This window comes from Otolemur garnettii, unplaced genomic scaffold (genome assembly GCF_000181295.1).
Source record: "Otolemur garnettii isolate 467f Iridium unplaced genomic scaffold, OtoGar3 scaffold00108, whole genome shotgun sequence".
Lineage (NCBI taxonomy): Eukaryota > Metazoa > Chordata > Mammalia > Primates > Galagidae > Otolemur > Otolemur garnettii.
In genome coordinates this window covers 5,686,525-5,747,487 of record NW_003852503.1, presented here as the reverse complement: position 1 = coordinate 5,747,487, position 60,963 = coordinate 5,686,525, and the positions used below count along the sequence as shown (strand labels likewise).

At 53.5% G+C, this 60,963-nt stretch overlaps 2 protein-coding genes across 2 annotated transcripts; one reads left to right on the top strand and one right to left on the bottom strand.

Annotated features, from left to right (window-relative positions):
- Positions 1-7,319: 7,319 nt before the first annotated feature.
- Positions 7,320-8,381, top strand: CXCR5 (C-X-C motif chemokine receptor 5). The gene has a single exon (XM_012809609.1). The coding sequence runs from the start codon at positions 7,398-7,400 to the stop codon at positions 8,379-8,381; it is 984 nt and encodes a 327-aa protein (XP_012665063.1). The 5' UTR covers positions 7,320-7,397.
- Positions 8,382-10,006: 1,625 nt separating this feature from the next.
- BCL9L (B cell CLL/lymphoma 9 like) lies at positions 10,007-39,244 on the bottom strand. The gene is made up of 10 exons (XM_012809608.2): positions 38,536-39,244; positions 32,224-32,281; positions 23,761-23,862; positions 22,176-22,561; positions 21,370-21,489; positions 17,044-17,254; positions 16,802-16,886; positions 14,407-16,696; positions 13,693-13,974; positions 10,007-13,272 (listed from the first exon to the last, which is right to left on the bottom strand). The coding sequence occupies exons 3-10, from the start codon at positions 23,784-23,786 to the stop codon at positions 12,179-12,181; spliced, it is 4,494 nt and encodes a 1,497-aa protein (XP_012665062.2). The 5' UTR covers positions 23,787-23,862; positions 32,224-32,281; positions 38,536-39,244; the 3' UTR covers positions 10,007-12,178.
- Between the last annotated feature and the right edge of the window lie 21,719 nt (positions 39,245-60,963).

Sequence of the window (60,963 nt, the reverse complement as noted above, 5' to 3'; positions counted from 1 at the left end):
AAAAAAAAAAAAAAAAAAAAAAAGAAAGTTAATCCTCCTTGGGCGGCCCCTGTGGCCCCTGTGGCCCCTGTGGCTCAGTGGTGCTGACCCCATATACCGAGGGTGGCAGGTTTGAACCTGGCCCCTGCCAAAGTGCAACAAAAAATAGCCAGGCCTTGTGGCAGGTGACTGTAGTCCCAGGTACTCGGGAGGCTGAGGTAAGAGACTCCCCAAAGCTCGGGAATTGGAGGTTGCTGTGAGCTGTGTGACGCCATGGCACTCTACCGAGGGTAATAATGAGACTCTGTCTCTGAAAAAAAGAAAACGTTAACCTTCCTTTGACTGAAACACCACCCCTCAGGTCTGCCCGTGGGAGACCCTCGGGACACTCACACCCAGAGGTGGTTCCTCCCTTCTTGCCTGTGGGGCTCTTTCCAACCTTTGAAATCAGCTCCCTCACAAGTCTTCTCTGTCCTAGATGCCACATCCTCCCCAGGCAGGGTTTTCCAAACCCCTCAGCAACACCCTTGTCCAGACCAACCACACTGGGTTGGTGTCCAGCCTACCTACAGGTTTCTGTTCACCTAGATAAGGGGACAGTAGCCCTTCTGACAGCCATGTCACCCCAGTGACTCATCCTAAGCTTGCAGTCAACAAACTCCCAAGTCTTTTCTCATGAATTATTGTTGCTAGGTCTGTTCTAACTTATAGGTGGACAGAATATTTGTTGTTGTTGTTGTTTGTTTTCTTGAGACAGAGTCTTACTTTGTTGCCCTCAGTGGAATGCCATGGCGTCATAGCTCACAGCAAGCTCTAACTATTGGGCTTAAGCAATTCTCTTGCCTCAGCCTGCCAAGTAGCTGGGTCTGCAGGCGTCCACCACGACGTCTGGCTATTTTTTTGTTGTTGCAGTGGTCATTGTTTAGCAGGCCCAGGCCAGGTTCGAACCCTCCTGCCTCAGTGTACGTGGCGCCCTACCCACTGAGCTACGGGTGCTGAGCCTGGACAGAATGTTTTAAATACGAGTCTGCATTTCTTTTTGCCAATGCAATCTATCTAGCTAGTGCAGCTCTATGGTTCCAGCTTGTGGAGAACTCTGTGTTGTCTGAAAGTGTCCGCCAGCCCTGTCCTCATCCAAGGGAGGGCTCAGAGTACTAAGAGGAGGGATCCAGGAGAGATCCATGAGGAATGCCTTGGACATGCCACACACACCTGTCAACACAGAATTGCAGTCAGCAGTTTCTAGCTGAGCTCCACGCTGGCCATGCAAAGCAGAGGGGCAGCCTCATTGATTGCAGAAGAACGTGGGCTCGGAGACCTTAATTATCCAGGGAGGAGCTTCATTCTACATAGAAGGAAGGGAAAGAGTAACACTGTGGACCCCACCAGGGGCGAGCACTTGGCATCTCTCCACTCTCCCTTCCCCTCCACCTCTCCACCCCCCTGCCCAGTACTAGGATGCTGTTGTAGGCCCTACTCCTGCCCTAGTGCTCACAACAGTTTTCTAACTAGACTCCTAGCTCTGTGCTCAGCCACATTCTGGTCGTTGTGTTTTCTTGCCCTTTTTGGGCACAAGTCTCTGCCTGTGTATATATAAGTGGTTGTCTGCTGAGTGCCTGCCTATGACGCACGCTGGTGTGGCACCATCTGGGCACGTGTCTGCACCTATACAGGGGCATGTTGCTGCCCCAGAGTGTATGCACAAGGGCCTTGGGTTCCTATAGCTTCTTTTTTTTTTTTTTAAGACAGAGCCTCAAGCTGTCACCCTGTGTAGAGTGCTGTGGCATCACAGCTCACGGCAACCTCCAACTCCTGGGCTCAAGCAACTTTCTTGCCTCCCCCTCCCTAGTAGCTGGGATTACAGGTGTCCGCCACAATGCCTGGCTATTTTTTGGCTGCAGCCATCATTGTTGTTTGGCGGGCCCAGGCTGGATTCGAACCCGCCAGCTCAAGTGTGTGTGGCTGGTGCTTTAGCCGCTTAAGCCACAGGTGCCAAGCTTCCTGTAGCTTCTTACGTCAAAGAATGAGTGAGCCACTAAGCCAAATCAGCAGTATGGTGTTCTCCCTGGACATGAGTCCTGGGGGAGGGATCCCTTTGGCACCACACAGTGCACAGTATTTAGGATTCCCCGATTCTTCAACTTCCCATCAGGCCCAAACCAACTTGGCCTGGTTACCTCTCTCCATCGTTCAGGTGATGATGGGGGTGCCAGAACCCCTGTGTATGGGAAGTGGCTTTAACACATGCCACTCCCAAGCCCCCAAAACGTCTGTTTGACACCTCCTACCGAGATGTACTGCCCACTCCCAGCACCCTCAAACCAGCCTCCTCCCATCTTCCCCTCTCTGCCTGAACACTTTGCCAAATAAATACCTCCCAACCCTCCTCTGAACTGGAGTTCACAGGATCTGGGGGCCCTAGGGAGGTGTCCCACTGCATTGACTTTAAACGAGCAATTAACCAAGCAGCCTGTATGCTTTGGAGGTCAAGAACTTGAGTGGGTCTCATAACGGACCTTTGGGCTGGACCTCAGCCCTCCACTGGGCAGCGGACAGCCAGCCACTCCCGCTACAGCCAAGGTAGGTGAAGTCCAGCCCTGCCGACTGCCCCAGGCCCTGTGCCTCTCCTCCCTCTGCCCAAACTTCTTTCTTACAATGTTCTCCCTTGAACTCTTACTGGATTCCAGTATGAGTCAAATGGTTGTATTGAATGAGAACATTGGAAATGGCCTTCAATAGGCCAAGGGAACCCAAGCTAGGCTCCAGGCTGTCAAGAGCATTGGGAGGAGGCAGGAATTGCAGGACACAGGAGTGAGTCCCTGCTGAGACCTTTGCCTGAAATCCCAGTTTCTCTCTGGGAAACTGCCTTCAGAGCACGTAAGCACACATCTGCTACATGTCTACTATATAAAACATGTGGCCTTGGGGCGGGGGGGGGGGCGCACAGAAAGCTTGCCTCCAGGACCTCCCCATCTGGTGAGGAAATGGACATCCCAAACCTGGGAGCTATAACAAAGGCACACAGGGCTGGGGATGGTGGTTCACACCTGTTATCCCAGCCCTCAGGGAAGCCAAGATGAATGGATTCCTTGAGCTCAGGAATTGGAGACCAGCCTGAGCAAGAAGAGACCCATCTCTACTAAAAACAGAAAAACTAGCCAGGCTTTGTGGTGGGTACCTGTAGTCCCAGCTACTTGGGAGGCCTATTTGGGAGAAATTTAAAGAACCCTATTAAGAAGTTTAGACCTCACCCTCGAGGTCCTTGGTTTTGAAATAAAAGTAGAACCATTTTCTTTCTTTTTTTTTTTTCAGGCTGGTCTCGAAAGCTTTAATAAAGTTAAAAAAGAAAACCTATAGTAAATGAACACAGAAAATAGAATTATTTCGACAGATGTATCAGTTTTCTATTGCCGCTATAACAAATTTCTATAAACTGTGTGGCTTAAATAATACAATTTTTTTTTTACCTTACATAAATGGAAATAAGGAGTGTGACATGGGTTTCAGAAGGGTAAAATCAAGGTGTAGTAAGGGCCACATTTCTTTCTGAAAGTTCTAGAGGAGAGTCCATTGCCTTGTCCTTTCCAGTTTTCAGAAGCCATCCACATTCCTTGGGTCACAACACCCTTCCTCCATCTTCAAAGCCAGCAACCAGTCAAATCCTTCTCACATCACACCCAATCTCTCTAACGTACTTTTCTGCCTTGATCTTCTACTTTTAAGGGTCTTTGTGATTACACTTGGTCTCCCAAACATTTCAGAATGTGCTCTGGTATTTAGGAACCAGCGTGAACCTCTTTCTTCTCTTCCATGCTCCTCTCTATACAAGGGATTATGAAGTATCATTTTCACAAAGTGACTTCAGAAAATGGTAACCCTGTTAATGTAGGATTACTGCAAGTATTAGAGAATTGCTTCTTTGGAAGAACCAGATGCATCTGATCTGGCTTCTCTCTCTGGAGCTCCAGCATAACATCAGGGTGCTGGGCAATCTTGCAGCCTTTCTATTTAGCTAAGGCAACACCACTCCGAACAATATAGTGTTTTTTCACTAGGTTCTGTGAACTTCAGAACTGGAGGAAGTCAGTTCTTTTGCCTCTGAAGCACAGAAAGGCGGGAGAAAGTCCCCGGGCTAGGGTCACCAGACACTTGGAGCTGCTTAAGAAATCGAGCCAGCCGTCATGAATGATGGGCAGATGCAGCTGTAGAGAGAGTTGAACCATTTTCTTAAACAAAAGTTTGAGTGTGACCACCCAAGTCAAAAGTGAAGAGCTCTGGTTGAAAGGCAAAGGGGGGAGTCTGGCAACCTTCCCCACCCCTCTTGCTGGGCACCACGGCCACTATCATCCATGCCTCGGGAAAATCCTATAATATACACGCAATCCTGGGTAGTCTTTAAAGAAAGTCCAGGGAGCCAAACATGGTGACACACAACTGTAATCCCAGCAACTCAGGAGGATGAGGCTGGAGGATCCTTGAGGTCTGGAGTTCAAGGTTCCAGTGAGCTATGGTCAAGCTTATGAATCGTCACTATACTCCAGCTTGGGCAGTATAGCAAGATCCTGTCTCTAAATTACAAAAAACGAAGGTAGTCCATGGAATCATGCCATGTGGTATGCCCTGCAACTGATTCTAAAATTTAGCAAATAAGATATTTAAAATCTAAATAAGAGTTAAAGACTATGTAAAGACCAAATAAGATATTTAAATATCTTTTCCTTAGAGGACATGCAACAAATCCCGTTTCTTTTCGAGCATTCTGTTGAGTGAACACACTGACCTTGGCTTACTCCAGCTTTGTTTTTTTTTTTGAGACAGAATCTCACTATGTCACCCTCAGTAGAGTACTGTGGCATCACAGCTCACAGCAACCTCACACTCTTGGGCTTACGCAATTCTCCTGCCTCAGCCTCCCAAGTAGCTAGGACTACAGGCGCCCACCACAATGCCCAGCTATTTGTTGTTGTTGTTGTTGTTGTTGTTATAGTTGTCATTGTTGTTTATCAGGCCCAGGCCGGGTTCAAACCCGCCAGCCCCCATGCATGTGGCCGGCACCCTGGCCGCTGAGCTACAGGCGCCGAGCCGTCCAACCTTATATTAACAAACATTATCACAAACATGACTTCTTCTTACAACTGGCTTTGCTACTAATTGTGACGTTAAAAAAATATATAGACAAAAAAGAAAAGAAAACCTCTGCTTACAGGTGATGGGGAGTTAGTAAAGGGCTCTAAGGAGGCGGTGGGATTTGTGTGTTGGAAACTCACCCTGTGTGAGGAAGTGGACAGGAGTGAAGAAGTGGGCAGGAAGGAGAGCCACGGAGCACTAGGGTGAAGAAGAACTGGCCTGAAGCAATGGCAGAGGGATGCTGGGGTGGGGGCAGATGGCGCTGCTATTGCACTAATGTGTCTCCTGCACCCCCTTCTCACAGACCACCTGCCCCAGGGACCAGAAGGAAACACCAGGGTAGAGAAATGGGTCCGCCCACATTGGGAGTGAGCGTGTGGCCCATCACTGGGGCTCCTGGGTGGCAAAAAAGCCTCATGGTAGCCAAGAGCAATCAACCCTTGCTCCCTTGAAAGGGAGGCAATGCCAGACCACCCAGAGCCTGGCAAACAGAGTACCCCATCCCATTCTCTGCTTCCCTGGGGCTCATCGTTGGGTTTTGAATTGCCAGGGGGAGAGGGTTCATAGGGGAGGAGCGGGAAGAACAGAGCTGGGAAGTGAGGAGGAGCAGGTGCAGAGGGGAGCTGTGAGTGAAAGGTGTGAAAACAGGCACTACAGTCTTCCTTTGCGGTTTGCTAGGTAAACAACCTGAGTGCTGGCGTGATGGGAGTGTGATGAGGCGTAGAAGGAGGAGGAGGAAGGGGTGGAAGAGGAAGAGGGGAGGAGGGAACTTCCGCAGACACAGAGGACATGCCCCCTTTATTTGGGACAGGCTACCTCCCTCTTCTGTGCCTGGTCCCTCTGTCTCCCTCCCAGCCTCCCTCCTCTCTACCTCTGGGCTTCCAGCTCTCCTTGCTGTGGGGAGTAGCGGTTGTTGCACCTGCCTTAGAGGGAAGGAAGTTCAGGCAGTGCTGCTGAGGGGCAAGCTGGAGGTAGTTATATGTCAGTTTAAACAAAGCTGATCTTTAGCAAGACCTATCTGTAAAATAGCAGTAATATTCCTTACATAGCTTGAACTTGTTGTGTGGATTAAACCAGATGTTACTGGCAGAAACTACCATTTTGGCTGTTACTACCGTTTTTTGTTTTGTTTTGTTTTGTTTTTTTTGAGACAGAGTCTCACTAAGGTACCCTCAGTAGAGTGCTGTGGTGTCACAGCTCACAGCAACCTTAAACTCTTGGGTTTAAGTGATTCTCTTGCCTCAGCCTCCTGAGTAGCTGGGACTACAGGTGCCCGCCACAACACCTGGCTTTTTTTTTTTTTTTGCAGTTGTCATTGTTGTTTTAGCTGGCCCAGGGTGAGTTGGAACCCACCAGCCTTGGTGTCTGTGGCCAGTGCCCCACCCACTGAGCTATAGGCTTTGATAATGAAGATAGTCAGGAATGGAGGGACTAGTCAAGAGGAAGCCAGCGGGCCACATAAGCACCCTCCACCCCCAGTGGGGTCCTAGGATGTCATGCCCACTGTTCCGCTCAGAATTAGAACAGAAGCCTCCTGGACCACATCCAGTCCCAGAATTGAAGTCCTGTGATTTCAGCCCCTGAGCCTGCAGGTATCTGCGCCTAAGGACACGTACACACAAAATAACTTACAGGGCCACAGCCCTTCAGTGTACAAGGCACGACCACCCCATGTAGCTCCCTTTCTCATCGTTACTACTCTCTAGGGAATTAGTCCCTTTTACAGATGAAAAGTGAAGTTGGAAAGGACAAAGTGGTCTGTTCGAAATTGAAATTTGAATTTTTTTTCTTTTTTTTTGAGATAGAGTCTCACTCTGTTGCCCTGGTGTAGAGTGCTATGGTGTCATAGCTCACAGCAACCTCAAACTCTTGGGCTCAAGTGATCCTCTTGTATCAGCCTCCTGAGTAGCTGGCACTATAGGCTCCTGCCACCATACCCGGATAGTTTATTTTTTAGAGATGGGGTCTTGCTCTTGCTCAGGCTGGTCTCAAACTTCTGAGCTCAGACAATCCACCCGCCTCGGCCTCCCAGAGTGCTAGGATTACAGGCATGAGCCACCATGACATGCCCCTGAAATCTGAATATTTGAAATGTGGTCAGTGGGACATTTGGGAGTGCGAGGACAAAAGCAGTAAGCCCAGAGGGAAAGGATGAAGTCTCCAAAGGAGTTAGGGTTCCTCACCCTCCTGTCTTCTCGCCCCTGCAGTACAGGGAATTGGACAACTACAATGACAGCACAGACTCCCCCCACGTGGAAAATCACCTCTGCTCCACGGGAGAGGGGCCCATCATGACGACCTTCAAGGCTGTGTTCATGCCCGTGGCCTACAGCCTCATCTTCCTCCTGGGTTTGATGGGTAACATCCTGGTGCTGGTGATCCTGGAGCGGCACCGGCAGACGCGCAGCTCCACCGAGACCTTCCTGTTCCACCTGGCCGTAGCTGATCTCCTGCTGGTCTTCATCTTGCCCTTTGCTGTGGCCGAGGGCTCGGTGGGATGGGTTCTGGGGACCTTCCTCTGCAAAACTGTGTTTGCTCTGCACAAGATCAACTTCTACTGCAGCAGCCTGCTCCTGGCCTGCATTGCTGTGGACCGCTACCTGGCCATTGTCCATGCCGTCCACGCCTACCGCCACCGCCGCCTCATCTCCATCCACATCACCTGCGCAACCATCTGGCTGTCGGGCTTCATCTTTGCCTTACCAGAGATTCTCTTCGCCAAGGTCAGCCAGCCCCATCAAAATGATTCCCTGCAGCACTGCACGTTCTCCCAAGAAAGCCAAGCGGAAACCTATGCCTGGTTCATCTCCCGCTTCCTCTACCACCTCGGGGGTTTCCTGCTACCCATGCTGGTCATGTGCTGGTGCTACGTGGGGGTGGTGCACAGGCTGCGTCAGGCCCAGCGGCGTCCACAGCGGCAGAAGGCGGTCAGGGTGGCCATCCTGGTGACGAGCATCTTCTTTCTCTGCTGGTCACCCTACCACATTGTCATCTTCCTGGACACCCTGGCAAGGCTGAAGGCCGTGGGCAACAGCTGCGAGCTGAACAGCTCTCTCCCCATGGCCATCACCACTTGTGAGTTCCTGGGCCTGGCCCACTGCTGCCTCAACCCCATGCTCTACACATTCGCGGGTGTGAAGTTCCGCAGTGACCTGTCTCGGCTCCTGACCAAGCTGGGCTGTGCCGGCCCTGCCTCCCTTTGCCAGCTGTTCCCCAGTTGGCGCAGGAGCAGTCTCTCCGAGTCGGAGAATGCCACTTCCCTCACCACCTTTTAGGTCCCAGTGCCCCTTTATTTCTGCTTTCCTTGGGGCGCACAGTGACGCTGGAAGCCCTTCCAACAAGAGCTGGGATCCTAAGAGCCCACCTAGTGGGCGTCCTCGGATGGACGAACTCCTCTTTCTAGGACAACCGTGCCAGCTCTTCTGTCAGCGCTGGGGCTAGGCTGGAGCCCAGGGAGGGGAAAGGAGACCAAAGGCAGAGCCAAGGATATCTATACCCACCCGCATCTCCTTGGGCTGAGACCCCATACACCTTCTCTCATCTGAACCTTCTAAAGCTCAAGAAACAGCGGTTACTTCTGCCTGTAGGGAAAGTCAGTCCGCCCCTCCCAGAATGCACTCCATCATTGTGAGGGCCACCGAACTTCACAGCTACCCCTCTCTCCTCCTACACCACCTGCGGAACGAAGACGGGAGAAGCTGAGTAGCAGGGGATGAGTAGAGGTTGGAGCTGAAGGCTGGGTGTGGTGGCTCATGCCTGAGATCTGGGGTATGAGACCAGCCTGAGCAAGAGTGAGACCCCTCTCTACTAAAAATGGAAAATTTAGCTAGGTGCAGTGGTAGCCCCAGCTACTCTGGAGGCTAAGGCAAGAGGATCATTTAAACCCAGGAGTTCGGTATTTCAGAGAGCTATGATGACGCCACTGGGTTCCAACCTGGGTAACAGAGTGAGACTCTGTCTCAAGAAGAAAAAAAAAAAAAAGCCCAGCCGGCAGCAGAGTGTAGAGTTAACACATCTTAGTCCCTAAAAACATTCTGCCAGGCCCCCAACCCTGCAGGAAGCTCAAATGGTCAAGTTCAGGTAACTGGCCCTGGCTCTGATCAAAACAGTCCTGGGTCAGGTTCCATGTCCTTGGGGCCCATGACATTGGCAGACTGAGGGCCAACTCCAGGTGCCCGTGGAGGCTGGCCAGGACCCAGAGGAAGAGCAAAGGCTGAGCACCAAGAGTAGAGTCCAACTGAGGAGAGAAAAGACTCCTTTCCCAACCCCAAAGAGAACAAGTATAAATCAACCCCCTCCCCGCCGGGCCCTGATGGGGAAGGCGGCCGGTTTGTCTCCTCTCTCCTCCTTCCCACAGGCTCCAGGACCAGTGGAATCACTGGAGGAGCAGAGGGCCCCAGTCACAGCAGGAGGAACACTTAGAGAAGAGTCATAATGAAGACACAGACCCCTAAGGGGAGAGACAGACTGAAAGGGGCCCTCTGGGAGTCATCTCCTCCAGCTCCCAGCCTTGGCGTCACCTTAAACCAGGGCAGGGCAAGAAACAGGCCAGAGCAGGGAAGTCCCCCGGTCCCAGGAGGCCATGCCCTGCCCAAGAGGACACTACTCAGATGGAACCAGAGGAAGCTGCTCCATGCTCACTCGGGGTGGGGACTGCCAGGCAGTTCTGAGCTCTCCCTCTCTCCTCCCCAGCCCCTGATCTGGGGTGGGGAGTCAGGGACCCTGCACTTGCCAAGGGTGCATCTGAGTTGCCCAGTCTCACTCAAGCCAGAGGAGACCACAGCTGTGGCCCAGGGGACTATGTCTTCACCGTGGAACGCTGAGGAAGCCCTGGGGTCCCCCTTTCTTCTCCCCGCATCTAGTGGCAGTGAAGGAGCCAGACGAGGAAACAAACAGAGGCTGGATTTTGAATTTTCTTTTTAATAAAAAGGCACCTATAAAACAGGTCAATACAGTACAGGCAGCACAGAGACCCCCGGAACAAGCCTAAAAATTGTTTCAAAATAAAAACCAAGAAGATGTCTTCACATATTGTATTTATATATTTATATTTATATATATATTTATATAATGGTACAAAATGGCTGGGGATATGGCCATGGATGGAGGGAAGTAGGCTGGCCTGTGGCAGAGGTGGGAGAAGAGGGGACAGGGAGGACACTGGGCCTCTTACCGTCTGACCCCTCTGTCCTCAGGGCAGAAAACATTTAGAGTCAGACAGGGTGGCGGGCGCAGTCATGGGCACAGGGCCCAGATTGAGGCAGGCGGGCAAAGCGCCTGGCAGGATGGAGGGCAGGTGGCCCCTGCACACAGAGGCTCCAGCCATGGCCCCTGGCGGATGCCAGGGAGTTAGGAGCCTGCGGCCAGCCCGGAGGAAGCGCTAGGCCTGGCTGGCGGTGGACTGAGAGCACAGCACCAGACTGGGAGGAGTGGGGGCGAGTTCCCTTTGTATTACAGCTGCCAATGTGAGACCAGGCCCTGAAGGTTAGGGAGGCTGGGACAGGACCCTGGTAGAAGACACCCTGTCTAGAATGGCCCTTGGCCCTGCCAGGGAACTGCCCCGCTACCTCACAAGGCAGGAAAGGAAGTGAGAAAAGGAGAAGTTTTTACTCCTGGGGCCGAGGGGAGCAAAACACCCAGTCATATATGGCTTCAGCTCTGACCAGAGGCAGAGGGGGAGCTCTTCTGGGGAAAAGCAGGGAGCTGAGGGGCGGCAGTGGCTGCGCCTGGGTGGGCACAGACAGGTCTGGTACGTGGTCCTGAGCCCTGGGCAGAGGGATCTTGCCGGTGAGTGGGCAGGCAGAGAGGAGGCAGCAGGGAGCTCTGTATTCCCTATTCCATCCTCAGGGGGTGGAGGCTGGAGGGGAGGCAGGCTGACTCAGACAAGCCCTGTTCCTTAAGTAGGTGGCAGCCTCTAGAAAAGTCAGGGCCCTGGAGGGTACCTGGCCCAGCGCTAACTGTGGCCACAGGCCCAGAGGCAACATGCCACCCCCTCCATGGCGGCACTCAACAGGGACACACAGCTGCCGCCTCTTCCTCCTTTTCTTCATCCCAGACTGGAGATAAAGGACTTCAAGTTCTGGCTAAGATGTAGCAGCAGAGGACACCCAGACATCCACAGCAGGAAGCCAGGGCCCCATGTCACCGGTGTGGGCAAACACACATGCACGCACACGCATGTTCTCCCTGAATCACTCAGCAGCAGACAGGCTGCTGCCCTGGAGGTCTCAGCCCTGCTGGGGCTCACCAGGTGGAAGCCTAGGTGGTCTGACCTCAGTTTAGGTGTGGGGCAGCTAGGTCATTTTACCATTTGGGGAGGAGACAGGAATGGTATCCCTTCTGGACCCAGAGACACTGCAAACAGTGGGTGTGTGGGGCTCATGTCCCTAGGTCCAGGGGAATGGAGGGGGGCGATAATTTGAAGAAAGGGGAAGGGTTTCTTTTATCCTTTTTTTTTTGTGTGACTTCTATCAAAACACAGAAATACAGCACACGCACAAACCGGCACGAAAGCGCAGAGCTCTATTTACAGCTAGGGCTGGCACCTGCCCACCTGGCCAGCCGCCTGCAGGGAGTGGGAGAGGGGGGTCAGCCACGTCAGCAGGAAGGGGAAATGAGGCAGGAGAAGACAGAGGGAAAAACAGTGAGCGCAGAGGAACCAAGAGGAGGAAGGTGGGTCTCGAGCAATGACAAGACAAGACAGCAACAGGAAGGGACAGGGGAGACCTCTCCTCTCCTTCCTCTCTCCCCCAAAAGCACAGTGGAACGGAGACAGGGTGCAGGGGAAGAAGGAAAGTAAGAGGCTCCATAGGAATTGGGAGCAGTAGGGAGGGGCAGCCCTGGTGGCCGAAATGGAACAAACCCCAAACCAAAATACCCCACCCCGCTCTGCCACCTCCCCCTAAGCTGCCAGCACATCTGGTTTCCACAAACGCCACGCCCCACACAAGCCCCGTCCCACCCTCTCCACCCCATCCCTTGACCCAGGCCATCCCAACACTGGAGGGGAAGAACTTTTTAAGGTTATCGTTATTTGCAACATTGCCCCGGCTCCAGCCCCCAGCAGGGACTTCTAGAAAGGCAGGTTGGCCATGCTGCCAGGTGCCGGGAGGTAGCCCATCTGGCTGTCCAGAGACACACTGCGCTGCCGCAGGGGGTGGGACACCATGAGGTTCTGCTGGGGTGGGGGGCCCATGAGGGAGCCCTGTGGGGAGAGCATGTGGGGGGGCTGGCTGTACACCTCACCCCCCACGCCTCGTTGCTTCATCAGCATGAAATTCTGCTGGGTCATGAGGCCTTGTGGCGGGGACATGACCCCCTGGTGCAGGCCGTGAGGCACCATGCCTTGCTGTGGGGGCACACCTGTCCTGCCCAGCAAGGACATCTGTCCGGGGTGGCACATGGACATGTTGAGCCCCCGCTGGACACCCTGCTGGCCTGGGAGGTTGGGGGGCCGAGAGGGAGTCTGCTCCGCCATCATGTTCTGCAGGTTCATGAGATGCAGATTGGGGGGCTGGGTCTTGGGGGGCTGGTTCTCGGTCTTGGGGAAGTACTGGAGGGTGCTGCTTGGCTTCTCAGAGGGGATGATCCTGGACAAGTCGAATTCAGGGATTCCCGTTGGGGTAGGCCGGATCACCTCGCTCAGCTCAGGGTCGTTCAGCACTGATGCCACCCCAGGAAGCACGCCTGGGGGGTATGTGTCACCCATGCGCCCAGCCACACCTTTAGCCATCAAGTGCTGCTGGGGAGGCATGGGGCCAGGTGGCTGGCTGGGCAGGTCCTCTGGGGGAAGGGGCATGCCTGAAGGGTAGTGCTGCTGCAGGCCAGACCCCCCGCCCCCACCTCCAGCAGGGGCCATGGCACCATGGGGCTGCTGCAGCCGAGGAGGGAAGGGTACCATCTGGGAGGAGCTGGGCACAGGCCCGCAGGGAGCATTTAGGGAGTCTGTGCCCCCTGGAGCCATCATCATTGAGTTTTGAGGGGGCCCTCCTGTCCCCTGTGCATTGGGGTGCAGTGGAATGTTGGAGCCCAGAGGGGTGGGAGAGGGCAGCATGGTAGGCGGGGGCTCATGGGACAGGGGCTGCTGGCCTGGCAGGTTCATGCCCATGGGGCTCTGGGCAGCAGCTGAGTTCAGGTGCATCTGGCTGGGCGGGTTGTTGCTGATCCCTGTGGGGGAAGAGGATGAGGAGGTCAGGCACCATGGGTCCCTGGGTGCACAATGCAATCCTTCCCATGCCCAGCCAGGGAGGCCGGGGGTAAGAGCACTCATCAGTGGCTTCCCTGGCTGGGAGGGAAGGGACTGGAGGTGTTTAAGCTAGATGTCAAGAGACCAAGTTGGGCCCATTTCACCATAGACACATAGCTGGGTGTTGGAAAGACCACTCAAGTGCTCTGGGCTAAGTTTCACTCACTGAGTGACTACAGTGGGTGGAACAGCTTCCCAGGACCTCATATCCGCATGCTCAGGGCCCTTCAAAAGCACAGAAAAGCCAGCACATCCCCAAGGCAACACCCATCTGTGCCCACTCTCCCCGTTCCCAGTGCCCACATTAGCACTTTTCCCCAGACTCCTGTCTGTCCTCGCACCTGGCCCAGAGCCCTGCGGCGGTGGTGGTGGGGGTATCAAGGGCCGGTCAGGCAGCAGCTCATCATCTGAGGTGGCGATGGTCTTGATGGCATTGTGGTAGAGCGGGGTGGAGCTGGGCATGGCGTACTTGGACATCTGGGACATCATTAGTGACAGAGGGTTCTGGGAAGGCGTGGGGTCTGGGGAAGAAGTGAATGGTAGGCTGGGGTTCATGAGGCCGCTGGGTGGGTTGGCGGGAGGTGCTGAGGAGCTGCTTCGGGGGCCGCTAGGCGGGAGGGCACCTACAGAAGCAGAGAGACAGAGAGAGCAGGGTGTGACTACGGAGAGGAGGATGGAGCTGGCAGCTCATGCTGGGGAGTTTCGGAAGCCGTCAACTTCCCCTGATGCTCCAGGTAGAGCATCACCTATGTCCCAGGCTCCCATTATGACCACTGTTCACCAGTCTCCAAGCAATCCCTGCAGCCTCTGGGCCTCAGGCTATAGGAAGATCCTAAGTCCCAAGTATGACCCCTCAAAATGCTCAGAAGATGAACACAGTGCCCCCTAAGAAAGGTCAACACAGCTACCACTATCTGCCCTGCAAACAGAGCCACCCACCTCTGGGTCCCTGGTACAGATGGTTAACTCACTGCCCAGACCCAGTGCAAGCAAACCCACCTTGGAGGCTCCCCATGCCAGAGCCCAGTCCCCATACGCCTGCCCAGTAGACTCACCCTGTTCCATGTTGCCCAGGGTGGTGGAAGAATTCATGTTAATTGGCGGCTGCTGTTTCTGGGAGACCCCAGGGCTGGGCATGGCCGTCTTGGGAGAGGCAACCCAGCCTGGAGAAGGCACCGCCATGGAGGGAGACTTGAGCCTGCTGGGTGAGCCTGTGGGTGAACGGACACTGAGGGAGGAGCTGAGGACCTGGGGTGACTTGAGAGGTCCCGGTGGATTGGCAGAAGGCAAGGGCACCATCTGTGAGGGAGTCTGAGGAGACTTGAGGTTGGCGGAGGGCGAGGTGACCAGAGGTGAGTGCACCTGGCTAAGAGTGGGCGACTTCAGGTGTCCCATTCCTGGCGAGCCCATCTGATTAATACTGATGGTAAGGTCTGAAGGCCGCCTGCCCAGCCCTCGGTTAGGGGCTGAATGCACGGACCCAGGAGGATTGGACGCAGAGGGCAGAGGCATGTGGCTGAGCCGGGTGGTGCCCACATTGCCTATAGGCATTGAGCTCTGCTCAGGGCTAAACATGTCTTGGGTATTGCCCATGTCCTGGGACATGGCTTGGTAGGGTCCCTGGCCCCCAGAGAATCCCTGCTGGCCCTGGTTGGGAAACTGTGAAGACATAAGCATCTTCTGTGGGCCGCCCATCATGCCACTGCTGTTCTGGGCCCGAACCCGGGCCATTTCCTCAGGACTGAGGCCCTGGGGCCCCATCATGTCCCCAGGGCCCCGCATCTTCTGCGACATCAGCATCTGCTGCTGAGGAGTCATCTGCACATTTAGGTTCATGTTCATGTTCATGTTCACATTCATGTTCATGTTGAGGTTGCCTGGGCCCATGGGTGGGTCCACGTCCCTCAGCCCAGACTGTCCCATGGGAGGGCTCAGGAGGCCTCGGCCTCCACCAAACTCCATGCCCATGGGAGCGCCTGCTAAGCCCTCACCACCAGCCATCTGCCCAGAGAACATGGCAGGATCCATCTGCCGGTGTGCCTGCATCATCCTCTCCATCTCCATGCTCTGCCCCATGCCACCACCTGCCATGCCCAGGGGACGCTGCATGCCCATCGACCGCTTCTCCAGCAACTGATGCCGCAACAGCTCGTCCCGGACCCGAGGGGCCATGAATCGTTCTGCTTCGCCTTGCCCACCTGGGTAGGGCACAGTGTTCTGGGCAAAATTGTTGGGTCCCCCCATAGGGGGCAAGTCTTCAGTCCAGCCCATGCCTGGCCTCACAGGCCTCTGCATGGCATTCATGGGCACCTCCATGGGCATACTCTGCATGCCCCCGAAGCCAGGTACCCGTTGTATCTGGTTGCCTGGGAAACGGGGCCCGGGGAAGGGAGGTCCGCCCCGGAGCTGCATGGGATCTTGGACATCCATGGGCGCACGCAGCTGTGCGCCCACCCCAGGTGGCCACTGATCAGAAGGCTTGCTGTGGTAGGGAGGCGGGGGCCCCCTCACCATCATGCCGCCCAGGCCCATCATGTCCTGCAGGGGACGCCCCCCATGCAGTCCGATCTGCTCCTCCTTCCGCCGTTTCTCCTCGTAGTACTCCTCCTGCAGCTTGCGCCAGGCCACCTGCTCAGGTGTGAGGCTGTCCTGGCCCAGCCTCTGCATCATCATGTTCATCTGCTGCCCCATGTCCCCACCCGGGGGATGCCCAGGCACTTCATGTTCCAGCGGGGGCCCCCCCAGACTCTGTGTCTGTGAAATCATAGACTGCAAGGGCTCTTCATACTTCTTCAGCCCACTGGGGGGGGCCGTGGGTGGCTGCTGGGGGGCAGGAGGGGCTTGTGCTGGAGGGCCCCCCTCTCCTGCTCCTCCTGGGGGCCCCTTGAGGAAGGGCTCAGTCTCCCCGCTGCGCAGCAGCAGCCGTTCAATGTCTCGAAGCGTCTGAAGGGATCGCTCCCGATGCTCCAGCTGCTCTTTGGATAGCCCCTCAGAGCCCACCAGGCTGCGCTGCCCATTTCCAGCAGGGGTAGGCTCCCCAAGCAGGGCAGGGCCGGGGGCACCGCTGGGGTCTCCTCCAGGAGGCAGAGGGTTGTTGTTGGTGGCAGCCGTAGGGGTGTTAGGGTGTGTGCCCCCAGCTCCACCACCTGTGCTGGCAGCTCCCACCGAGTTGGGGGCCAGGTCCTGACTGGTGTCCTCAGGAGGTCCCTCTGGGGGCAGAGCAGGCGGGGCACTGCCAGGGGCTGGGGGCGGTGGCGGTGGCAGTGGAGGAGGCTGGGACTGTGGGGTGCCGGCTGATGGTGTGCTCAGGGGCAGCGGTTCTGGGGTAGGGGGCACTTTGGGGGCCTGCAGGAGAACAAAAGCAGAGTATGAAACAGGTAAGAAGATGTCCCACCCACAGAGACACCATGCCCAGGCCTGTGGCGGTGCCCCTCCAGACACCATGCTCACCTGGTCAAGCTTGGCCCGAGGCACATTCTGCTGGTGGTAGGCGAGGATGGAGTCTGCCCGGCCCTGCAGCACTGCCTCCGCCGCCCTGCACCAGGAGGTCAGGCACAGAGCTCAGAGAGGGAGGCAAGAGAGAGCCCACCCTGAACCTAGCTTACCCTACCCACCGCACAGGCTCCTTCAGGACCTCAGGCTAAGGGGTGCTGCCCAGACAGAGTGAAACTGACCTCCCCCAAGGCACTTACGTGTTGGCCAGGTGGGTGGTGAAGACATACACGAACTGTGAGGGAGGCTTTCCAGGGACACTCCCTCCTCCGCCCCCAGGGGCATCAGGCCGAAGGCCTGGAGGGGGCCCATGTGGGGGTCCTGGTGCACTGCTCTCGCTGAGGGGCAGTTGGGCAGTCTGGCCAGGACCCAGCTGTGGGGCCGCCATGGCTGGATCTGCTACATTACAATCTGCATGAGAAGAGAGTAGGAAAGGGCATGAGTGGCCCAGATGCAAGGAAGCTCCAGCTGGTACTCCCTGCCCAGGGAGACTCCCTGCCTTACAGCTCGGCCCGCCAGGTCATGTGTGGCTGCAGTCCGTGCATTCCCAAGTCTGCTTTCCACACTAACTTACCCTACATCAGTCCTTGACCAGAATGGAAAGATTGGTGACCATGTAGAGAGGAGGGGAAGGGAACATGTGGCCCTTTCCAACAGGCTTCCAGGGGCCCAGCCTTCCGCCAGTACTTAAAGGGTGTGAATGCACGCCTGGGAGGAACATGCTGTGCCATACACTCCACTTTACAGAGGAAGAAATAAATAACTCCAGGACTTGAACCCGGGGCAGGACTCCAATTCCCTGTTCTGAGCTCTACTCTCATCCCTCAGGCTACTGCCGTGGCATGTGTCACCACCCAGTGTCACCATACAGTGACCGGGAAGTGGGGGAAGGGCAGGTAGAAGGCAAAGAGGCTTCACAAACCAATGATTCAAACTAACTGACTTTGTGATTTAATGAATAAGACATATCATCCCTCAAAGCTTCTTTATCTATGAAAATACTAACCCTTGGGGGCGGCGCCTGTGGCTCAAAGGAGTAGGCGCCAGCCCTATATACCAGAGCTGGTGGGTTCAAACCCGTCCCTGGCCAAAAAAAAAGAAAATACTAACCCTCAACCTTGCACAGGCGCAAACCAAAGAAATGTATTTTTTAATAGCAGGTTCAGAACTACATCAAAGTACATGATCAATTTGAAAAACAAGGAGTCAGAGAAGGCTGACCGACTGGGAACACTCCCAGGAACAGACACTCTTAGCACCCAAGAGAAGTTTTGTTCCATGGTTACAAACATCATTCTAACTCCTGGCCTAGAAAAGATCCACAGGGCAGGAAAGGAGGATGTGTGATGAGAAATGATTTCGTGGGTATGATGTATGCTATTCAGGTGACGGACACCTTAAAAGCCCTGATTTTACCACTATGCCATCTATGCATGTAATAAAATTGCCCTTGTACCCCATAAGTTTATACCAAAAAAAAAAAATTTAACTCATCTCTACTAAAAATAGAAAAAAATAGCCCAGCATCACGGCGGGTGTCAATAGTCCCAGCTACTTGGGAGGCTGAGGCAGGAGGATCACTTGAACCCAGGAGTATGAGGTTGCTGTGAGCTAGGCTGAGGCCACAGCACTCCAGCCTGGGCAATAGAGGGAGACTTTGTCTCAAAAAAGAAAAAGAGCTACTTGGGAGGCTGAGGCAAGAGAATCGCTTAAGCCCAAGAGTTTGAGATTCTCTTGAGCTATGATGCCATGACACTCTATCCAGGGTGACAGCTTGAGACTCTGTCTCAAAAAAAAAAAAAGAAAAAGAAAAAAATCTACAATTGGCCATCAATAGGTCTAGGTGAGTGGTAGACCCAAACCCATGCCAAGAAAAACAAGTCAAAGCACCTGGCCTGCAGACAATAAACGACAGCATCCTCAGACAAACTGCCTGGCCAGGCACAGTGATTCATGCCTATAACCCCAGCATTTTGGGAGGCTGAGGTGGAGGGAGTTGTTTGAGGCAAGGGGTTTGAGACCACGCTGGGCAACACAGAGATCCCATCTCTACATAAAATTTTAGACATTAGCCCACCGTGGTGGCACGTGCCTGTAGTACCAGCTACTGGGAAGGCTGAGGCAAGAGGATGGCTTGAGGTCAGGATTTGGAGGTACAGTGAGCTGTGATTGGGCCACGGCGCTTTAGTGTAGGTGGCAAGACTCACTCCATCTCTAAACGTAAGCCAGGACAGCAGCCACCTTCCTGTGGGCCCAGTGTCAGGCTGCCCTCCTTGGATAAACCTTCTCTGACAGACCCACTACACAGGCCCTGCTGTGGACACTGTTGCCCCAGTTCTACCTAGAAGTGCACAGCCAGAAGTCTGGGGACTGGGGAGGGACTTAAGAGCTGATCTCAGTGTGTGAGGGCTGAAGAAGGTGAATGCTCAGTACATACAATAAGGCTCCTGGATACAAGCTATGGGAAGGGAAGCAGAATTTATTTCAATAAGTAATTTTCTAGGCTGGGCATGGTGGCTCACGCCTGTAATCCTAACACTCTGGGTGGCCCATATGGGATTGGTTGAGCTCAGGAGTTCAATACCAGCCTGAGCAAGAGAGAGACCCCATCTCTAAAAATAGCTGAGCATTGTGACAGGCGCCTATAGTCCCAGCTACGTGGGAGGCTGAGGCAAGAGAATTGCTTAAGCTCAAGAGTTAAGAGGTTGCTGTGAGCTGTGATGCCATAGCACTCAACTGAGGATGACATAGTGAGACTTTGTCTCCAAAAAAGGAAAAAAAAAAAAAAAAAGATTTCTTCAACAGGCTGGGCATGGTGGCTCACACCTGTACTCATAGCACTCTGGGAGGCTAAGGTGGATGGATCACTTGAGCTCAGGAGTTTGAGATCAGCCTGAGCACAGTGAGATATCCCTCTGCCCCCCCCCAATCTCTACTAAAAATAGAAAAATTAACCAGGCATTGTGGCAGCTGCCTGTAGTCCCAGATACTCAGAAGGCTCAGGGAGGAGGATTGCTTGAACCCCGAAGTCCAAGGTTGCTGTGAGATATGACTCTATGGCACTTGACCCTGGGCAACTGAGTGAGACTCAGTCTCAAAAATAAATAAATAAATTTTTTTCCCAACAGGCTGGCACAATGGTTTACACCTGTAATCCCAGCACTCTGGGAGGCCGAAGCAGGAGGATCCTTGAGCCCAGGAGTTCAAGACTAGCCTAAGGAAGAATGAGACCTCGTCTCATTAAAAACTAGCCAGGCAGTGTGGTGGGCGCCTAGGATCCTAGGTACTCAGGAGGCTGACACAGAAAGATCACTTAAACCCAGGAGTTTGAAGTTTCTGTGAGGCTCACAGCATTCTAGCCTGGGCAACACAGTGAGGCCTTGTCTCCAAAAACAAAAAAGAAGTTCTTCAACACTCTAAGGTCAGTACAATTAAAATGGTCACAGTGGTTGCCTGGGTACGGGATGTCAGCAATTTCTTGTTTGTATTTTCCTTGTCTTCCTAAACGTCTACAACAGTGCAGCCTAATGCTATAAAGGGACTTGGGGGTTGTGGGAGTGGGGAATGCAGGGTGCCTGTCCCAGGAGGCAGCCAGATGTTTATAATAGGCTCACGGGGCGAGGGGGTGGGGACACGTCCTGGGAGACTGGATGGCCTATGAATTCCCAGCCACCACACCCTCCACAGACATAGTTCTCTCATTCCTCAGCATTTGCTAACTCTGCTTCCTCCTCTGTAATAGGCATCATAATAACACCAACTTCACAGGTGTAGTGTAAGGATTAGATAGAACAAATTATCCAGCATACTTTTTTCTTTCTTCTTTCTATGGTCCCTGACTTTGAGAAGTTCACACTTAACATTCTCTGGCTAGTTTCTTACACTTTAAATTGTCTCTCCACCCAGACAGATGAGCTGTGAGGGGAAATACCAAAAAAAAAAAAAAAAAAATGTGTAGGGGCTTCCCAGGAGCAGGGGTTATATGTGGCTCTCCTCATTACTCATAGAAGACCCAAACATACATTGATCAAACACCCACTCCTTATCCTAGTGATGCAACCCAGATTCTTTCCAGGAGTCAGTTAGAGGTTAGGGAAGGGGACCAAAGACATAGCTCAGTGTCAGCTCACACCCAGGCTTAGCCTGGCTTTGCACAGGGGAACCAACTGTCCACTACTCGGAAAGCGGGACCTTCACTGCCCTCCCTCTTCTGGCCAGTAGGTGGCAGCATAGGCCAGGTATTCATGGCTAGGGGCATAGGTGTTGCGGCCAGGAAAGGGGCCACCTGAGTAAATCTCTCCCCTAGGGAGAAAAGGCCACTGACCACCCAGAAGGCCCAAGTTGGGCTGTCACAGTGCAAGTAAGGTTAGAGTCTAAGAGGTGGGAGGGGAGAGGAGCCTGGGCCCATACTACTGTCCAGCCTCCTTAGTCCTCTCAAGTCCCAGGTAAGGAAAGATAAGCTCCCTCCGGGCACCACCACCCAGAGGTACCACAGGCACAGCATGTTGGCATCAATGGGCACTCACTGTGGGTGGCCCCAATGGGCTTGTCGTCCTCCTCACTATCGGGTCCAGAGCACCATTCGTCCCCACTGTATGGCTGCTTCCGCTCCAGTACACAGCGCCGCTTACTCCGGGGTGCCACCTCTGCCCAGGCAGCATGGAGGTAAGCAAGGTAAGAATGAGTGCCCAGAGGTCCTGTCCTCCCACACCCAGGGTCCCTCCCAGACCCATTCTCTAAAATGCCCCACCCTGAGGGCACTGCCCAGGCCATGGTAGGCACTTTGCCAGCCCCTGGCCCCCACCACATCACCATTTGTTTCTGATTTCTCTCTATAGCCCTGGCTGCCTGTCTCCCCCCCCCCCCCCCACCAACACCAAGCACAGCATAATCCCCAACCACAACTGGTTCTAATTAGGGCTGGGGAGGAGGGGGAGGCCTCTGTTACTCTTCCAGGCCTCAGTGCCTGCTCCCAAACTGCTCCCACTAGGCGGGATACCAGGAGGCTCCCAGGAGGTGTGAGGGTCTGCTCCTCACCCCAGAGCACCTCCCTCTCCCCCTCTAGGATACTGGAGAAAAGGCAGGGAGGAAGGAGACAGCAAGCCCGTCATTTTGTGTGGCCCCTCCATGGGTGACACCCTGGCCAACATTGATCCTGAATGACCTGGTTGGTGGAAGCAATGGGGTAAGAGGAAGGAGATCCTGCATAAATGTTGGAGAGGGAGGGGATGAGGACTGGCCGAGGGGCACAGAGAGATGATCTCCCAGCACAGCACATTGGGCCATGAACTGTGGAAGATGCTAGGGTCTCAGGGATTGGGAAATAGAGTACCTTTAGCCTCTGATTCCAGGGATGGGGTCCCAGCCTCTCGCTGCTCTCCAGAGTCCACAGACACACTCCGTTCCCTCTTCACCTTGCCCTTCAGTGAGCTGAAAGGGGGCACCCCTGTCTGGGGGTTCTTCAGACTTGAGTTGCTAGGTGAGATCTGATTGGCCTTGGCCCCATGGTTCCCCGCCCCCACACCCTTTGAGCCCAGGTTGCAGGTGGGTCCTTGGTTCACATTCTGGTGCTGGGTTTGGGCCCCGCCATTCCCTGTCTTGCCATGATTGGTTAATTTATTTTCTGGGTGCATTGGCTTGGCTGGGGCAGGGGGGCAGTGGCCACGGGGGGACAGCGGTGGGCTCCCTGGAGCTTCTCTCCTCCTGGGGTGGGGTAACCTGGGAGAAGGTAGGAGAGATGTGAAAAGTTAATCTTGCTAGGGGCTACATATACTTGGATTTTAATGACTTGAATTGCCCCATCCTGCCTCACCTAATGAGGGAGGGTGGGATGAGTTGCATCTCAAGACCACCAGCTATTCCTTCCCTCCCTCCACAGCCCCTCACACAAGGGCTGATGTCCCCCCCTTCAAAGGAAAACCAGGGCCTTGAGTTGGCAGGATCTACCCAGCCCCAGCCCCAACATCCATCAGACTTGCAAGCTTCTGAGGCAATCCCTTTCCTCTAGCACCTAAACAGTACTTAAGCATCCTCTCTTCAAGGGTTTACTGTCCTCAGACTCCTTCTAAGGTCTCAAACCTCAACTTCCACGTGTACCAACACTAGCAGAGAAGGGCCACAGGACCTGGGGGTCATTGCTCATGCCCCAGTCCCATCTCCCAGGGGAGGTGGGAAAAAGCACACCCAAGATTGGTACCCACTGGTCCAGAAAGCTCCCCATAGCTGGAGGAGCTTGAAGAGGGTGGGCCGGCAGGCAGGAGCAGGAGGAAAGGGGGAGGGGAGCGGTGTGTCTACCAGAAGGGAATACAGCTTGAAGTCAAGGATTCCTGCAGCCTAGGCTGCGGGCCCTTTAAGCTCCAGCCCGCTCCCCCCGCCACCTCCCCCTCCCCGGAGACCTATTAATAGCCGCTGGAAAGATCACATCACGGGAGAGGATATTTATCCCCCCTCATTCCACACCAGCTCAGATTTATTTCAGCTCTGCTGTCCTGCTGCTGCCGCCTGGCCCTGTCTGCCGGCTTCTCCTGGGGAGGAGGAGGGAAGCAGGCACCGCCCCCAACTCCAGCTCCCACCCCTAGCTAGACTCAGGCCAGAGAGTGCCATCTGACCCCACAGTAGGGCTCAAGCCATTTTGAGGGAAGAGTGAGAAGGGACCAGAAGCAGCAGGCATAGCTGGCTGCCAGTGCCCTCTGCCCCATGGGCCCAGACACCAAGGCTGGTTGTGGTTTCTGCCCTGGCCAGGTCTTTCCATACTAAACCCCACTTTTGCCCACTGGTGGCCTGGGAGCCAGGTGCAGGGGCGGGGGGTAGGGGAGGTTCGCTCGCCTAGCCCACACAGCCTGGGCCTCATCATTGGGCCCTTCCCTTCCCCACACTCCATTCACACACACGTCCCTCCCTCCACGACACCCACACACCTTGTCTTGTTAGCCAGGATCCTCATGGCTCCCACACACAGTGGGGCTACGGCCCCTGTGCGTGCCCAGGGCCCAGCCAGGTACTCGGTACTGGAGCACGGACTGCAGCAACAAGCCCCAAAGAGAAAACTCGTGACTTGGGGAGGGGGTGGGATGGGGGAGGGGAGAAGGGAGGACCCAACAGCCCTGGGACTAGGGAACTGGATAGGGTAGGATGGGACTGGAAAGGGAGGACTACGAGATGGGGTCTTAATCTTAGAAGCCGGTCCTGTCCCCATACCTCCCGCACCTTGCCCTCAGGGAGCTTGCAGTCTCTACCAAGCTTCCCCAGCCACCACGGGCTGCAGAGGCTAAATGCACTAACAGGCAGGGCTACAAAGGTGCCGAGTAGGGCGGCCTCGAGGTCTGCTCTGGCCCAGAGGGACTCCAGCTCCCAGACGCGCCCCTCACCCAGGGTGGGGAACCCCTTGCGCCCCGCCCCCAGCGCTGCGCCCTGCCCCAGGGCGCTCCAGCAGCCGAGGGGGCCGGGGGTGGGGGCAATGCCCCACCCCGCCCCCAGCTCCAGGCCTAGCCCGTGCCCATCCCAGCAGGCCCGGGCGGGCAGCGAGAGGCCTGGCGGGGCCCCGGGGCTGCAGCTGGGCTCTTCTGGAGACCAGTAACGCTGGCTCAGATTCCTGCCCGACCGCAAGAATGCAGGAGCCTCCCCTCCCCCCGCCGGCACCCCCCCACCCCGCCCCCTTCGGCAGAGCCCGGGCGGAGAGGCTGAGCGAGCTAGCGAGCGACAGCCAGCGAGGCAGAGAGCGAGCAAGCAAGAGGCAGACAGGACTGCAGCGTGGTTCTCCAGGCCCTGCGCGCGCGGACAGACACACTGACACGTCCCGCGAGGGGCTGGATGCGCGCGGGCCGGGCAGAGGCTCGACGAGCCCTGGGCACCGCGGGGCAGGGGCGCGGAGACCCAGGAGCACCCGAACTCTTGACTCACACACACTCACAGTTCACACGTGGACAGGGAGACAAAGACACGCACGGAGCCCAGGAAACTAGAGGCGCGCTCACGCCCAACCCGCGGAGGTGTGCCCGAGGGCGAGGGAAGCGCTGGCCCGATCCCTAGCTGCTGAAACGGCCTGGGGCGCGCGCAACACCGAGGCTGCTGGAGGGCTGAGTAGGAACTCCCCGACTCATTAAACAGATGAAACGACTGAGGCTGGCCACAGGGGAACCCTAGAAAGTTGAGCCTGGTAGTCACGAAGAAGCACACACACGGCCACAGATACATCAACAGACTTACGCACACAGAAGCCTCGCCCAACTGCCCCCTGCCCTGGCTCCACCCTCCCCACCACCACCCCTCGCAGTCGCCGATCCTGGTAAAAGGTGGGGGAGGAAAGGAAAGGATTCTTGAGCCCAGGAGCTTTGTCCCAGTGACAGACCCAGCCAGACACCGGCACACACTTCTGCTGTTCCCTACAGGGCTGGTGCAGGCTGGGCTGGGACCTGGGGATGACAGGACTCTATCTGTCACCCCACGGGAGTCTAACTCTAGTTTAACCCTAGGGCATACTGGCCTGGCCCCACCACTCCAGCTTTGTCTGGGGAAGAAGGCTTCTCAGGGAAACGTTCCAAAGTCCAGGGCCTGGCCAGGAAGCAGCCTGCCACCCCCATTTCCAGAATCAATCACAAGCAGGGAAGAGCCCAGGCAGAAGTCGCTGAAGATTCCTGGACCTGGGGATCTGACATGCATCTTGGGCTGTCACCTTCACCACCTCACTGATTCCCCAAACTAGGTACCCCATTTCACAATGAGGAAACTGAGATCTGGGAAGTGGAAGTGATGTGCTCTTGGGTTGAGTAACCAGTACATGGCAGTGCCGGGACCCTCATTCCAGACACTGCAGTGACCTCCCAGGGGCCCAGGACTGTTCATCTGAGCCTACCCCAGAAAGGTGGGCTTCCCATATTCTAGCCAGAGCAAAGGACACTCATTACCTCCTACCTTTTATAAGCCTCAAAAATTGGGGACATGTCATAATTCGGGGAGGGGCTGTTAGAAAATTAGTCTTTTCCAGAGGCCAGTGAGGCCTAGGCTCCTCCCTAGAAGCATCTTAAGAGTCACCCTCCCCTCTAGGACTCCACCCCCTCTCCCACCCAGCCACAGGGCCAGCTGAGTCAAGCCTGGATGAGTCAGGACTTTCCCATCTCACACCTCCCCCCTGTGCCCCTCAGGAGGAGTCCTCGCCTCAGCTTCCAAAGACCCCCTCCTCTTCCACCACTCACAGTCCCAGAAGACACCTGGAAGGCCCGAACATAAGAGGCAGGAGGGCTGAGTCCCAGCTGGTACCATTTTTTTTTTAAATAAGCAAAGGGGGTTTCCAAGTACCAGGCCAGGAGCTCCTGAGTTGGAGAAAGCAGAGAGATGGGAGCACATCGCTGTGGCTCCCTCTTAGGGGCAGAGTGAGGAGGGGTAACATGCTCACACACAGGGAGCAGGTGCGAGTCACCTGAGTGAAAGGCCGGAGCATACCCAGGAGAATGTGCCTGGAGAAGGCAGCGGAGACAGTCTCAGATCATGTGCCCCACTCTGTGTAACATGGAGGTGGGGAGCTGGCAACCCAAATGTTAAAGTGGGCCTGAGCCCGGCTGGAGGAGGGAGGCAAGGAAGAATCTCCAGGTGTGAGGTATCAGCTCTGTGCAACACAGAACTGCCACAGGTAGGGCAGGCACTCCCACATCCAGTGACAACCTGTCAATTTCCAGCTGACCCCTGATTGGGAGCCTCTACTTGGTTTACCAGCTGGCCCATTTGTCTCATTGACTAGCTCAAAACCACCCCAAAAAGGCAGTGAGAAGGTGCTTTGGAGGGTCCATGCTCCCTCCCACATGCACTGGGCAGACACCTCCAGAAAGGAAAATGTGCTGCCAGGACGGGGAGTTGGTGGTGGTGTGGGGGGTGAGCTCCTTGGCCTCTGGTTGGGGAGATACAGCCCCCAGGAACAAGTTCCCAAGTCCCCTCTCTCCTGGGTGTCAGGATTCCTTAGAAGCTCTCCTCTACCACTCAGGTCACTTCCTCTTCCTGAGGTGGTGACTCAGCCGGGTGGGGAGGTCAAGGATTCATAGTCCAGCAGGAAATTTGCTCAGGGACCAAGGTGTCACTCTGGGACCCTCTATGTAGGGACTTCCAGGCTTAGGGGGCCTTCCCTGGCTCTTTTCCTAGCAGCTCTCCCTACCTCCCCAACCAGGTGCCAAAGGAGGCCATGCAAATCAACCATTTTTGCTTGGGAGGCTTTGCCTGGGAGTTTCCAGCCCCACCCCACCTGCAGCCCCAGGATAATGTCAGACAATCCCAGCTCTGCAAGACCATGGAACCCCCTGGTCCCAGACCTTTCTAGTCTGGAATCTTTGAACAGGGTGCCTGGCGGGAGTGGGGGGGACATTCTACCCACTGTCCCTTCTGGAGCCTGCAGATACAAGTGGCATTGCCTGGATAGGCCTGAGGCCACCTTACTTATCTCGGCTCCTATAGCCAAAGCCAGTATGGCCAGGCCTCAGGAAGCAATCATGCCCTGGCAATGGGGTGCCCCCAAAGACTGCTGCCCAATCCCTGGCTGCTCCCTCCCACAGGGGGGAGGGGGAAGAGGGGGTGGGGGGCACAAGGAAACAAGACAGGGCAGGAAGCCCAGGCAGGCGGCGGGCACTCTGGGCCAGGCACAAACAGCCAACACAGGAAACCACAGCCCACCCCCGCCCACCCCACCCGCCCAGGGCTCTGGGAGAGACAGTGCCAAGAGCCTGGTACCCCAACAGAGGCAAGTGCCACGGGTTGGCCCAGGACAAGGGAGGAGCAAGAAGCTCTTTAGCCCTCTCTCTGCCCCAGACCCTACCTGGGGAGGGGGAAAGGAAGCCAGGCTGGCAGAGATGGTGCTGCCTCTTTAAATCCACCGAAATCCTGAGCTAGGCCCAACCCAGCTCTGGTTTCACAGGAAGGAAAGGAGCTCAGAAGCCAGTAGGGCAGGCGGTGGTGGCTGGAATTAGCCCCACCAGCCCAAATATATCTGGTCCCTGCCTGCCACCCCACTAGCACTTCCTGCCCTCTGGCACTTGTACCAGGATGGGGGTAGAAGAGGGTCTAGGTGCTCTTCCCTACCCTGTGGGCGAACTCAATGTCGGGAGTGGCCTGTTGCTTGGTACATGTAGGTTGAAGGTAACTTCCCAAGCCTGGGCTCCCAGAACAGGGAGAGATGGGCAGGGCAGATCCCTGTGGGTCCTCACCTGGCCTTAGTCCTCCAAAGGGTTAATCTGGCCCCTATTTAGGGGGGTAGGGGTGGCCTGAGGAACCTCCTCCAAACTGCCTGGCTGCTGGGAACAATGGGGCCATTGTGGGAGGAGTGGAGTGCTTCAGACTGCTGGCACAGCCAGTGCACCATGGGGCGGGCAGGACCTCACCCAAGGCTTGCTCTCTCCCCCAGGTACTGCCAGAGGCACAGACATCCTTCCAGCCCCTTACCCTCGACTGCTGGCCCAAGCTCTTGGCACTAGCAGCACCTAGAGGGTCCGTGAGCTTAGCCCAAGTTGACATCCAGACTACCATGACCCTCCAGGAAGCAGGAGCATGTGGGCCAGCAATGGGAGGGGGTGGGGGTGATGAGACAGGATGTGTGCCTATGATCCTCCTGCAGGGGAGACAGGAAGGCCAAACGGGGTTTCTGGTGTCAGTCCTGGCACCCTCAGGCAAGAAGGGCTTAGAGGATTGTGAAGCAGGGACTTCCCACCCCATTCTATAAACCTGCTCTCTCAGGAGGTCCCCTCTCCAGCAACCTCACTCTAGGGTTGGGACCCAGCAGTGTGGCACAGTGGAATGAGAACTGAATTTGTAGACAGCGTGCCAGTCATACCCTGCCCTGCTGAGGTATGGGGCCTTATCCATCCCTTCATCCCTCTGAGCCTCAGTTTTCTCATCTGCAAGATGAGGATAATTTTACAGAATGAGATAACAGTAGTGAAACTAGCCAGCTGCAACTGACCACCTCTGCACTGATGTCCCCCTCTTTATCTCCTTCCATAGCACCCAACTACGTAAGCATTTGGTAAAGATGGGCATTTGCCCAGATATTTGCCCTTTGAGTAACCAAGAAAGCAGGGCCCATGGGCATCATATCAGTAGTACCAAGTACAAAGACTTGGCTTTTCCTTTGCCCCCCTCACAGAGGCTGGCTCCTTCTGCTAGCATACCCTTGGGCATCCCTGGGCTCACTGCCACACTCAAACCTGAAGCATGAACCCTGAGAATGGTTGTCCACTTTCTTGGCTTCAAATCCATATCTCTAAACTCCAGGAGGTGAGTAAAGAGGGATTTTCCTTCAACAATGGCCTGCCTCCCTGTGCCAGGCATCCCTCTCCCTGCCTGACCCCTTGGTAGTCACTCTGCAGTGTCTGGACTGGCAGGAAGCTTGAGGTTACTGTTTTGCCATGGAACCTCTTTAAAGAGTAGAGTCTGGGAGAGGAAGAACAACTGACAGGCAGTACTAGAATGCAGGGGGTCCAGGGAGAAGACCTGATCTCTTCCCAACTAGAGAGGGCTATACCTGTCAGGGTGGCCCCACAAGCCCCCAAAGGGTTAACAAGGCCCTAAAAATAACTTGCTCCCAGCAGGACCCGCTGATCGGAACCCTCCAGCCATCTGTTCCCATTTTCTCCCGTTCACATTGGAACATCTGAAACCGGCCCCAGAGCCCCAGCCCGATCCCAAAAATAGCCCCAGCCTGCCCAAGGAACAGGCCTCAGGGGCTGGGCATAGGAGCATGGCCAGCCCAGCAGTGAGGCATGGCCCAGGCAGACTCTGAGCCCTCACACCCCAGGCCCCATGGAAAGGAGGTGTCCTTTCTGGACCCAGAGGGAGGTGGTAGGCTGGAGCCAGGGGTCCACCCCTCTTGGTACCAGCCTAAAGAGGGCACCTGCTAGCCAAGTCTAGGCTTCAGAGCCAAACGCTCTGGTATCCCAGGTACTTCTGCCACATCTTAATCCCTAGAAGGTTTTAATCACCTATCTGCATAGCTCCCCCTCTCAAAGTGGGTACCCCATCCCTGCCACCCACTACTAGGTTCCTCAGAAGTTCCCAGGCCTCAGCCCCTTACCCATCTACTCCCATCCCAGGGCCTCTCCTGCCCCAGGGCACTCAGGGCACAGGCAGAACTTTTTCTAGCACTGCCCATACTCACCCACACAGCTCAGGTAAGGATGCTAATATGACCCCTCTTCCTCAAAAGGCTTGAGGATGCCCCCTGCCCATCAGTGTCCAGCAGCGCAGGCATGCCCATCTGGGCCCCTCGACACATGTGTCATAGGCCTGGGCACTGCTTTTCCACACTCAGGGAAAATGCCCAGGCAGGGCACAGGGAATTCATGGGACCCCAGACCCTGAGGCAGGACTAACAGCTGCCATCCAAGTCACAGCTCCACAGGGCCACTTTTCTCCCCAAGGAAGGTCTCTGACCTCTAGACCAGGAAGGAGAGGAGGTGGCCATTTAAGCCATTTAAGGACAGAATGTCTTGTTCAGCTGGTGAGAGCAGAGCAGCAGGGGCTGGGGTGGTGGGAGGAGTGCTGGAGCTGAACTGAGCAAACAGCCTCAGGGAGGGAGGGCTGGCCCTGGAGACAGCCAGAGAGAGAGAGACGTGTCCTAAACTCCCCAGGCCTCCTCCAGGTACACGGCTATTTGGCAAACTTGCAATCAAGATGTCAGCCAGCACTAACAGTGGGGAAACTGAGGCAGCAAGAAAGTGGATCTGGAAGGGAGTACAGGAATCTGAAGTGCTAGAAAGGCTGTCTCTTCCCCACCCCCACACTCCCTCCCTCTCTATCAGTTCTTCCCCTGCTAAACCCCCTGGGAGGGCCAAAAGTTCCTGTGAAGAGCTCTGACTAATAACGAGAAGGATGTCCAACATTTATTGAGCATTTACTCTGTAACTGCAACAGTCCTAAATGTTTCACGTGCATGATCTAATCCTTTCCCAGAAGAAAGTGTTTTTATAATCCCCACTTTCCCAATATGAAAAGGAAGGCACAGGGAAGTTAAGTAACTTGCCTTAAGGTACACAGCCTATAATTAGAAGAACCAGGATCTGAACCCAGACATTCTAGGATTTGGGTTCTAAACCATTACACAATACTACAGAATCACCAGGGTATCAGTCCTCTGAGCTATGATGAAAGAATGGGCGCCCAGGCCTCACCACTCATTCCACACACCCTCCCTCCATGCCCGATGTCTACCAGGTCCTACACTGGGGCCAGTTTGCTGCCCAGGAGAGATCAAAGAGAGAGGCCCGGCTCCCCACCCTTCAACACAGATGCCCCACCTGGCCTGTGCTTGTGCTCTCAGAGCAAAGTTCTTGGGCCTCCCCCAGCCCCGCCCACCCCAATCCGTTATATCCTCACCTATCCAGGTCCCTAAGGGTCAGAGGAGGGCACAAGGCCAAGTTACCAGGAGGATAGCACAGCGGCTAGGCTGAGAGTTGTCCCAGGCTAGGAGAGGTCTGCTGCCCCTCCCAGGTCCCAGGTGGGAAGTCAAAGGTCAAGTGGGACTCACCAGTGAGGGGTGGAGTCCAAGCCCTGCCCCCACCCACCTGCTCAGCCACACCTGGCTACTGCCCCCTACTTTTTTCTTTGCCAGATTGAAAGCAGGACTACTTCCTCCCTGTCCCTGATGGGCAGTGGCTTCCAGTGGGGAGGGTGGGGGCATTAGTTGAATGGATTAGAAGCCCACTTGCTCCTCCCTCCTGAGGATAGTCTAGGAGGAGCTAAGCACCTCCTCCCTGTCCCCAGCTTTCTCCAGCTTTCCCTAGTCAGACCGGGAGCCTACAGGAGTGTTTGTTGTGAATTCAGGGAGTTGTTGCTAAGTAAGGAAGGAGGGGGCTGGTGGGAGGGAGAGAGGCTGTGTCTATGTGTGTGTGCGCGTGCCCGAGTGCTGTGTCTAGGGGACCATGGCAGAAACCATGCTATGGGGGCTGGTAACCACCCTGGCCACCCTGGCTTTCACTCAGCCAAAGCCGGGAGAGGAATTGCAAGTACTTGGGATGACCAGGAAATCGTACCTTGCTCTCCACAGTGACTGGGCTGAATCTCCCCACCTTACACACACCTCAAAAGCACCATGTACCACACACCGCACAGCACCAGGGGAAAGATGCAGCTTAGAAAAGGGCTGGAACTCTCACTGGAGTCCAGCTTTAACCCTTCTGGTCCCAGCCCCATCCCCACTCTAACAGGTCCTGGGTCAGAACCTGGAGCCAGGGGAGACCTCCCTCCTCTGGACAGAGGAGAATGAAAGGACAAGTAGGGGGCAGGAGGCCAGGAGGAGGGAGCCCAAGAAACAAAAAGCCAAGCAGGAGGCTAAGCCAGGTTGATGCGGCTGCTGCAGACAGAGATCAGAGAGGCTGAGAAGGACACACATAAGCACATGGACCTCTCACCTCAGGAATAATGTGTGTCAGCCTCAGGCTCAAGGGTGTGGTCTGGGATGGGGGCTCCCTGTGGAGAGAGGGTCACAGCTGGAAGCCCCACCACCACCACCACCACCCCCCAGCAATCTATGCCCCAGCTCCTCCCATCCCCCCACCCCCACCCCAATACACACAGTCTGTAAACATGTACACAAGTACACACAGCCTGCAGCTCCAGGAAGTCTCTGAGCTACTCAGACACCACCCCCCCAGGACTTCTGTGGATTGGCTGGGAGCCAGGCCCAACCCAGCTGCCCCACCACACTACTCCCCCTCCCTACCCTGGAAGCAGGGAAGGAGATAGTACCGGGGACCTTAGAGACCCCTTAAAGCTTGGCCCCAGGGAGAGAGGAGGGGCAGTGACTCCCAGGACCTGGCCTGAGCACCTGGGGGGAGATGAATAAGGAGGCCTGAGGACCCCAGCTTCCAGCACCAGCTATCCCCCGTTAGCTGGTTAGGGAAAAGAAGACTGTGGGTTCTATGTCCCTGTGTGGTCTCTTTGGTTACAGCCCTGGTCTCCTGAAGACGCTAAGTCCTGGGGACCTGGTCTGCTTGGGAGGGCCTAGGGCGAGGGAGTCTGGTTTAGCAGTTCAGTAGGAGGGGGCTGGGTGACGCTCCCACAGCAGGCAGGAGGGAGGCTGGTGGCTGGGCTCAGTTTGTACTGGGGGGTCAAAGGGGAGTTCTTTTCCGAAGAATTCTGGGAGAGACGCCAACTAGAGCAAGCTGCTAACCAACCCTCCCTCTCTCTCTCTCTCTCTCTCTCACTGCACTGGGGTGGGGGGGGGGGTGTCCCTGCCAACCAGACTTAACCCTCTCTAGCCTGTGTTGCTCCTGGGCCCAGGATGCGGACTTGGAGAACAGACCACCGGCTGGGCTCAACTTTCAGTTCCAAGGCTCGTGAAGAGTGGGGCCATCTGCCAGCATGAGGAGGCTGGTTCCACATGGTCCCGTCTAGCACTGCCCTGCTCTACCGGCACCTGAGTGACTTTTCTGGGCTCATCTCCTGAAGGTGTCTACGGTGACGTGTGTATGTGTGTCTCAGAGACAAAGATTGAGAAACAAACTGAAAATTCCTTGCCAAGGTCCTCCCCCTGCTAAATCACCAAGCTCTGTACCAACCTGTGCCTCTACCCCTCTTTTCCTCCCGCTGTGCTCTGAGACCAGAGGCCACCAGAGTGAGGGGTATAAAAGGCACAACTTATATGTCCACCTCCTGCTGCTGTCTCCACTGGCCCTGGACTCATACACACACTCCTGCCCCAGCCCTCGCCTTGCCCACTGATTTGCCACAAGTGCTTCTAGAGGAACGTACTCAATTACAGTGACGTATGAAGGGTTCCAGTGCCTGCAGCTCAGGCTGACCTAACTCCACCATGACCACCCTTGCTTTGGCCAGAACAAAACACAAAAAATAAAAAAACCCAGGAACTTCCCCCTTCTGTAGAACACTATCTAGCTGTAGCAGGAGGGAATGAGATTAAACATCAAGAAGGACTTCCTAGGATCAAGCCTACAATGACAGCTGGCCCCACCCCAAATGCCTAGATTCCAGGCCCCTCCATCTGCTGCTCAGGCTAGAAATATGGGTGTTGTGTTTTGCTTAACTATCTGTCCCTAGCTCAAAAAGTCAACTTTTCTGCACATTAAATTTGCCACCAAGCTCTCGGGTCTGATGGGATTGGCTGTTATTTGCCCCCAGTGAAGTGAGTGACCCCATGGTTAGAGAGTTAATTACCTTTCCCCAACCCTTTTCCTTTAGAGTACTGGGTCTCCCTATAACAGCCACCACTGTATCATCAGGACAAGAAGGTGGACTGGTGGTGAAGAGACCCCTGAAGGTGGTGGGGATATGTGAGAGGCAGAGGAGAGAGCCCAGCCTTCAGTACAGTTTATCCCAAAGTCTCCTCCACTCCACCACTCTCTCTCCAAGGACCACAGAACTGCCAGAAGCCTTGGCCTCACTCCAGGAAACCTCCCTATCAAAGGGCAGAGGACTCCATGTCCCAGGGAGCTGCAGAGAGACCTGCGACTACATATCACAGACATGTTTCAGGGAAGAGAAGCAAAGTACACGTATGTGTGCACAAATGCACATACACACGTCGAAGAGACACACCCCCGACACACACTCTCTTTAGCAATACAGCAGACACGTGTAGCTGAGAGACAGACACAACTTCCAAAACATATATGCAAAGACATCTCCTAAAATAACTCCAGACTCTCCAAGAGTGGCCCCTTAAGACCCACAGAGACTCCTATATTCATAGAGACAGCCCAGGAGAGCTCAAGAAGCACACACGCATTGCCGAGTCACACAGAACCGTGATACACCCACACTGTAAGAGACGGACACACACGTAGTACGCGGCCATGTGCTGGCACACAAACTCAAACATACAACCTTGCAATGCACAGCGTGAAGTCAGATTAGAGGATAGTGTTCTGCAGTGCTAGTGGGGAGGAGGGAAGTCTGAGGGGGGTGGAGAAGTACTCCGGGATTTCAAAACAATCCTGGTTTCGAAATGCTGGAAATGCTGGATTCAGGGCCATTCTCAGTTGCGGCTGGGGGGGGGGGGGGGGGCTAGAAGGGGAGGGGGAGGGGAGGACAAGCCAGCACAAGGGAGGAGGGAAGGGGCTGGACAGAGAAGACCCAGCCCCTGTGGAAGGGGGCCTAGAAAGAGACACCAAGGTTAGGAGGGGCAGCCAGCCCAGGGCCAAGAAGGGAGGGCCTGAGTTGCCGGAAAGGAGGCAAAGGAGAGGCCTCTACTTTTGCCACTGATAGGAAAAGTGAGGTGGGAAAGTGGGGGTGGAGGTGGGAGTGGGGGACAGACTCCCCTCCCCATGGGACAACAGCAAGGAAGAAGCCATCTGTGTCCCTTCCCCTACTCATGGGCAGCAATGACCACCTTTTCTCCTCCAGAGTGACACCCTGGCTCCCCTTCCCTGCCCATCAGCAGAACTCCAAGGTGGGCCAATAGTCAGAAGGGGTGGGGACAGCAAGGACGTGCAGGAATCAGGGGTCTTCTACCAGATGCAGGATGCCCCCTACTCAAGGCAGGATGAAGGGCATCTCCTGGTAACCAGGGCTCCCTGGGACCCTTGGAGAGACTGAAGCAGTGTGATATATACCCACACCCAGGAAGTCACCCCTTCCAAGGCCGCCAGAATGCCCTTATGGCCTGCCCCTCCCCCCCCCCCCCCAGGGAAGGTAGGCAGAGCTCTCCAAGGAAGGGAGGGAGGGGAGGTCAGGCCAGGCTGGGGGTGGGGCTCTGGAGGCCTGGCCCTGGCACCAGGCAGAGGAAATTCCAGGCTGTAACTCCAGGCTGCCTCCAGGGCCTCCCGTCCAAGTGACAGGCACCAACTCAGTAGCTCTAGTGCTGTGGCCTTCCTCATCTAGCCCCTCCATTCCTAACCCTGACCCTCAGCTCTCCAACTGGCTCCAGCCCCATTCTGGGTGTCAGAGGATGGGACTTAGGGGAACTTAGTCTCCCTCCTCAGTCCTGCTAGGAGCCCCCACCAGTCTCATCCCAGTCCTCTGGCCAGTCAGCATCCTTTGCCCAAATCCCTGGGGACAGCCCCTATGGTGTGGCTACGGGTGGGCAGCTGTCAGGGCTGGCAGGCAGGGACAGAGATGCCATGCTAGAGCAGCCAGACGCTCAACAGGTTGAGCCAGTCCCTGGAACAGCTGCCCCACCCCAGGGAGAGCGGGCCTGGCAGAGGCTCTCTGCCCGCGGCACCCAGCCTGTACCCGCTTGGCTCCCACGGCTGCCCACTTTCCCACGGTGCCATCCCCTCTCTGCCCCTTCTCCCCAGGTCAGTGCCTGGGCAGTGCCCAGGACTCTGGTACAAGGAAAGAAAAGATGCATTTCCTTGTCATCCTTGGGTGCCCAGGCTCTTGAGGTGCCTCTCTATCAGCAACCAAAGAGCTCCAGAAAGGGTAAATATGTCACTGGGGCAGAAAAAAACCCAGAATGCCCCCCACCTCTTTGCAGGCCTCTCCTCGTCCTGGAAGACTAGACACTTAAGATACCCTGACTCCTCGGAATTGCTTCAGGGTGCTGGGACAGAACTTTGGTGTGTGGTGCCAGAGGCAGTGTGGGGTGCCTCCAGCTCCTCCTCTTAGACTCCTTGGAGGAGGGGCTGCAAAGCTGGGTGACAGTTGGCTCCCTCCACTCCTGCCAGAGCTGCTGCTACCTGCAACCTGGTCCTTTCCTCCCACCCCACTCCTGGGCTCCCCATGGAGCTCCATCCCACCCACTTCTCCTATCCCAATAGGCAGGCAGCCCCCCTTCGCACAGCATCTCCTTTAATCTAAAGCAAGTGCCAGGCATTCTAGCCCTTGCTGAGTTGACATTGCCACCCTCCAGGACTCTGCCCAAAAGGCTATTCCCTTGTCTGGTTATAGAAGTTGAGCCCCCCCCACCCCCAGCCTAAGGCTCCTGCTTAACCCAGGTATCAGGAATCAGGAGACAGGAACCAGCTAAGTGAAGTTATGGGTACCCATTGCAGATTCAACAAACAAGATCGCTAGGTCCCAAATTGCCACTTATGTGCTAGCCCAGATTTCTGTGGTCCACCAATCCTTCTCTAGGACCCTGTGATATCTTCCCTCTCTCTTGACTCCCAATCCTACTGATTGGTGACTCATTCTGGGCCTCCACATGGGCTTCCGGAAACCATCTCCAGCTATGGATCCCCTGCTACTCCCAGAATCACTCCAGATCCAAGATTATAGGTATTCGGTTGTTCATGAGGATGTCTCCCACCACAACCCCCCTGTCCCAAACAGGAGCAACATGGGTAAGCAGAGAACCCCTAGAGGGAGGTGGTCAGAAGGCTGGATTTCCAGGCCTGATCTTCTAAGGCCAAGGAGACAGATCACTTGGGAGAAGTAGCACCTTCCTTCCTGGAAACAGACTCCCAGTCTCCCTCCCTGCCCCTCACCTTTCTCACCCATGGTCACCCTGTCCTGAATCCTCTATCAGCAGACCTGAAGACAGGGCCTGAGCATGTACTTCCCCTAGGGCTAGAAAATCATGGTCCTGACCCAGAGAACACAGCCAAGCCTATGCTGAGGAGCAGCTGAGGAGCTAGGGAGCCCATGCCCAGAAGTGGCTGTTCCCTGGAGTGGCTGAGGAGAGGGGGAGAAAAAGGGGAGTAGAAGCCCACCCAGCCAGGAGGTCTCATTCAGAAAGCTACCCAGAGGTGTCAGCAGGGTTATAGTAGATACCATGCAGACAGCTTTCCTAGGTAAAACAGTTAACCAAGGTTGGGAGGGAGGTGAAAGATCAAGGAAGGCACGGAGCCCCTTTCTGAGGGCTCCGACACATGGTCACCTCTGAGCCACACTTTTCCTCCCTGCAGCAGAGGTCCCCCCAGACACAGACATAGACACACACCCCAAGCAGCAGACAGACAGAAAGAGGAGGAGGGGAGGGAGTGTCAGAAAAACCCGGAAGGAAGGAAGCTGGACAGACAGACAGAAGCTGATCCTGGCTTCATTGCTCCAGAGAGACACCCTCCAGACTCCCAGACTCTCAGAGACATTCTCCTTCTCAACCTCCTCAGTCTCTCTGAAACCAAATTCCAGCAGCCCTGGAATAGGACTACCCCAGCTAAGCAAGAAGCCTATGCCTCACTTCTCTTCCCCACTTTCTGCCCCCACAGCTCCTTTGGACCAAGGCAGGGGCCACCTCCCCTTAGCAGTGCAGGGACACCTCCAAGGAACTGTGTGACTGCCCCACCCCCCACTCCCCAGCCAAGCCCACACCACTCAGAATCTTTGGCAGGGGAGACTCCTCAGTCACAGCCCCTGCTGCTCATAGGCACTGCCTGGGGGCAGAGGGTGACCCCCCCCCAACTTAACCCATCTCCTTCTGGAGGCTCCCAGCAGCCAAGGGAAGAGTGCTGGGGAGCTAAGACCTACGGGTTGGTAAGCCTGGGTGGGGGACTACATCTCCCAGAAGCCCCCAGGGCAGGGTTCGCTGCTCCAGCTGGCCCAAGGCCGGCCTTGTTCTCTGAGCTAGGGTGGCAGGGTCCCCTAGCTGCCCCTAAGTCCTCCCGTCTGTGCTCTGGGGCTGCCAACCTGATTGGGGGCCTGAGAGTGGCCTCCACTGACCCTGGGAGCGTACCCCGCCCCCTAAATAGCCTGGGGGTGCGTGCCAGAGAGCTAGAGACAATCAGACTGTGTTTCTCCTCCCCAATTCAAACTGGCTCTCCTGCCTCGCGCCTCTGCTGGCTTGGCATGACTTTACCCCTCGCCCCCAGCCCACCCCTCACCTCGCGCGGGTTGGGGGTCCTCACGCCAGGCCGGAGCTGGACGCCATGACCAGGTCAGGGTCGGTGGGTGGATGGGGGTCCTCCTGCTCGCCAGTTGGAGGTGCAGAGGGGGCGCGCAGGCGGTGATCTTTTGATCCTGGACGCCTTGATCTCAATACCAGGCCGGCCCAGGAGAGGGTATCCGGGAATCGCTGGGGACCTGAGATCTTGCCTCCCAACCGCGGAGCATGGTCTTGGGCGCTGGGCAGCGGCGGGAGAGCGCGCACACCCGCCCGGGCCGGGGCTCGGGGCTGGGGTCTCGGCCCCAAACCTCAGGGCTCCGGCTCCTGCTCCTCCTCCCTTCCTTCCTTCCTTCCTTCCTTCGCCTCCTCCTTTCACTTTCCCCGAGGCCCGCGGGGACGGCGGGCGCAGGGCGGGGAGGGGGCTGTCTGGGCGCTTATTGTTGGTCGGACGCCGAAGGTCCGGGTCGTAGTCCCCGGGCGGCGCGGCGCCGGGGGACCCAGGCGTGCGGGCGTCCGACCGGCTGGCTCCGGGCGGCGGCGGTGGTGCAGCGGCCCCGGCTCCGGGGCATGTCCGGCCACTGGCTCCGCCGCGCGCCGCCGCCTCCCCGGGCTCCCCTGCGCTGCCGGAGCCTCGCTTGCCCCTCCACTCGGCTCCTCTCCCCAGCCTGAATAAGCATCGGAGCTCTCTGGCTGCCTCCTTCTGCCTTCATACCAGAGCCCGGAGAGGCCCCTGTCAAAATAAGAGCTCCCCCATCTCGCTCGCCTCCTTGCCCAACCCGGCTCCCCTAGCCTCCCAGTGGTCTGACTGGGTAAGGCGCCCGGCCGGCTAGCGGGAGGCGGGTTGGCCTGGGGGCCGGGAGGGAAGCTTATACCCTTCTCTCCTCCCCATTCTTGAGGATTGGGAAGGAGACGTGTCAACAACATCCCAGGCTCCGGAGAGGGTTGACAAACCTACCTTCCTATCTGCACTGATTGAAAGGAGTGAGAGTTGCCTGGACACACACACACACACACACACACACACACCGCTGAGTCCTGTCTTCACTGTACCCACCCACATCCATTATGTACTTAGCATCTCTTTATTCATTTCTTTCTCCTAGTAGATCATGAGGTCTTTGAGGACACAGACTGTATTTTGTCTTCTCAATCTTCAACAGTGCAAAGTGGTGCTGAGAAAATGTTTGTGGAAGTGAAACCTTTGTGTTCTCAAAAAAACTGTCTCCTAATCTTAAAGTGCTTTACACACACACAATCCTATAAACCAGGGGTCCTCAAACTTTTTAAACAGGGGGCCAATTCACTGTCCCTCAGACCATTGGAAAGCCAGACTGCGGCCCTGGGACAAGTTGGCTGCTAAGCAGGACAGGCAGAGGCGGCAAAAACATCCTGCGGCCTGGTTCAGATAAATGTCCTAGGCAGGCTGCATGTGGCCTGCAGGCTATAGTTTGAGGATGTCTGCTATAAACCCTATAGGATGGCAGATGCACTTTTTTAAGAGAAAGGAAAAGAAATAGTAGGCTCGGTGCCTGTGGTTCAGGTGGCTAGGGCGCCAGCCACATACACCTGGGGTAGTGGGTTCGAATCCAGCCTGGGCCTGCCAAATAACGATGATGGCTGCAACCAAAAAATGGCCAGGCATTGTGGCGGGCGCCTGTGGTCCCAGCTACTTGAGAGGCTGAGGCAGGGGACTCACTTGAGCCCAGGAGTTGGAGGTTACTGTGAGCTGTGATGTCGTGGCACTCTACCCAGGGGGACAGCTTGAGGCTCTGTCTCAGAAAGAAAGAAAGAAAGAAAGAGAAAAGAAATAGTAAAGCACTTTTTTTATTTTTTATTTTTTGGAGACAGAGTCTCACTTCACCACCCTCAGTAGAGTGCTGTGACATCACAGCTCACAGCAACCTCAAACTCTTGGGCTCCAGCAATTCTCTTGTCTCAGCCTCCCAAGTAGCTGGGACTATAGGCACCTACCACAACGTCCGGCTATTTTTAGAGATGTGGTCTTACTCTTGCTCAGGCTGGTCTCAAATCTGTGAGCTCAGGCAATCAACCCACCTCAGCCTCCCAGAGTGCTAGGATTACAGGTGTGAGCCACCACGCTCAGCTAAAGCACTTTTTAAAAGCATTTCATGTGTTATTTTAATGTTCACCACAAACCTTTGATAAAGATGTTATGGTCCCATTACACAGGTGAGGAAACTGAGGTTTACATTACCTAAGGACTCAGGGCTACACCCAGGACTAGAATCGGGAGTCTCCTTATTCCAGGGCACTAGTAGCCATTGCCCCCACCTGCATAGAATTAATACCAACAAGTGACAAGCATTGGCTGCTTCAGAAAGGAAGGGTGCTAGCAAGGCTGCTTGCTCTTGGGATATGTTTCCTCTGCCCTCTCCCATAGCCCTCCTCAAAGAGGATCCCTAGATAGCGCTAGCCCTCACCATCTCCCTCTCTTCTGACCACCTGTCACATCTACAGCATTCAACTGAGTACTTCCTTATATGTTTTATCTTGCCGCAAAAGATGCCTGAGGGCCCAGACCATGCCTTCTAGCCTCTATATTCCCCCTCAAGACACCAGTACTGGATGGGTTCATTGTAGGACTTCAGTAAATATTGACTTGATAGGTTAATTTTGCCAGCAGCAGGGCACTGGGCATGGTCTGGAGAGGCACAGATAGAAGGAGGCACAAACCCTGAAAGTAACATCATGATCCCTTGTGTGAACCACCACAGTTTATGAAGCAACTTTCATGCATGTTATCTCATGACCTTGCTTTGATACAAACAGTAAAATTTTCCCAAGTGCTTACTAACTTTTGTGCCAACCATTGTGCTAGGTTAGGGGTTGAATCATCACAACCTGTGAAGTGGGTTTTATCCTCTTTTATGTTTTTTATTTTTTGCAGTTTTTGGCGGGGTCAAATTTGAACTCACCACCTCTAGGTATACGTGCCCTACTCCTTTGAGCCACAGGCCCCGCCTAGTTTTATCCTCTTTTAAAGGAAAGAAACCCTGGAGCCCAAAGAGGCTTCTGGTGCGAAAGATCCTAGCACATAGGCCTGTAACTAACAGGGATAGGGTTTAATTTCTTCTCTTTTCTCCAAGAGTACATAATATGAGCCCTAGGTCTCAAACAGGATGATTGTTAGAAGGGTCCATTTGCATTCCATTTATATGGGTCACTCCCCCGTTATATGACAAGCCACATGGGCTTGTTATGATCCCTTTGGTTCAATGTCAGGTTCATAATAGGTCCAGAAAATAATGTTTATAGAAATGAATGATGGCTGTGTTTCAAGGGGTCTCTTAAATATGGTACAACAAAGTTCAAGAGTGTTTGGCACGTCCTGTGGAGCAGCCATGTGCAGCGCTCCCTTGGGTGGGGCTGTGACTCATTCCCCTAGCGTAGGTTCCAGGTTGGGATGCGGAGCTGAGAGCTCCGGGCAGCCACGAGTTCTGGGTGGAACCCTGGAGCGACCGAGTAGGAGCGAGGCAGGCGGCGGATTGCTGGAATCGAGCGTCTCCCTCTACTGGCAAACTCAGGGAACCACTGTGTTTCCGCGTATCTGTGTGTCACTGTGTCACGAGGGGTGTCACAGGTGTGTCAGAGTCAGTGTCTGAGTTTGTCGAGGGAAGTATCAGCATGGGTATGAGCCTGTTTGTGACGCAGCGTGGGTGTCACAGCGCCAGGTGGGGCTGTTTCTGGAAACACTGCTTACACACGTTACATCTCGTAATACAATTTAATTTGGGGTTAGGGGGGCGGTGCTAGGGCTGCTGATTCTCTGAGATTAGGCATCCTGTGCCTAGGTTTACCAGGACAAAAGGATCCTCCAGCTGGTACTACGCACCGGCCCTACTAGACAAAGAAGGTGGGAGGTGTTCAGGCCAGGAGAACGGTTTGGGAAAAGGTACTCTAACCCCTAAAGTAACTCGGGGTCCAAGAAAGGGTTAACGTTGAGCCCCACAGTGACTTTAATCATTGGCTCAGGGCACTGTCAGTCAGAGGTCTGGGGGCGGGGCTTTCGGGGCCGCAGTCGGACTGCCCAGCGCCCCTCACTTGCCCCTAGACCCCCACATCATTTCGTTGCTTGGCTGCGCCCACACCCCCATCTTGATGGAGACACCTTCCTGGCCCCTGGAGGAGGAGCGGATCTGGGCATCCTGGCTTCCCCACTCACTCCAGCTGCCTGGCTTCCTGATAGATGGTGATTATTATATAATAGACTTGCTGGACAGAACCGTGCCAACGCTCGGAACACTTTGCCCCCTCTTCGGAGCCTGCCCGAGGGCCTGGCACCTGCGGCACAGAGCCTGCTGCCAATTCTGCCGGCGCCCCGAGCACTGCGTCCATCGCGGGGCGGGAGGCCACCTTCCTGGTGGCCCTGGGGCTATGTCCTAGGATGCGGCCGGCCCCTTGCGGGTCTCAGGGTCCGCCTGAAGAGTGTGGCTTTACTAGCGCCTCTCCAGGGTCATTGGACCCACCTGGCCCCTTCCAACATGAACTTGGAACTTGGCTTCCAGTAGAGGTGTGGCTAGGGGGCTCAGGGGCCAGGGTCGGAAAGGGGAAATAGTTTGGAAAAGGTGCGGGGGACAGGAAATGGGAGGCTGGAAGAGGGGGCAGGCAGGGGCAGAGGGGAGGGACTCTTATCCTGACAGGGCTCCCGCCTTCCCCCGACTGGAGGGTTTGGAAAAACTGAGCAGGCAGCCAAGGCTTGGCTGGAAATCCTGCAGCCCACCCTCCTGGGGACACAAAGCTGGAGGGCGGGGGCAGGGTGAAGGAAGAGAGCACGACCCCGGGGACCGCAGGGCCTCTTTTGGGGCTGGGGGCCCCCGGGGCCAGGTCCCTAGGGAAGGGGTTCCTGGCGCTGTCTCCCTGCTGTCTGCTTCCCCCTTCTCCCACCCCCTCCGATTCCCCTCCTCTCCCTCCCAGACTCCAGTCTTGCAGATTGCGGGCAGACTTAACTCCTTGCGTACCAGCCGGGTGGACTCTTGAGTGGTGACGCGGTGAGGGAAGGAGGGAGGGACTCCGGACCCCACTCCCACCCACGGTTTAACGCGTTATGGCCCGGAACGCAATCCCGGAACTCAGGCTGATCAGACCTCTGAAAGGGTGCCTGGTTCTGAAGGAGCAACACGCAAAACAGGGCACCTGAGAGTTGCAGAATCCAGTCTAGTCTCTCGCCTTATCTACCCTCCCCACCCGCACCCTCTGTGTCTCTCCCTCTACACTTTGGCCCTCCCCCCACCACACCCTCACTCCCACCCTCGTGTTGAAGCCAAGGCCCTTCCAGATATAAGGCAATGGGGAGCCCGGAAGTCTGGGTTCTGTAGCTGCCTCAGCATTCTCTATCCCTCCTCTGAGGCCCAACGCAGGTGACCACAGCCCATGTCTCCAGAGGGGGCTCCTTCACCCATCGAGGGGCTAGCTACCCAACGGAGGCAGGGAATGCTACCCTCTCTTTAACTCCAGCTAGGACAGAAGGATCTGAGCAACTGGAAACCCTGATTTCACCTCTCCCCAAGCCAGCACTCCCCTTGTCACCCCCGCCACCCCCGTCTGCTGTAAGGAACTCTGCCTGGGGGTGGTACTACAAGCCAGGCAGGAAGGGGTTAACGGAGCTACCCGGCTCTACGTGGGAGCCAGGTGAGGCACCGCCCATCTTGGCCTTCAGGTGTGTGTGGGTGGGGAAGGGGAGGGACGCTGACCTTAAGGGCCGGGTTGTTTTCTTTTGCCCCCTGGTGGCTAGATCTGGTTTAGCAGTCGCTGGCAAAAAGATGCTCACGTGGGGATTCGCGGAAGAAGAACGTTGGTGACAGTAGAGTCCTCCTCTTTCAGGAACAACACCTTCCGAGGGAAAGAAATCCTTCGGGAAGCCTTCACAGTCCCCGCCACACCAACCCCACTCAGCAGGCTGTCTCAGCCACCTCCAGATTCTTGCTCTAGGGACTCTACTTGTGGAGCACCTGGGCCCTGTCCTTCCAAGTTCTTCATCTAATAGAAGGAGTCAGTAGGAGGAAGCTGCCCTCACCTTTCCTTTCTGTGTCCCAGGCCCTCCCACGGGAGAGCTCCCATTTCCTCCAGATCCCAGTGTCAAACGTGAATATCTACGCAGGCTTCAAAGTTTCTGCCAGCTACCCATCTTTACCTTCTCTCCCTCCTGGCCAAGCTGCCTTCTGAGTTTCTCCCCATAAAAAGACCCCAGTTGAGGGGGTCTAGGTGCTCACAGCCACTTCCTCTTATCCTCAGCATCGCGCAGAACTCTCCTGCCACTACCAAAAGCCCTCGCAGGTTAGCCAAGCCAATAAGCTTGAAGGGCTCCTTCCTGGCCGCCACTTCCTGCGTTTTCAATTGTCTTACTTTTCTCCTTCTCATGTCTCACTACTTCCTATCCAAGTTCACCCAACTCCAGACAATTCCGTCCTCTTTGTAGGCTGTGATACTCGACAGCCTATTTGCCTTTTTTACTGGGCATGGTGACTGACACCTGCCCCTCACCTACTCTGGAGGCTGAAGCTGCAGGATCACTTGAGCCCAGGAGTTCTGGGCTCTCATGTGCTCTGCCAACTGGGTGTCTACACTAAGTTTGGTATCAATTGTGGTGACTTCCCAGGAGGGAGGGACCACCAAGTTGCCTAAGGAGGGGTGAACTGGCCCACGTCAAAAATGGAGCCGTAGCCAGGCATGGTGGCTCAGAGGCCAAGGCAGGTGGATTGCTTGAGTTCAGGAGTTCAAGAGCAGCCTGAGCAAGGACAAGACCCCCATCTCTAAAAAAAAAAAAAAAAAAAAAGAACCCAAGCGTTGTGGCAGGTGCCTGTAGTCCTAGCTACTCAGGAGGCTGAGGCAAGAGAATCACTTGAGACCAAGAGTTTGAGATTGCTGTGAGCTATGAAGCCATAGCACTCTACCAAGGGCGACAAAGTAAGACAATGTCTCAAACATAAAAAAGAGAGAGAGAGAGAATAGCTTCAACCCAAAAGTTTGAGGTTGTTATGCACTTCAATGACACTATGACACTCTACTCAGGGCAACAGAGTGAGACTCTGTCTCAAAAAAACATATATATGGAGCAGAGTGGTCAAAATTCTCATGCTGACCAGTATAGGATGACACCTGGGCTGCATACCCCAGCCTGGGCAATATAGTGAGACATTATCTCTTAAAAAAAAAAAATTGCCTTTTCCTACAAGAATCCCTCTCTGACCAGCCCCACCCACTTATTCATTCAACAGCTATTTATTAAAGACCTACTATGTGCTGGGCACTGGACTAGCCACCAGGTATGTTGGTGACAAGATAGATGTGGCCCTTCCCCTTATACAGCCCAGCTTAGGCAGGGTCAAATGAACAGGTGATTTCAAGTCAATGTGATGAGGGCTTGGGGCCTGCTTAGGACTTGAGAGTGTGGGAAAGTTTCCTGCAGGGACCAACATCTGAGCAGAGACTTCCAGCTTTAGGTGTGGTTCTGTCCAGGCAAACAGTACATCTCCCTAGACGTCTAAAGATAGAGTGGGATCCCAGCAAGGGATCTCCATATATGACAGATCTAAGGGGTTCAAGTCTCAAAGGAAAGAAGACTGGCCTCAGAATCCAAAGTATGTGATCTGGCCCTCAGGTACTCCCCGTCTCTGGGCCTCAGTCTCTTCAAATATAAAATAAGAGGCTTGGGTGAATTTACCTCCACGTTCTTCTTTATTTTGAAGGTATTGATTAAAGACCTTGTTGAGTGAAAAACACTCACTTACCTCTGATCTGCATGGGGAGAGCAGAGTTCATAAACCTGGGAGCAGCTATCACAGGCAAGGCCCCAGGCCTGGCGCCTGTGGCTCAAGTGGCTAAGGCGCCAGTCACATATACCTAAGGTGGTGGGTTCAAATCCAGCCCGGGCCCGCCAAAACAACAATGATGGCTGCAACCAAAAAATAGCCAGGTGTTGTGGCAGGTGCCTGTGATCCCAGCTACTTGGGAGGTGGAGGCAGGAGACTCGCTTGAGCCCAGGAGTTGGAGGTTGCTGTGAGCTGTGATGCCACGGCACTCTACCCAGGGGGATAGCTTGAGGCTCTGTCTCAAAAAAAAAAAGCAAAGGCAGGGCCCCAAAGAAAGCCACAGCCAGTCACCTCCTGTTTCTTGCTTGCTGCCCAATTGGTCTGGCAATTCAGAGTCCTGGGAATGTTTAATTCTTGCCACTAACTGAAAACAAGAGCCTTCTGAGATTCTGCTGGGAGTGGAGAGCATTAGAGATAGCACTCGCAGAATATATGTAGTTACTGCATTAATTTGCTCTTATATGTAGCACTATAGGACTTATTTCTAAGAGAAAGAAAACTGAGTGGTGAAGGCCCAAAATGGTGAAAGAACTTTGCCTAAAATCACATGGTTGGTAAGCAGTAGCTGGAAGAAGTATGGGGGCCTCCTAATTCCCCATCCAGACTCTCTCCACAACACAACTACAGCACTTGTTTCCAACTTTCCATTGGACTTCTTCCTGTATCTGGCTCCTCTCCCTGTGAGGCCAGAAGATCTGGGAAGGCAGACTTGGCCTCCTTATCTGGACATGCCCCAGAGCCTGGAGGGGTGCTCAGAACACGCCCTTTCCGAGGCCCCCCTTTTCTCTCTCATCATGATCTTATTTCTATTTATGTAGTTGTCTTACTCATTCTAAAAAGGCATCCCTGGATTGTGGACAAAGCCCTGGACCAGGCATAGTCCCAGTCCTAGGCAGACCTACAGTATGCTCTGTGACTTCAGGCAAACTGAATAACTTTCCTGGGCCTCGTGTTCCCCATCTGTCTAGATCCATAACCTATTCTAACTCCTCTAGGGCATTTGTAATCCCAGATCTGAAATCCCAAATTAGGAAGTGTTTGGGTTTTTTTGTTTGTTTGTTTTTTGAGACAGATCTCACTCCGTGATCCTGGCTAAAGTACAGTGGTGTCATCATAGCTCACTGAAGCCTCTATCTCCTGCGCTCAATCGATCCTCCTGCCTCAGCTGGGACTCCGGGCATGCGCCACCATGCCAAGATAATTTCTCTATTTTTGGTAGAGATAGAATCTCACTCTTACTCAGGCTGGTCTTGAACTCCTAAGCTCAAATGATCCTCCAGTCTCAGCCTTCCAAAGTGCTAGGATTACTGGAAGTGTCTTTAAAAGATAGAGATCTGAGGTCAGGGAATTAGGCTAATGTTTCTGTCTTCATGTAGAATCCCACAGGACCATATCTGCTCTGTCTGCTAGGATTAGGGTGCTGTTTACTAGAGCACCCACCCCCTGTACCTTTGTACCATGCTGGGGCCTGTAAAAGTGACAGGACGTGTAAGCTGAATATGTTCTGGGACCCTACAATCAAAATAACAATAATTTCAAAAAGGAATTTCAGTTTTTACTTGTATCTCTTGGAGGTGATCCAACCTTTATAACCTATAGCAACACTTCTTTTTTTTTTTTGAAAGTTGCCCCTCTGAATCCCCAGCCTTCTTTCTCCCTTTCCTCCCCGTTCTGCATCACCAAAGCTCTGGATCAGAGCAGGCCAGACCAGGCTTTCTTTTTTTTTTTTGAGACAGAGCCTCAAGCTGTCCCCCTGGGCAGAGTGCCGTGGCATTACAGCTCACAGCAACCTCCAACTCCTGGGCTCAAGCGAGTCTCCTGCCTCCGCCTCCCAAGTAGCCGGTTGAGCTATAGGTGCCGAGCCCAGACCAGGCTTTCAACAACAGGTAGGGGATAAAATCCTTAGGAGTGGAAAACAGGCAATGATTACATTTTTATCCTGTAACAGATAATAAAGGTACTTACCCTCAAGGGCTTATAAGATGGGGACAAAGAAAGAAAAATAAAAGATGCTAAATAATAAAAAGGCGTGAAGTTTATGCAGTCCTCAGAACTGGTGGAGAAAGAGGACCCTAACTTGGGCCTGGAAGCACAGGTCAGGTACAGGGGTGCACAGAGGCCTTGGTGAGGATCACAGAAAGAGCAAAAGCAGGAAGAATCACAGTTCGTTTTTTTCATTTTCTTTGAGACAGTCTCAAGCTGTCGCACTAGGTAGAATGCCATAGTGTCACAGCTCACAGCAACCTCCAACTTGGGCTCAAGTGATTCTCTTGCCTCAGGTTTTCTATTTTTAGTAGAGATGGGGGGTCTCGCTTTTGCTCAGGCTGGTCTCGAACTTGTGAGCTCAAGCAATCCACCTGCATGGGCTCCCAGAGTGCTAGGATTAGAGGCATGAGCCACCTCGCCTGGCCAGAATCACAGTTCTTCATGGGAATCGATCTCAAAGACCAATCACCTTGTTCAAATTCTTTCTGATGCTCACCTTTCTGCCAACATCTCTGACAAGTAGCGTACCAGCATCTTCCAGTAATGGGGAGCCAATTGCTTCTCAGGCAGCCCACTTCATTTATGAACATCTATTATTCCTTCCTCTGAGCTGAACTCTTTTTTATTTTTTTATTTTTTTGAGACAGGAGCCTTAAGCTGTCCCCCTGGGTAGAGTGCCGTGGCACCTCAGCTCACAGCAACCTCCAACTCCTGGGCTCAAGCGAGTCTTTTGCCTCTGCCTCCCAAGTAGCTGGGACCACAGGCACCCGCCACAATGCCCAGCTATTTTTTGGTTGCAGCTGTCATTGTTGTTTGGCGGGTCCGGGCTGGATTCGAACCTGCCACCTTAGGTGTATGTGGCTGGTGCCTTAGCCACTTGAGCCACAGGCACCAAGCTCTGAGCTGAACTCTTATCTCCCAGTGGCCTCTGCTGCACTAAACTTTACTTTGAGCTGAACTCTTACCTCCTGGAGGTCCATGCACTACTGCCTTGTGCAGTCAATGTAAGACGAATTCTTCCTCCGCATGATACGTCTTTTGCATATTTGAGCTTTAGTGACTCCTGACTCTTCTTTAGCTTAGACTTTCCCACGTCCCTAAACAATTACTGCCATGATGACACCTGGCCAATTTAGACTAAAGCAAGACTATCTATACTGTCTTTTATTCTAAATTTTGTCTAATAATACAATTTAAATCGAATTCCCTCTTGGCAACCATGTTATACTAATGACTCAGACCAAATGTACTAAAACCCCTGATTTGCCGGGCCTGGTGGTTGTCACGCCTGTAATCCCAGCACTCTAGGAAGCCGAGGCGGGTGGATCACGTGAGCTCACGAGTTAGAGACCAGCCTGAGCCAGAGCGAGACCCCCATCTCTAAAAATAGCTGGGTGTTGTGGGGGGGGGGCGCCTGTTGTCCCAGCTATTGGGGAGGCTGAGACAAGAGAATCGCTTGAGCCCAAAAGTTAGAGGTTGCTATGAGCTTTGATGCCATGGCACTCCTCTACCCAGGGTGACAGAGTGAGATTCTGTCTCAAGAAATAAGTAAAATAGGGCAGTGCCTGTGGCTCAAAGGAGTAGGGCACCGGCCCCATATGCTGGAGGTGGTGGGTTCAAACTCAACCCCAGCCAAAAACTGCAAAAAAAAAAAAAAAAAAAAGGTAATAAAATAAATAAATAAAAAATAAAATAAAACCCCTGACTCTCTTTTTTTTTTTGCAGTTTTTGGCCAGGACCAGATTTTGAACCCACCACCCAGAGTACATGGGGCTGGTGCTATACTCCTTGAGCCAGCTACAGGTGCCACTAGCCTGACTGTTTTTACCTGACGGTTTCTAAGCCATATCTGGCCTACTGTGTGTTGCTGAAGTCTTACATAGACCACTGATCATTTTATCCCATTAGGTTTCCCTACCACTCTACACATGGGCTGATTTTTGAATCCTGAGCCTGTCTTTCAATGTTTACTATACCTTCAGGCTTCTATTTGTGAAATGTGATACTAGATTTTCATATAAGCTGTTAATAAAAATATTTAACAAGACAGAGATGAATTCAAAATCCTAACGCACACAAATGTTCTGGTTGACACCAACCCGTGTCACATAGAGAAGTAGCAGGATACGTGGGTTTTTTTAGATTCGATGGAATCAGATTGTAATGAGCCTCAAAAGCCTTATGAACGAATGAGCAAATAGGAAGGCTCAGAAGCTTTTTGAGTATAAAAGTCATGTGGGTCTCAGCACTCTGGGAGGCCGAGGCAGGTGGATCTCCTGAGCTCACAGGTTCCAGACTAGCCTGAGCAAGAACAAGACCCCATCTCTAAAATATAGCCAGGTGTTGTGGCAGGCACCTGTAGTCCCAGCTACTCAGGAGGCTGAGATAAGAGAATCACTTGGGCCCAAGGGTTTGAGGTTGCTGGCTCAGCGCCTGTAGCTCAGAGGCTAGGGCGCCAGCCACATACACCACAGCTGATGGGTTCAAATCCAACCCACGCCTGCTAAATAATGACAACTACAACAAAAATAGCCAGGCATTGTGGTGGGTGCCTGTAGTCCCAGCTACTTAGGAGTCTGAGGCAAGAGAATCATTTAAGCCCAAGAGTTTGAGGTTACTGTGAGCTGTGAAATCACAGCACTCTACCCAGGGCAACAAAGGGAGACTCTGTCTCAAAAAAAAAGAAAAAAGTTTGAGGTTGCTGTGAACTATGATCCCATGGCACTCTACCAAGGGTGACAAAGTAAGACTCTGTCTCAACAAAAAAAAAGTCATGGCTCAGTGCCTGTAGCACAGTGGTGAGGGCACCAGCCACATACACCAAGGGTGGTGGGTTCAAACCTGGCCTGGGCCTGCTAAACAACAATGGCAACTGCAGCAAAAAAATAGCCGAGTGTTGCAGCGGGCACCTGTATCCTCAGCTACTTGGGAGGCTGAGGCAAGAGAATCACTAAAGCCCAAGAGTTAGAGGTTGCTGTGAGCTGTGACACCACGGTACTCTACCAAGGGCGACATAATGAGACGCTGTCTTAAAAAAAAAAAAAGTCATGGTCATGTGGGGAATATCTGGAAGAACAAAAAACCAAAACAAAACATTAACTTTGAAATTCTACAGATCTGGTTTTGAATTCCAGCTCCATCGTTACTAGCTGTAGAACTGTGGGCAAATTAACCACTCAGAGCATCAATTTCTTCTCCTGTAAAATGGGATAATACCTGCTTTGCAGATTATTGTGAAGATTCAATGAGATACAAAGAGCCTGATACATAACAGGTGTTCAGTAAATGAAGGCGAGGCAGAGGAGAAGAAAGCCAGGCATAAAACAAATCTTTCTCAAGAGGAACTGCCTTGTGGGAGGCTCAAATGGGAAGTTCACTTCTGAGCCTACTGTGGCCTAGAATGACTTGCTGGATGTTTACTCTAAGGTGATACATACGGACTAGCAAAGGGACAGAAGCAGATATAAATGACATTTGTTTTTTCTTTTTTCTTTTTTCTTTTTTTTTTTTTGCAGTTTTTGGCCAGCGCTGGGTATGAACCTGCCACCTCTGGCATATGGGGCTGGTGCCCTACTCCCTTGAGCCACAGGCACCACCCGACATTTGTTTTTTCTTTCTGTCTTTTTTATGAGACAGAGTCTCACTCTGTCATCCTGGGTAGAGTGCCGTGGCTTCATAGCTCACAGCAACCTCAAACTCTTGGGCTCAAGAGATCCTCTTGCCTCAGACTTCTGAGTAGCTGGGACTACAGGCACACACCACAATGCTGGCTAGTTTTTCTATTTTTAATAGAGACAGGGTCTTGCTCTTGCTCAGGCTGGTCTCAAACTTGTAAGCTCAGGCGATCTACCCACTTCAGCCTCCTAGAGTGCTAAGATTACAGGTGTGAGCCATCACACCTGGCCATAAATGACATTTCCAAAGGAGCACTGATTCAACACCTTGGGCAACGAAAGAGTCACAGGTAATACCAAGGTTTTTACAGTGAGGAGGAAGTACAAAGGGGTGATGATTTAGAATAGATGGTGCATTCTTAGACTGGCTGAATGAGGCATTGATAGCGGACACCCAGTGGGTATCACCAGTGAGGTAGAGAGATTTGATTAGAACTTTGGAGAGAGAGAAATCAGAGCCAAGGTCAGATTTTGGGTGGCAGCTGGTGGCAGCTGTAGACATTGGGTGAGGTCTCTGAAGGTGAGTCCGAAAGTAAACTAAGGAGGGTGCCCTGCTGGACGCTACAGGAACATACCGATTCAGACTTAGGGCTGGAGAAGAAATTGCCCTATAGGGCTTTCCCCCCACACCATTCCCTGCCCCCTGGTCAGAGTTGAACAGATCAACCCAAGCTGATGCCCGCACAGCCACCTACTCCCTCACTGCATCAGACCTCCATCCAGAGCCCAGCAGGCCCCAAACCCTGTCCCTCTGCTCCTCTGTCCTGGTATCAGAAGGAATACAAGTTTTTGTCTCCCCAACAGACCCCAGCTTGTTGCTACAATTGTGGACTTGAAAAGGGAGAGAGATAGGAGGGAAGCTGTAGAAAGAGATTCGGAGGGAGGCAGGTAGGGCCTGTTAATGAAGAGCGAGAGAGAAGCAGAAGCTGAGGGATAAAGGGAAAGGTGTGCTCGGCGAGTTCATAGACAGGCAGGATGATAGAGGGGGAGAAAAGAGAGATTTAAGGAGGGGGCAGAGAAAAAGATTTGCTGAGAAGCTGATGAAGTGCAACTGAGAAAACTGTTGCCATGGTGACGGGTCCAGAGGAGGGCATAGGAATAAAAATCCGATTATGAGTTGGGGGCGTCTGTGTATGTGTGGGCGGGGAGGCTCAAGACCCAGAGGCAGTCCCACACACCAGACCCTCCTCCCTACCCGACGTTTACCTATGAGGAGTGCCTGCCCCGGAGGTCTTCAACAGGCCAGACCAAGGAGTGTGGTAGCAGAGGCCTTGGAGGGGTCCAGTGCTCCCTCAATCCTCTCTCCCTTCTGGGGTGCAACAGAGTAGATCAGGGCCCCCACCTCCAAAGCACCCTGTTGCCTCTTAGAGAGCTCTTTCCATGGATCCTGGTGTCTCTCATCTACCTCTTCACCAGAGCCCTAAAGAGGAGAGAGGACAGGAAGTTGTTTTAAGGACCTTCTATGTGTTAAACACTGTGCTGGGCCCATCGCACCTTGTTTCATTTATTCCTCACCAGGGCCCTGTGAGGTCCTGTTACCTACTACCTCCGTTTATAAACAGGAAACAGATCAAGGTCATAAGCTGGAAGGTAGCAGGCAGAGGGGGTGTAGCCCTGATTTAACACCTCCAGCTGCTCCCAAACCCATTCATTCTCCTCTAAGCCCCCAGCCTGCCTCCCTGCCTGGCTTTTCCTATAATCTTAGGGATGGGGTGGGCCTAATCAGGGAGGGACAAGGGTGAGGCTCCTAACTCCATTCCTGGAGATGAAAAGAATTGCGGTGACGGGAGGCAAATACGTCACACCAGAGAGACTCTGGGTGGAAGGCACAGGGTGGAAGGCTAGGGGAGCAGGGAGGAAAGGCTGAGGTCAGAGGCCCCGTGGGGGTGGCGGAAGCTTGGAGGCCAGGCTGGGCCATTTCCGGCAGAGCTGAGGAGAAACTCCCAAGCGGGCCATGTGGGGAGCCGGGGAAATGGCAGCACTCCGAATCTGCAGATCTTGGGGCTGATGAGGGAGGGTGATGGGAGTTGGTATTTGCCTGCAGGTCCCTGCAAGTGGAAGTGGCTGGAGGGAGGAAAGAGGAGGGAGCAGCTTCCCTCCTCCACCCTCCCTCGGGCTTCTGTACAAATAACAGTTTTGCAAAGGGCACCATTTCTGATGTGCATATCAAACAGGGAGTCGGGAGGTGGGCACCCGCCGCAGAGTTTCGGGGGTGGGATTCTGGAGCATTGGCCCCACCCCATCACACTTTGCTGCTCCTCCTGGTGGCCACCTTGAGATCTCCCTGTTCTCTCCGGGGACTGGCTTGAGCCACACCCTAAGCCAGAAGTCTCCTTGGTGAGTGGGAGGTAGGGGGTCACAAATGCCTAGACTCAAAGAAGGGTTAAGGATCACAGTGCTGCTGGGTCCCTTGGCCACTGGGCTGAAGACACCAGGTCTCTGCCCCACACCCCTCTAGAGGTAGATAGGGCTCCTTCCTCCTCAGGCCTGGAGGGAAGGGTGCACCAGGATCAACTCACTCCATGGCCTCCACCTCCTCCACATTGCACCTGTATCCCAGGAAGGCCCTCCTTCTCCTCCCCTGCTCCCAGCAGAGATTCTTACACGATTGGCAGGAGCCAAAGGGGTCTAAGGAACTGTGTGGGAGGAGGGGAGAGGAAGACCCTTCCCTTTCCTTCTCCCTCTCTTGTCATCCTGGGGCTGTCCTGTTTCTGCCTTTCACTAAGTCCTGGCCACCAACTCTGCACAGCCATTGGTCCTTTAGCATCCTCTTGCCCAGCCCAGTCCCACTTGTTCACACCCCCTCCAATTTGAATGGATCTCTTATGATTCCTCCTTGCCAAATCCAAGGGGCACATTTCAAATCTCTTGGGTTACCTGATGGTCCTGATGCTGCTGAAAGTACCTTGGGCCACCTGAGATACCAGTCCCTCCTGGCTTTTATTTATTTATTTTATTTAAAGACAGAATCTCACTTTGTCACCCTTGGTAGAGTGCCCTTGCATCATAGCTCACAGCAACCTCAAACTCTTGGGCTCAAGCAATCTTCCTGCCTCAACTTCCTGAGAAGCTAGGACTATGGGCATCCACCACAATGCCCAGCTATTTTTAGAGATGGGGTCTTGCTCTTGCTCAGGCTGGTCTAGATCTCCTGAGCTTAAACAGTGCTCTCACTTTGGCCTCCCAGAGTGCTTGGATTACAGGTGTGAGCCACCGGGCCTGGCCATTATTATTATTATTTTTTTTTTTTTTTGAGAGAGAGAGAGAGAGTCTTGCTCTGTTAACCAGGCCAGAGTGCCATGGCATCAGCCTAGCTCACAGCAAACTCCTGGGCTCAAGCTATCCTTCTGCCTTGGTCTCCTGAGTAGATGGGACTACAGGCATGTGCCACAATGCCTGGCTAGTTTTTCTGCTTTTAGTAGAGATGGGATCTCACTTTGCTCAGGCTGGTCCCAAGCTCCTTTGCTCAAAGGATCCTCCTGCCTTGACCTCCTAGAGTGCTAGGTTTTCAGGATCAAGCCACCACACCCGGACTCCTTAAAGGGATTTCAAAAGCCATTTAGGCTGGGCATGGTGGCTCACACCTGTAATCCCAGCACTTTGGGAAGCTGAAGAAGGAGGTCCACTTAGGCCAAGAGTTCCAAAGCATCCTTGGCAACACAGTAAGTATTTTTCTCTACAAAAAAATAGAAAAATAAGCCAGGCATGGCTCCCTGGGAGGCTGAGGCAGGAGAATCAATTGAACCCAGGACATTGAGGCTGCAGTGAGCTATGATTGTGCTATTGCACTACAGCCTAGGCAATAGAGTAAAACCTTGGCTCTAAAAAAAAAATAATGGCCCACACCTGTAATCCTAGCACTCTGGGAGGTGGATGGATTGCCTGAGCTCATGAGTTCAAGACCAGCCTGAGCTAGAGAGAGACCCCACCTCTAAAAAAATGGCAAAAATGGCAAATATAGCCGGGCATTGTGGCAGGCACCTGTAATCCCAGCTACTTGGGACGCTGAGGCAAGAGGATAGCTTGAGCTTAGGAGTCTGAGGTTGCTGTGAGGTATGATGCCATGGCACTCAACCAAGAGTGACAAAGTGAGACTCAAAAAAAAAAATAGGTAAATAAAAGGCCTTTATCTGGCCCCAGCTACTTCTCCAGTGACTCCCAAGTTCCACTCTAGTCCTCAAGTGGGTCCATTCTCTGACCCTGAGCGTTTGCCGTTCTCTCAGCCTAGAACAATCTTTTTTTCCTCTCCACCCGTCCCTCTGATTTCACCCTGCTAACTTCCACTCAACTTTCAGCCCTCTACTAATTCATCACTTCCTCCAAGAAGCCCTTCCAGACTACCCAAGCTACCCTCCCCTTGGTGAGGAACCTCTTTTTTTTTTTTGAGACAGAGTCTCACTATGTTGCCCTGGGTAGAGTGCTGTGGTGTCACAGCTCACAGCAATCTCAAACTCTTGGGCTTAAGTGATTCTCTTGCCTCAGCCTCCCAAGTAGCTGGGACTACAGGCACCCACCACAATGCCTGGCTATTTTTTTGTTATAGTTGTCATTGTTGTTTGGCAGGCCTGGGCTGGGTTTGAACCCTCCAGCTCCGGTGTATGTGGCTGGCGCCCTAGCCGCTGAGCTATAGGCGCCAAGCCAAGGAACCTCTTTGACAAGTTATTTAACTTCTCTGTGCTTTAGTTTCCTCATTAATAAAATGGGGATAATAACAGTATCTACCTCACAGAGCTTGTTATAAAAGGGATTAAGCAAAAAAAAATCTGTAAAGGACTTAGCATGATGCCTGGCGGGTAAGTAATAGCTGTTATTATTAGTTCTATTAAAATCCTGATGTAATAAGGCCAGGTGAGGTGGTTCGTGCCTGTAATCCTAGCAGTCTGGGAGGCTGAGGCAGGTGGATTGCCTGAGTTCACGGGTTCGAGACCAGCTTGAACAAGAGCGAGTCCCCCATCTCTAAAAATAGCTGGGTGTTAGGCAGTGCCTGTGGCTCAGTGGGTAGGGTGCCGGCCCCATATACGGAGAGTGGCAGGTTCAAACCCAGCCCTGGCCAAATTGCAACATAAAAAAATAGCTGGGCATTACGGCGGTGCCTGTAGTCCCAGCTACTCGAGAGGCTGAGAAAAGAGAATCACTTGACAACATGGCACTCTACCAAGGGTGACAAAGTGAGACTCTATCTCAAAAAAAAAAAAAAATCCTGACCGATTTTTTTTTTATACTCTTCGTCTCTCATTAGACCGTAATGCCAGGGAAAGCAGGTGTCTTAGTCACCTCAGAATGTCCAAAGCATAGCAAAATGACTGGCAAAAAAAAAAAAAGCATTTAATAAACATTGATTAAATAAATTAATTCATATCAATTTGTTCCATCCTTATTTTTTGTATGGATGAGCTCTCCTTTAGGCCTGAGGACAGACTTGAATATCCCCAAATCAAGCCTTTACCTACTCGAGTAAACTTGCCACTTCTCTGCTTAAACCGTATCAGAGGCTTTTCATGTCTGCTGAGAACAGATGGACCAGGCCTTGCTAGTGAATTTTTTTCACCCCTACCCATCGCATTGCAATCCCACCTTCTTGGAGCTCTGCTGGCTGGCTACAGTGAGTGGGACTCTTGGTGCTTCTAGAACCCTCCAGCCTTTCTCCTCTAAGCCCCAAATATCCCTCCTCCTAGCAAAAAAAAATCTACTTCCCCCCTAATACCCTATCCCAAATGGCACAATCTGGGGCCCTGATGGCAAAGCTGGCCTCAAAAATGCATTTTTATGACGTGTATTAGTTGCAAACTTGAAAATAAGGGCATAGTGCCTAAAGATCCAGATTTCTGGCTCATAGAAAAATGAAGAGGGGTGGCCCACTGGGTACCCCTTCCTGCAAGGCGATACATCTAGAGCTGCGGGGGGTGGCCCTTTAGACAGAGCTCATGCTGCTAAGCTTTCTCCAATTAGCCGCTCTTTCTGCTATTTTTGGTCTCTGCCTGGCCCCTCGAGGCAATTGGGTCTGCAGCCCCTATCTTGACCTTACAATATTTTGATCCACCCATTTGCGGTGAGGACCTTGGCTTCTTCTCCTCAGCAGCCATCTAGTTGGCTGCCACTCTGTGTCTTGTCCCCTTCCACATCTCTCCTCCCTTCTGCCCTGGCCTCACTGCAAACTCCCTCAGTGCCCCTCTCCTCACATCTGTCACTCCTGTCCACAGCCAGCCTGGATCTTCCTCTCCATCCCTTCGCTCCTGGAAATACTCTCACCATTCCCTGCCTCGAAAATTCCAACCCTCACTCAATACAAACTGACAGTTTTATCATTTCTTCACTCAAGCTATTGAGTAATTTAAAAAACACTCCCAATAGGCTCGGAGCCTGTGGCTCAAGCGGCTAAGGCGCCAGCCACATACACTTGAACTGGCATGTTCGAATCCAGCCCAGCCCAAACAACGATGGTTGCGACCAAAAAGGCATTGTGGCAGGCGCCTGTATCCCAGCTACTAGAGAGGTGGAGGCAGGAGAATCACTTGCACCCAGGAGTTGAAAGTTGCTGTGAGCTGTGATACCACAGCACTCTACCAAGCGTGACAGCTTGAGCCTCTGTCTCAAAAAAAAAAAAAGACTCCCAGTATGTCAAGGTAGGTGTGGTAACTATCATTAGCTAATTAACATTAATTAGTTTTCTGTGTCAATGTAGCTGGATGACAGTGCCAAAGTATTTGGTCAAACATTCTGGATCTTTCTGTGAAGATGATTTTTTGGATGAGATTAACATTTAAATACGTGAGTCTTGAATAAAGCAGATTACCCTCCATAACGTGGGTGAGCCTCGTTCAATCAGTCGAAGGCTCTAACAGAAGACTTACCTCCTCAGAGAAAGAAGGAATTATTCCAGCAAACTGCCTTGAACTTGAACTGCAACTCTTTCCTGAGTCTCTAGCCATTAGATTTTGGACTCGCCAAGTTTCCACAATTGCATAATCCAATTCCTTCAAATAAATCTATGTAGAGAGGGTGCCAAAAAAAATGTATACACATTTTGGCTGGGCACAGTGGCTCATGCCTGTAATCCTAGCACTCTGGGAAGCCGCAGCAGGTAGATTGCTTGAGTTCACAACTTCGAGACCAGCCTGAGCAAGAGCAAGACCCCGTCTCTACTAAAAATGAATAACTGAGGCAAGAGGATCTCTTAAGCCCAAGAGTTTGAGGTTGTGAGCTATGACACCTCAGCACTCTACCAAGGGCAACAAAGTGAGATTCTGTCTCAAAAAAAAAATGTATACACATTTTAAGAAAGGAAAAAACTGGGCTAGGCACCCGTACCTTAGTGGTTAGGGTGCCAGCCACATGTACCAGGGCTGGTGGGTTCGAATCCAGGCCCTGGCCTGCTAAACAATAACAACAGCAACAACAAAAAATAGCCAGGCTGGCTCGGTTCCCCATAGCACAGTGGTTACAGTGCCAGCCACATATACCATGGCTGGCAGGTTTCAACCCAGCCCAGGCCAGCTAAACAACAATGACAACTGCAACAGAAAAATAGCCAGGCATTGTGGTGGGCACCTGTAGTCCTAGCTACTTGGGAGGCTGAGGCAAGAGAATCGCTTGAACCCAAGAGTTTGAGGTTGCTGTGAGCTATGATGTCATAGCGCTCTACCGAGGGCAACAAAGTGCGACTCTGTCTCAAAAAAAAAGAAAGAAAGAAAGGAAAAACTGTATTAAAATTGTAATACTCGGGCCCCGCAAGGTGGCTCGTGCCTGTAATCCTAGCACTCTGGGAGGCTGAAGTGGGTGGATTGCCTGAGCTCACACCTTTGAGACAAGCTTGAACCAGAGCAAGACCTCTAAAATTAGCCGGGGGCTTTGGTGGTCACCTGTAGTCCCAATTACTTGGGAGGCTGAGGCAAGAGAATTGTTTGAGCCCCCAAATTGGAGGTTGCTGTAAACTATGACTCCAAGGCACTCTACTGAGGGTGACGAAATGAGACTCTGTCTCAAAAAAAAAAAAATTGTAATACTCAATATATACTGATAACAAAAGATGAATACCAGTTCAGGCTGGTCTTGAAGGTGTGAGCTCAGGCAATCCACCCACTTTGGCCTCCCAGAGTGCTAAGATTACAGGCATGAGCCACCCTGCGGGGCCCTAGTATTACAGTTTTAATTGTAATTTGAGCATGTCTTTTTTTTTTAAGACTGAACAATGAATTTTAATGTAATGGATTGTTAAAAGTTCATTGATACAGTTTCTGATTCCACATTACAAACAACCCTTTAAGAAATTGCCACTTGTCAAATTTGGGTATTGTGTCAAAGATGAAAATCTACCATCCACAATTATCTGAAAAGCCTATTAAAATACTCTTTACTTTTCCAAATGCATATTTCTGGAAGGTTGGATTTTCTTCATATACATCAAGTTGAAGTCTTCAGTTAAAACAATGATATTTCAATAGATTAAATGCAGGATCTAACTGTCTTCTATAAGCCAGACATTAAGGAGATCAGATAAGAGAAGGGGGTGGAGCAAGATAGAAACCTCCACAGATCATCCCTCTCCACACTTAATTCAACAACTATCCATGCAAGCACCAGTTCAATGGTACCATCTTCACTTCTCCATTGTTCTGTGAAATCGTTATTTGGACTGAAGTTTGAGCACCTCTTGTAATTACAGAAGTCAAACCTGCCTTGAATATTACAATTTTAATACAGTTTTTTTCCTTTCTTAAAATATGTATGCAGGCTCAGCGCCTGTAGCTCACATGGCTAAGGCACCAGCCACATACACTAGAGCTGGCGGGCTCGAATCTAGCCTGGGCCTGCCAAATAACAATGACAACTACAACCAAAAAATACCAGGCATTGTAGTGAGCGCCTATAGTCCCAGCTACTTGGGAGGCTGAGGCAAGAGAATCGCTTAAGCCCAGGAGTTGGAGGTTGCTATGAGCT

Excerpts from the sequence above, each read along its gene's own strand:
- CXCR5 (XM_012809609.1), top strand. The coding sequence starts at position 7,398 with ATGACGACCTTCAAGGCTGTGTTCATGCCCGTGGCCTACAGCCTCATC.
- BCL9L (XM_012809608.2), bottom strand. The coding sequence starts at position 23,786 with ATGAGGATCCTGGCTAACAAGACAAG. Across the intron at positions 21,490-22,175 it reads CCTGGAATCAGAGGCTAAAG|AGGTGGCACCCCGGAGTAAG; the intron begins GTACTCTATTTC and ends CTGCCTGGGCAG. Across the intron at positions 13,975-14,406 it reads CCTGGGCAACATGGAACAGG|GTGCCCTCCCGCCTAGCGGC; the intron begins GTGAGTCTACTG and ends CTGCTTCTGTAG.